Here is a 72,089-nt window from a genome sequence, read left to right as displayed (position 1 = left end):
AAAAGACAAAAGCGTTTCATGACAAGCACATAACCCAAAAGCACTTTGTTTCGGGTCAAAAAGTTCTTCTTTATCATTCGCGTTTAAAGTTATTCCTGGGAAAATTGCGATCTCGATGGCACGGACCTTTCATTGTTTTAAAAGTGTTTGATCATGGTGCGGTTGAAATCAAGAGTTTGGAAACGAATCAAATCTTCAAAGTGAATGGAAAATGTTTGAAACCATTTTATGAAGGCTTTGACACGGAATAATTCGACAACGTAACATTGGAAATCCCGATTTATGAAGATTGACGGAAGCGGGGCTATGTCTTGGCAAAGACGTTAAATAAATGAATTGTAAATAAATAATCTTGTTTGAAGTTTTGGTGTTTCTAAGCTTGAAGTTGGTTAAAAATAAGCATCTTGAGGTTTAGCAATGATCTTGGTAAAGTATGCAAAAAAGTGTCAAAAATTTGCAACTTGCGCGGGTGCCCGCGCAAACTTTGCGCGACCGGCCCCCAGCCGCGCAGGTTCCGAGTTCCAAATTACCCCAACATGGGGTTGCATCTGATTAGTTTGCGCGGCCGGCTCCCCCACCCGCGCAAGTTCTGCGCGGCCGACTGCCACCCTCGCAACTAATTGCGCGACTGCCTTCCACCCTCACAGATTGTTGCGCGGCCAAGACCAAATCCTTCCCTTTCTTTGCGAGACCAATGATGCTAATTCTTTATTTGCGCGACCCAACCACCACCCGCGTAAAGTTTGCGAGGGTACCCGCGCAACTGTGTCACTTCATAAGAAAATTTTGAGTCATTGCATATGCTTCCTTTGCGCGACCAAGCTTTCATCCATGTGTATTTAGGTGGCCAAGAACTCCATCCACACATCATTGTACAACCCATGTGTTGCTTCCATACCGTCCTCGCGGGCCTCCTCCACCTTGATCCCGGTATGATCCTTCCTTACTCTCATCCTAAGCATTGAGGACAATGCTTAATTTTAAGCTTGGGGTGAGGTATTCTTATATTATATATTTTTTATTGCATTTAGGTTGTATATAGTTGCATTTAGAGTAAGGCATTTAGGTCATTCATAAAAATTGCATAAAAAATTCCAAAAATATTGCATATTTTCTTTCTTTCTTTTCTAATTTTCATTATTTTTAGATGCATTCTAGTTTAAGTTCATGCATTTTTGTTCTCTCTTGTCTTCTCATCCCTACAGGTACCAGAGCACCGAGTCATAAGTATTGAATCATAGATTGGTCCCGGGTCTTGATATGGAATTCCTTGTATTTGATAAGTGGGACACGTTTTGAGCCTCACAGACCATTTTAAGACCGCTTGTGTGGGGGTCAGATGCAGGTAGCTTGATTGGGTCTAGGTGCGGAAGGATGTGGTTGGTCATGCCAATGTGTGCGAGTAAAGATTAGCCCGGTAAGGTATTATGAAGACATTGAAGATATTGAAGACTCGCATCTTGATTTTGGAGGGAGTACCCTTTAGTACTCCCGAGTCTCGTCCGAGCCCTGCTTAGTTAGATTCTCACCACCTTTTTAAGATAGGTTATTTTTTTAGGAGTTTAGAGTAGATAGTTAGATAAATTTTGTTTATCACACCTTGCATTAAGGTGCATGGTGAACTTTGAAGTGGGTCCCCCAATTCACATCTTTTAGGACCAAGTCTTTTCGGTAACACCCATTTTTGAGTCATTCCCCACCCCTTTTTAGTTGATCTTGGCACATTGTCAATGATCTTTAGGTGTTCATGTTAGCCTCCATCCTTTGTTACATGGTGAAATTCCTTAGACCTTCCAAGAAGAAAACACAAAAAAATGAAGAAATTGGAAAAGTGAAAAAAAAAACAATGAAGAAGATTAAAGAAAAGCAACAAAAACAAAGAAGAAAAATGAAGAAAAAGAGCAACACAAAAAGAAGAACAAGAATCCAAGTTCAAGACTTTCTTTCTATAGATCAAAAAAAAAATTGAAGATCCAAGAAGACTGAATATCAAGCACAAAAGAGGCTGAAATCCAAATAAAAGAAGTTCAGGATTGAAGATTTAGGTTGTTAGGTTTAGATTTAGGTTAAGTAGAATTTTTATTATTTTATTTTTGATTTTTGGTGAGAAAAGGCCCCGACGATGAGACGGTAAATTGTAAAGGACAGTACAAGGGAGAAGCCTCTGAAACCGGATGTTTGCCCGGAGGCCGCGCTACAAAACCCTATTTCGTACTATACACTTTAGGCTTACAAATGTAGGAACCATAGTGTGTGAAGAGGCGCCTTTCCTTCGTACACTATGGTCTGCATTGGTGATTTAAAGTGCCCCCACTGGGCGCATCTCTGTTTCCTTTGTCTTGCACACCGCGACTGCATCCAACCGTGATCTACTCGCCCATCAAGTGGTTGAGAATGTGGTTTATGGCTCTAAAGCGGGGAACGTTTGGAAGATGTGTAGGATCCATGAAGGACTAATTCTGACCATGTTGACTGATGTTGACCAAGTTCCATGGTACCTTTTTTTTTTTAGTTTAGCTCATCCCGAGCTCATTTTAGTCTTGTTCTAACTTGAGGACAAGTTAGGTTTAAGCTTGCGGTGATTTGATAGCTTATTTTATTTCCTTATTTTTATTAGTTTATTTTAGATTTTTAGATCTTTTTATCATTATTGCATTGTATTTTATTTATTTTTCTTTAGTATGGATCGTACCGGGTGTTTTTTATGTTGCATGAGGAATTTTGCAGGGTTTTGGAGCTTATCGCGATTGTGGATTAGAGTGAAGACGGACTTGTGGGCTCTCGAGGCGCTATTGGGCTTGGCGGATCCACCAAAGAAGATTTGGGCTTAAAAAGATAAAGGCTTGGATGAAGTGGGCTTGTGAAGATGGATCATGGATAATTAATTTGGGTTTGGAGCATCCACATTTGAAGCTAAAAGATGATTGGCTGATTTGAATCTCATGGATATGGAGGGGACCAAAGGAATCTTTGGTAGTGGAAGGGTGGAGTGGTGGAATGAAGGATCAATAGCATTACAACAACATTTGTGTGGGTGGAATTTTCGTCCTGCGGGTACCCGCGCAACTGCCCAGTTTGGGCATTTTGGTCATTTAGCTCACCATAACCTTGGGGGATCAGATCTAGCAGCCATAACTTCGATTTTACACCATTGGAGACCTGTAGGAGGCGCTTTTTGAAGCTCAAGACTCATTTCTGTTCATCTTTCCAAGATTTTTGGTAGTTTCTTTATGCAATTAGACTTTTGTGATTGTTGTTCTATTGCCATGAGTGGCTAAACTCTTTATATTGGTTAACTTTGGTTAAAACCTTTGAATGTTTGTGGGTTTTTGAAGGATTCATGCTAGATTATCAATTATCTTATGTTTATGGTTCTAGATCATATTTCTTATGCTTGTTTAATGCATTGATCATGAGCTTGGCACTTGAATGAGCTATTGTTAGTTTATTTCTTTGGTTTTGCATTGAATCATTGAATTAACTTAGAACAAGGGCTTTATGATGGTAAAAATCATCTCTAGTCTATGAATCATAGCTCCTTTATGGATGTGTAAGCATTGACATCCTCTAGGAATTGGGGATTTCTTCTTTCTTAAGGCTAATTAACTTCTTGGGTCCAATTGCTTCAATTAAACCCTTGATCTTGATTAAGAAGGTGTGTTGTGGGCTTCCCCAACCTCCATACTACCTAAGAGGAATCTTGGCATATCATGCTTCATGATTGCTATAACCAATTTGGGATGAATGATAAGCTTCATGTTGGATCCTAATGATAAGCACACAAATGTTCATTGTGTTGAATTGCCTTGGTTAACCAATTGTTCCCAACATTTGAACATCTTACTATCTTGCTTAATTGCAGGTTTTTAGTTATTCAAGTCTTTTAGTTTTCAAGCAATCATAACACCCCCCCCCCCCCTTTAGTTTAATTGTAGTTAGTTAGTTTATTTACAATAGTTCTTTTAGATTGCATTGGTGATTGAATACAACCATTTCCCCGAGGATCGATACCCCTTTTTACCATTATATTACGTTTTATTTGCAAACAAATGGTGTAATTTGCTTGGTGGACTTGACATCCCATCAACGTCACGCAGTGTCGTACCGGTTTTGTCGTGGAACTTCGACAGGTCATAACTTCTTCGTTATAACTTGGATTTCGGCATTCTTTATATATCCGGAATCCTTGTCACGACCACTACAACTTCCTTCATAGATATTGAGTTTATCTAATATTTATTTTCGACGCTTATTTTTATTCTTAATTCATTATATCAAAATAATTAAGCATAAAACACATAATACTCAAATAATACAATTTATTATTTCAAAACAAATTACAAAGGTTGACCTAGACTATTACATCATTATTAATGCCTAGCTTAGAAACACGGGCGTTACACATAAAGTTGCAAACTTTATGCTTTTGCATGTCTCAAAAGGTTCCAAAGCCAACTTAAACACTTTATCCTCAAAGAATGGACACCAACCTTTGCATGGTTCAGCATGATCCATCAAGATGATATTCTTATGCACTAACAACATCAAAAATGATGAAATATAACATTCTAAGCTCCTGGAGTAGCTCATACTCACAAGGATGACTCAAGGGACCATCATATGATAAAAGCAAGCCATAAACTAAATCTAACACACGGAGTAAACAAGGTAGGAGCTTTATACCTCCAATAAGCTAGGAAGGGTGAATAATCTCTAGATCTACAAGCTTTCTCTTGTCCAATGCTTGTGTACAAGTCTTCTTCTTCTTCAATATGCACCACACACACACATACAAGGTCAATCTATTTGGAAAATGGACTAAGGTTTCGATGTATAGCTCAAGAGACAATGGAAGTTGATAAGGTGAAGGATTTGGTGGCCTTAATGTGTTTAAATAGGGTGCTAACCCTAAAAAATAGGGTTTGCCCTTGATGGACGTACGCCCAGCGTACCAGGGGGACATCCCGCTTCATGCAATTCCTTGGAGTACGCCCGACGTACCACATGTACGCCTAGCGTACTCGGGTCTATGGGTCCACAAGAAGGATTTAATTAATTAACTTATACCTGACATCTCGAACGTTACATAAGCTATCGAAATTAACACGTGTTTTCTATAAGTATTCTTAAAAATGTTAATTTAACAAAAGAAGTGAGCCGAAAAAATGAACGTACAAATGTAAACGAATATAAGCTTATATAATTTTCCATTTATGATACAAAACATTATTAACATTATATAACATCTAATGAGTTTTTTCATTCATTAACAGTTTTTATAAATAATTTCTTTTGCAAAAATATAAGTTTGTGTCTTTATATTTCTAATAAACAATTTAGTATAAAGTGATGATATTTATGTCTTGGGTTGATAATTTTGTCATCGATTAAGATGAAAAAAAGGTGTTGGAAGTCATTGTCTACACCACGGTTTGGTTCATTTGAAAATACAAGAATAGTGTGGTGTTTCTGACACAAACCAGGAAGAGGGGAAACATTTTTAAAAGTATTGGTATTCATTCTTTTGATTGGTTTTCTAATAGATGTAATATGAATAGTATTACTTGGGCTTTGTGGTTACAAAATCCAATGTCCCAAGATAATTTGTAATTTTTTTTCTAGCTCATTACTAGTCGGTGGTTATAAGATTTAGCATCATCTGTATGTTGGTTCCTTTTTAATACGAAATATATGAAAGGCAAATGTGAATGCCTCTAAAAGTAAAACACACTATTTTAGAGGTTGATTGGAATTCAACCACCATTTTAGTGTTTGTGATCGAAGAAATTTTTTATATAAATAAAAATGATTAAATGAGAAGTTTTAAATAAATATAAAAAATCAATCCTCAATGGCTTCGCATAGTCAAAGTGAAATGAAGGCTTAGCCAAATGCAATGTGGCAATAGAATTTCCATGATTAGGTTCCACTTATTGTTGCTTAACTTTAAAGATGTAATAGGTCAAAGTTATTTTAGATTGTTATAATCATCAAGCCATGAGTGGTAAGTCGTGTGGTAGAAAGAAAATTAATCCCTTGCCACTAAATTGTGCATCAAGATTCGATAGACGCCATACCAAACCACAAATTGTGCATCAACTTTGGAATCATCAAAAGCAATATTTTTCAACCTTTACATATTTTTGTTTAAGACTGATGTGGTTAAGACGAATGGGTTTGGATACCACACCGTTGTGGAGAGCCAATGTGGCACATCTACAACGACGCTATGGCCAAATGAACACCACCCCTAACTCATTATGGTACAACTCGTTGTGGGTATAACGCAACTCAATGTCGGTTAACAAATAAGAAATCAATCAATTTTTATTTTTTGTATTATTTTTTTTTTTCCTTTTTAAAATAATGTGACGGTGTGGTGAATATTTCCTAGTCTAAATGGTATAGTGTTAAAGATGATGTGATATATGAGGTGATAATTTTTTGGTGTTATAACACCGATTCATACCCACCGCCCTAATTATAAATTTATAATACTTATTTTTTAATTTAAAATTTAAATTTCTATGTTTTTAGTTATAAAAACTTATACAAGTTATGTTTTTTGGTGTATTTGAACATGTTAACAATGTGGTTTATCTATAAATTATTTGATTAGCACATATATTATGTTTTATATTAACAACTTGATGAATAAAGTTTAAAAAAAATCAACTACAAAGAAAATAAGTATAATAAATCGCGTCGTCCAAAATATATTCAAATATATACAATCTTATAAAATATAAATCATTAAAAAGTAAAATTTGTGATTAGATTGTTTTAGATATATGTAACATATTTTTACAACTTACTTTTTATTATTACTAAAAATTTAAGTAATTGATTTTAATCCAGAGTTTAATTTAATTTAATTTATTAAAAATTATTAGGCATTTTTCGTAGTCAAACATTTTTTTGTTAAATTTATGATGTGTGTTATTTTAAATGAAGAAAACAACAAATTTCTTAAGTTAGAGATATTAGAAGGTAGAACTTTGGGAAGAAAACAACAAATTTCTTAAGTTAGTAATTTAGTATCATTTCTCTTTACATTTTGGGTGGTTGCTAGTGGTATGGGTGGGCTTCGTTAGCTTCCAAAACTAATATTTTCTTAGACTAATGAGTACGGGCAACGGGATCACCCGTTATATTGACGTGATAGTGAAAAAACACTGACATTATGCCAGAACACCGTCTCACCTCCACGTTTTTGGCCGTTATGGCATCATCCGTTAGCATGACAACAGGAGGCAACGGCTCGTTATTGGCTTGCATTTTTTTCAAACATTCAAAATTATTTGACGGGTTGCTCTCTATCTAATGCTTTGATCCATTTGTATTTTTTGCCCGCCCATGTGGTTTTCTAAAGAAAAAAACAATTATGTCGAGTGTTGATGATATAATATATTGTTATGTAACTTGCAAGCTCAATGATAATCACTTCTTTATTTACAAAACAAATATTAAATGAAGCAAATGAATCGAAGATAATGTCATTTGTATCTAATGTTATTTGACGGGTTGCTCTCTATCTAATGCTTTGATCCATTTGTATTTTTTGCCCGCCCATGTGGTTTTCTAAAGAAAAAAACAATTATGTCAAGTGTTGATGATATAATATATTGTTATGTAACTTGCAAGCCCAATGATATTCACTTCTTTATTTACAAAACAAATATTAAATGAAGCAAATGAATCGAGGATAATCGTAATGTATTTGTTCAATGTTTTTTTCTTTGTAATGTCATTTTTAGTTTTTAAAAGTTATTTTTAACTTAGGATTTAATTAAGTTATATGTGTTATTGATTTATATGTTTTTTTTACAAATATTATGACATAAATAAATAAAAAATAAAACAAATTAAAAAAATAGAAATAAAAAACATCAAATAAATAACAAAAATAGAAAATAGGGGGTGTTATCACATATTATTTGGTGTTGCTCATTTCCACATTGAGTGTTATAACACCAATGTATGACTAGGATGATGAGTTAAACATTTTAAGTGTGAGAACATGTAATAACATGTTGCCCACACATAGTAGTCTTATCATAGAAAATGCATTCTTGACTGATTTTAATTTAAATAACATATGTTTAAAATATTTTTGGAATTTAATATTGTGTATATATTTATAATTAAATGAAGAAATCGATCATTATAAATAAAAATTAACTTTCAATCGTTTATTTAATTAAGTTTTAATCTTTTAAAATATAGTTTTAAAATAATGTTAACCAAGGTTGCAGAAATCACTCGACGGTGGACTGTGGTCAAGAGATTAATCGGCTAGGCGGAGATTAATCAGGGACCATTAATTATTAAGAAAAATATTCAAAATTTAAAAAATCCAAACATGAAATTTGGTCTTTTACATACTACAAAATGTTAGTCTTTCAATTCCATTTCTACAATAGACTCCGAACCAACTATCTCAACCCCACAACAATTACATATGCAAAATAGTATAAAGTTTGTTCAACAAAATGCACCAAAAACACTAAAAAGAATACAAACTTTTTATAGCATATACATAATATTCTAACAAATACAAAACCAGAAGTCCACGTTAAGAAAAACACACCAATTCTTAACTCTTGAGGAGTGATTCCAGGGCATCAAAGAACAAGGGGGTCATTTCCGGGTTTGGAGTTTTGACAGCACACTTGATTCTAGGTACACCAACAACCGCTGTAATTTCAATTAGGAATGGAATCCCTCTTGGAAACTTAGTTGATAAATACAAGACAATTGTTGTATAATTCCATCCATATGTGCATCTGTTCCAATTCCATTTAAATATGTTTTGACAATAAATCCACTAGAAACCAATTTCACTATTATGCACGGGCCTGGAATTGGATACTAACCCTGAATTGGAATTTGAACCAGACAATTGTCTAAATGTGTGCAGATAATTGAAAACTATGAATTCAATACGTAACGAATATATTGTAGTTGTAAACATTATAGGAATCAACAATCAAAATCAAAATCAGAACTATGCATGATCAAAGAGAAACGAATTGATTAAAAAAATTTGAAAACTCCAACATATTTAACCTAACCTTGGGAGTTTATATCTGTTGACCACAAAATTAGGACCCCTGCTCCATTAGTGTTGCAAAATCAACTTAACCACAAGAAGTTGAGAAGCTTCAGAACTCAATACTGGTGTTTAACTTCAGAAGTCGATACCGGTGTTTAACTTCAGAAGTCGATATCGGTGTGCTTGGAATCGGAAGACGAGAGGCTTCAGAAGCTTGGAATCGGAAGTCGATGAACCAGAAGAAGTTGTCGTAGTCGTCAATGGAGAAGAAGAAGATGTCGACGATGGAATGGGTAATCGGAAGGAACCCTAACATCAATTAACCCTCCCTATAATCACTAATCGGTAAATTAAACAAGGAGAAGTGGAGAATTAAATAAGTCACTGTCGGTTCCTTCAAATTAACCCTCCATATAATCACTAATCAGTAAATTAAACAAGTAGAAGTGGAGAATAACCTTTGAAAATGACGACACTGGTGTCGACGGGAGTCCGGATGTGGTCGGCGTTCACTTTAGACAGATTGTGGTCGAAGGAGAACTAAAATCGCAAAACAACGACTGTTGTGGAAGCTTTAGAAGCGATGACATCGAGGACGAGACAGATTGCAACGACATCGACATTCACTGGAAGAAGAAGATGGCGTCGGAGGAGGAGCAGATGGTGTCGGCGTTCACTTCATTCTTCCATTCGTTCCTTGAGACGAAAGAGGGAATTTCAAAAACGAAATTTTGATCGAATGCGATGGAATGGCAAAATTGGAAGGAACCCTAACAACAATTGACAATTTTGCCCTTAAAAGTTTTTTAATTACGTTGACCGATTAGGGCACCTAGACCCGATTATCTCCGCCTTTGACCGACTTTGACCACGTCCGATTATAGAGGCCGATTAGCTATAAACGTTATCGTCGGAGGACCTCCTGTTAGGCGTGTCAAACCCAACAAATAAAGGGTACAAATGACTCCTTAAACACTACTACTATGCAATAAAAACGTAGTACAAGGTAAGTAGGGTCGATCCACAGAGACACGGGACAAGTGTTTATACCTTTTTGCGTAAGGTACAAAAATGGTTACAGAATGGGGGGAATTTATAAGCAATGATTTAAACTATAGAATAGAGCAATAAGTAAATGATTGATTAAGTGAAATAAGTTCAAGATTTGTAAGTACTCCAACTCTATGCAAGACAAATTAGCAATGTGATTCCATGGATGACAAGATATTTGTTTAATTCTATCTAAGTTGGTACTAAAGTGTTAACAAGCTCTAACACTTCCCATTCACCACAATAATTAACCAAAACAAGCTCTTTGATTAATCCTAACCTTACCAATCTAATCTAAACAAACTCTTAGAATTAGGTTGAAATATTGCATTAAACTTTATGTGAATGTTCCCAACAACACTCAATACTCCTCATAAGCTCGGGAGCATAAGAATGTGTGAATAAGATTTACACTAAATTCATTCAATAGAAATCAGTTTAGTGCTTGTTACCTAGTCCAATTTACAAAACAATTACGGATTTTGCAATTAGATAACTTGAATGATCTAACCCTAATTCAAATGGTCAATAAGAATCACAATTAGAATCAAACATTCGATTGAAACAAAATCAAATTCACTAGATAGAAAATTGAAAGAAAACATCAAGTCATATGATTGAAATCACAACTAGAAGTCAAGACATAAAGTTGGAGAATCTAGGGTTCTAGCCACTCATGACTAGAACAAGATCACAAATCTAGAAAATGAAATTAAAGCTCTTACAAAATGAAATCAAATGTTCCCAAGTGTTAATCAACTTCAAAATCCTCAAGAAAATCGTCTTCTCTACTCCAAAAGTCTACCCCCCAAAGTAAAAAGTCGGTTCCCCCCTTTAAAAATGGTGAAAACTGCTTTAAAACCCGCATTTACGTTTACATGGCCCGCGTAAATTAACACTGTCATTTACAAGGCCCGCGTAAACGTAAAAATATACTGTGCATAAATCTACGTTTACACGGCCCGCGTAAACGCAAGGCTTGCATTTACACGGCCGTGTAAATCTCTGTAAAGCCAAAATCTTCATTTCTTTGATATCTTGCTCCTCGGTGCTCCGCAAGTCCTGAAATTTTGTCCGCAACTTTTATTTACCTCCTCCAACAATATTCTTCCTCCAAAAGTCCCTGAAATATCACAAAAGTATTTGAATGAAATTGTCTCATGAAAAATCCCGAAAAACATGCAAAATGCATGAGTTTAAGCCTATATGCAATGTACTTTTATGAAATAAAGCTACAAAATGGATACATGAAATGCACCTAACACCGCCAAGCACCTAGACTGATATTTGCAACACTGATATTAACTATAAATATATTTTTACATGTAATTGTTTTTTGTTCTAACTTCTAAAACTGTGGTATGAGTGAATATAGTCGGAAAATGTTTTTGATGCATGGAGTTTCATAATTTTTTAAACAGAACAAATGTACAAATTTATAGAACAACAATTTAAAGGACGGAAGCAGAAAATGAAATATTAAACTACGACCTGCAAGACATTAAGCTTACGAATAATTAGCTTCTATTTTTATTGTTGGTTGGGTTAAATGGGTAAGATCTATCCAAGACCTCCTCGAGTTTTGAGGATGTATGCAAAGATCCCATAAGCCCCTTTCATGAACACAACATGATATTATATTTTTGTGATAAACTTGAAGAAATGAAGATGTAATAAACCAAAAATGGAGAATAACAAACACATTTATAAACTTAATTCCCAACGGTCACACCCTTTCGTGAAGGGTTGCAATGGTTCACAAAATCGGTTAAACAAGTTTCACTCCAAAAGTAACTAAAAAATTATAACCGAAAAGTTAACCGACTATCAAGTCCTTGGACAAAAAATGTAAGAAATTTTTAAATGCAAATGTTAAATGCTTGTCTTTGATTATATACATCATGTAGTCCCTCAACTAAATAATCTTGAATAAAACTATACATATATAATCAAATAGTTCAAAATTCTCAAGAATGAAGATGATCATGTTTTAAGAAAAGGGTTCGTGGGAGCGCGGTTGACGGTTGTGTTACTAGTGTTGGATGTGGATTAAATGTTATTCATATCAAATAACATACCAACTTTCTTACGGAAACTCAACTATTGATTAGGAAAGTGTTTTTCTTTATATATATATATATATATATATATATATATATATATATATACACACACACACACACACGCGGCGATAAAACGAAGCAACTAGTTAGACTAAATCTATAACAAAACTGCAACATTGGTCCTTGTGGTATTCACAAAACTTTGGATAAGGTCCAAAAAATTTTCAACTTGCATGGAAGGTCCAAAATCAAAACATTTCCGTGATTTCAGTCCAAAAAAACTTGAAAAGATGATTATACCCTTTTATTTTCTTTTTTGTATTTTATATATTTATTTAATACCTTTTTTAATTAAAAAAAAACATATCCCACCCTATCACTCTATCCGACCCTCCCCTCTCTCTTTCACTCCACCCGACTCTCCCCTTTCTCTTTCACACTCTCTCCCATCTTCTTCTTCTTCTTCACCCTTCACCTGCTTTGAAGATAGCTTGATTAGCGATGAATCGTCCTCCACCACCGGAATCGTTGAAGCTTGGATCTGATGTTGTTGATGTGTCATCGGTGGTGCTTAACGATTATCAGAAGATTGGAATACGACATCAGATGCACACCTGAAGAAACTGGAACCACTCCTAAACGAATCACCATCAATTAAATCGAAATAATCCCTCTCCACATATCTCTCAGCCAAAACACGATTCGCAGCTGAATGACTCACACATCTCTCAACCATTGAAAGTTAAAAGTTTTCCAGTTCTTGAATTTGACAGGGAAGAAATCAGAAACATATGTTGGTCTTATGTTGTTCTTAGAGAAATGAATTGGGATTCCTTTTTCAATATTTGGATCGAGAACCCTTTCAGAGAAATCAGATTCATTTGAGACACATTTATTCACTGATTCAATCTCATCGAAGCAAACATCAATCAACCAACAAACCCATAAATACTTTTGTTTGAGGCAGATTTAACTTTCTCTATGTTTTGATTTGGATGAAGTCTGAGAAGCATCAATTGATTTGAAGGTGTATTTGGCAAAGTACAGAGATATAGAAGGGGAAAAGAAAACGTTAGGAAGACAAGGTGAGAAGGATGGGTGAATTATCGTGTAAATATGAAATTCTCACACACTGTCTGTATTTCTTTTCCCCTTTCATTCTTGATGATTTAGATATAGGGTAATTTAGGTAGAGACGGAGCTAGTTAAAGGTGGTGGTGGCGGATGCTGATGACAGTCGGTGGTGACAATGGCGGACGATGGTGGCTGATTTTACCTTCCATGTTGAAGGTGTATTTGAATGTTTGTGTGTTTCGGAGAATAAAATCAGCAAATCTGATGTGTGTATTTGTCAATCAAGATGTTTGTTCTTGACTATGTATTTGTGTTCCTAAAGATGTTCTTGGGTGTTAACAATGATAACCCAGAGAGAGAGAGAGAGAGAGAGAGAGAGAGAACGGTGGGTGGGGTGGGGGATAATTTTTTCATTTTTTCTTTATTTTTTTAATTAAAATAGTATTAAAGAAATTATAAAAAATATAAAAAAGAAAATAAAATGGCACAATCGTCTTTTCAAGTTATTTTGGACCAAAATCACAGAAATGTTTTGATTTTGGATTATCCATGCAAGTTGGAAACTTTTTGGACTCTATCCAAAGTTTTTTGAATATCACAGGGACCAATGTTGCAGTTTTGTCTAAATCTAACCATGTCTAGGAATTGCAGGGGGGGGGGGGTTGTGGTTATGTTATCAACCTACTGTGTAGTCATGTGGTAGGTGATATTTTGTGGGAATTTAATAAGAGAATAAACTTGTTTGGTAATATAACTATAAAAAAATAATTAGTTTAAAAAATTAAATAATCTATAAACATAGTATGAACTTTTTATGATTCTCGTTATGTGAGAATATATTCTTGATAATCCTATTATGTAATAATAAGAACGAGTGAATGAGAATGTGTGAGAACAAAAATGAATGAGAATTAATGAGAATGTGTGATAATGATAATAGTTATGTGGAAAATATTTCTAGCCTTGCTTACACTACTATGAGATGATGAACCACTTGAGCGACATTGAGTATCTATTTCACAAAATCGTGATACTCTAAGTGAAGAAAAGAAGAAGAAATAAGGAAAAGTGATGACATATCTATGTAACATTTTAGTTTAACACACATGTTTGCCAACTACGATCATATGTGTAACTCACATCAGCTTTTTGCCTTATCGACATGTGAGAAACATAAAACACTTGAAGCAAAACGGTCGATTGGTTAAATTTACAAAAAATTATAAATTTAATGATTTAATTGAGAAAAAAAATATACAATGTCAAAATCAAAATTATATATGAACCTAATATCTTTTATGCAATTGCCCTGTTAATAACAAATGTGTTATATAACAAATGATTAGTTGTTAATATCACATGTAGCTATCATTTTGTGAATATTTAAAAAATAATTCGAAAGTACTTATTTAATATATAACTAGAAAGGTTACCCCCGCTACGCGGGGGCCAGAAACTTTCAATGTTGTTTCCGAATTGATAAATATGACAAACATAGAAAGTGCAAGGATGAAAAGTCCGGGCTTTGCCCCAGACAAAAAATGTAAAAGTTTTAACTGCAAGGACCAGAAGTGTGAAAATGGCTAAAGTATTAAAGGGGTAGGAATTAGCAACTTTTTAGAAAAGGGATCAAAGTTGTCAAACCGTTAAAGTTTTGTAGCCAAACTTTAAATATTAAAAGGTTCCAAAAAAGTGTAAAAATATTGATTGCAAGGACCAAAAGTGTCAAAATGGGTAAAGAATAATGACCAAAGTTGCCAAAAAACATCCAAATTTAGTATTCCTAACTTCCAACAATAATACAGGGACCAATTCTGCCAAAAAAAATGGAAAGTTGAATGGAACACAAACAAAAGGACATGAATAAACTAATTAAAGAAATACAGGGACCGGATATGTAAATCAAGGGACCAAACTTGGACAAAATATTCCAAATTTCCTATTCCTTTCTTCCGCAACTTTAATATATATTTAATAATAATAATTAGTGTTTTATATTAAAAAGAGGGAGAGAAATAGAGGTGGGAGATGTGAGAAGTTGTAAAAGGAGAACATGGAAGTCATAACCAACAAAGAAACATTCCCACCCTGTCAAAGTGGCAAATTCCCCATCATTGACAGTCTGCCATTTCCCTTTGCCAACAAATACCTATTTGTCAACTTTCCCTCCCCAAAACGTTGCCGTTTCAAAGTTCTCCAATCAAATAAGACAACACCAACCCTACTTTTTTGGACTTTTTTCCTTTAATAAGAATACATATTAGAATAATAATAATAGATTCTTATTATAAGAGAACAAATTAAAATAATAATAATAGATTCTCAATCATTTGTAACAATGAAGTTTGATGAAGGTGGCAAAATGATATCATATCAGACCCGGTAACATGGCCAATTGGTAGTTTCATGACGGGTTAAATGGATCCTGTTGAATTGTGTGATTCATGAATATCAAGGTTTTCAACTTTTTAAAAATATAGTAAATATATATATTAAATGTGATTACAATATTATATACTATGATTATATATTATAAAATTTATTGAAAAACTGGTTAAGAATATTTTATGTATTTAAATATGCTTTGGATAAATTTCAGTTATTTTCATTTTAGCTATATTTTTAAAAAGTTACCCATTCAACAAATGGCATATAATGATATAATATATGCCTTTCTATATTGACTCGCGCGTTTTCTAGATAAAAAAAACTTTTATTTAATCATATCTACCAATGGACAAGTTGAAAACGTGAAATTATTTCCTGTAAAATATAATTATATTATTTATATTTTACATAAGTATTAAACAAAATTTAAATGGTACTTTAAAGCATAATAATTCAAACGTTATATTGAAAAATATATTTTTGGTATATTTCTCTGCTTAAATTATTATTTTTTAATAAATTGACTTTACATGTGACTATATAAATTTTGTACTTCATGCAATATTAACAATATGTATATTTTATACTATCTTTTGCCCCAACGTATTTTGATAATTTTATTAATACTTTTAAATAAATACAAATCTTTTACTTTTTGATAACATATCGATGTAAGATTTACCATGTATGGTATTTGATAAAATATATGTAAATGCTCTTCAAGTTGTAAGCAACTAAGCATGACTGAACATTGTATATTTTAAAAACATTTTTTTTGAATGGTGCATAAATATGTCGAATTAAATATTAGTTTTTTGCTTTATTCTCTATTGATTATATCATATAAATTTATCTTATTTTCTGTGTTTAGAAAATTAAGTTATTCCTCATATATAATTTAATATAATATATAATGTGTCAAATATTTAGAATGAATTTTAATAAATGAATAAAAAAGTCATGGACTATAATTAGTTTCAACTAGATTATTAATAACAGTAAATAATATTTTATAAATAATATTTTATATTTTAAAATATTATATTGTACAATTCTATAAAACATAAATTATGGTGTATGAAAAAAAACTGTTATTCCAAATATTTCTAGTAAAATTTTCATTTCAATTTAATATATTTTTAAAATCATTATTATAAAATTTTAATACAACTACTATTATTTATAACTGCTATTATTAAATGGGAGAAATGGGAGAAGGTAAAAACATAAAATGTTTTTCACTTTTTCTATTGATTTGCCTTATTTAGCTGATCGATCTTTTCACATAAAACTTGGTCTAGGCATGTTTAGCAAAAATAGTAAAAACCAAAAGCCATAAATAAAATAGTCATTTTAGTACATTATCCATTAAATGAGGTGTATAAATGATACTACATGTAACGTCAATTCATTTCGCCTTTGCCAAATGACCTCATGATAATTTTTATAAATACAATGACTACTTGACTAGATCAAACTAAGGAAGCAATTCGAAAAATATGATTTTTATATCATAATTTGTTGGGAAAACTGCAATAAAGTCTCTACATATTCGCTTCATAATCGATTTAATCCTTATATATATATATATATTTTTTATTCAATTAAGTCCCAAATATAGGTAATCGTATTCAATTTAACCCTTTGACCCGGTCAACAAGTCATCCAACTTTCAAAAATTACATTTTTGGCCCAGATTTCAAAATTTATTACAAATTTGGTCCAAAATTTACATTTTTGGCCCATTAAATTTTGTTACAAATTTGATCCAAATTTTACCATTTTTGCCCAAATTTTAGAATTTTATTATGAATTCATCCTAACTTTAGTTTTTTTACAACTTTTTTTTTCTCAAAGAATTGTTTCTAATATGTTTTTGTTTTATAAAATCATATTTATACAAAAAAATGTATTTTCACATAAAAATCTCATATTTTATATATAAAAACTTTTTTGTATATGAAATATCTAGTTATAAAAATAGGTATTTGTTAAGTATATAAATATATACAAATCCTTTTTTTATAAAAAAATGTATACAAAAACGTATTTTACAAAAAAAATGTATACATACACCTATTTTATCTATATTTTTTTTTATAAAATCGTGTTTGTTTACATTTTTTTTATAAAAACGTGTTTGCATAATTTTTTATATAATACGTGTTTGTATACATTTTATAAAATGTATACAAACACGATTTTATAAAATATATACAAACACGTATTATATAAAAAATTATTCAAACACGTTTTTATAAAATGTATACAAACACGTTTTTATAAAATGTACACAAACACGTATTATATAAAAAAAATTCAAACACGTTTTTATAAAAAAAAATATAAACAAACACGATTTTATAAAAAAAATGTATACATACACCTATTTTATCTATATTTTTTTTATAAAATCGTGTTTGTTTACATTTTTTTTATAAAAACGTGTTTGCATAATTTTTTATATAATACGTTTTTGTATACATTTTATAAAATGTATACAAACACGATTTTATAAAATATATACAAACACGTATTATATAAAAAATTATTCAAACACATTTTTATAAAATGTATACAAACACGATTTTATAAAATGTACACAAACACGTATTATATAAAAAAATTTCAAACACGTTTTTATAAAAAAATATAAACAAACACGATTTTATAAAAAAAATATAGATACACACCTATTTGTGTGCATATATATATATATATATATATATATATATATATATATATATATATAAAGGTGATAGGTGTTTGTATATATTTTTTTTGTAAAATACCTTTTTGTATATATATTTTTATAAAAACGGGTTTGTATATATTTATATACTTAATAAATACATATTTTTATAACTAGATATTTAATACACAAAAAACTTTTTAAAAAAAACTTTTTATATAGAAAATATAAGATTTTTATGTAAAAATACGTTTTTTTTTGTATAAATATGATTTTATAACGAAAAAACATATTAGAAACAATTTTTTGAGAAAAAAAGTTGTAAAAAAAACTAAAGTTAGGATGAATTCATAATAAAATTCTAAAATTTGGGCAAAAAGGGTAAACTTTGAACCAAATTTGTAACAAAATTTAAAATCTGGGCCAAAAAATTTTGGACCAAATTTGTAATAAATTTTGAAATCTGGGCCAAAAATGTAATTTTTGAAAGTTGGATGACATGTTGACCGGGTCAAAGGGTTAAATTGAATACAATTACCGGTATTTGAGACTTAATTGAAATATATATATATATAAGGACTAAATCGATTATGAGACCAATATGTAGAGATTTTATTACAGTTTTTCTTAATTTGTTTGAATAATAAATATATATTCAGTACCTGAATGGCTAAATATATAAAAAAAATATAAATATGCCAATGTTACTAGTGACTAGTGAGAGAAGGGAACGGTAAGTTTGTTTGTTTTTTTAACCAACTCTGTAATTATCTCTCTGCCCTTGTAAGCTGTATATAATCACGTTGGCTGGTTCAAACCTCTTTCTCCATTGTTGAATTGTTTCAAAGCTCACTTTAATCCATTTCTCCTATAAATTTTCAAGGCGAGGTCCTCACTTTCTTCCCGATCTCTTAGTTACGGTAAGGTCTTTAACATACAATACAACACGATATCCGTGTTTGTCTATGTTTTCTTTAGTGATTGAGCTAGTTTTTGGAATATAAATTTGTGGATTTTGTTCGCAATCAGAAAAGGAATGATGGGTTTCGTTTGCAATCGAAAAGAAGTAGTGGGTCTGATTTCGATCTGCTTAGATCTATGTATATCTACCGATTTGAACGAATTCCGAAATTTTCTTGTGTTATAGGTTTGCGAGGGAAGGAGGAAAGACTAATGGCTAATAGAGTAGATAATGAGTACGATTATTTATTCAAGATCGTGTTGATAGGGGACTCGGGTGTCGGAAAATCCAATATTCTGTCGAGGTTTACGAGGAACGAATTCTGTTTGGAGTCCAAATCAACAATTGGAGTTGAGTTTGCTACTAGAACTCTTCAGGTCTGAATTTCCTTCTTTTTCCTGTTGATTTCTCTTTGAACCTAAAAGACCTACGATCCGATTAACAGTTTCTCTTAATATATCGTCTAATTAGTAATTACTCCTGTTTGATAAAATCCAATCGAAAGTCCATTAAATTTAGCGTACCAAGTGTTTGATAGAATGCCTACGATCCGATTTGACTAAATTACATGAAAACAGGTTGATGGAAAGACAGTGAAGGCACAAATTTGGGACACAGCAGGGCAAGAAAGGTACAGAGCGATAACCAGCGCATACTACAGAGGTGCAGTTGGGGCTCTTCTGGTGTACGACATAACCAAGAGCCAAACCTTCGATAACATTCAAAGATGGTTGCGTGAGTTAAGAGACCACGCAGACTCCAACATTGTGATCATGATGGCCGGAAACAAGTCTGATCTGAATCATCTCAGAGCAGTGGCTGAACAAGATGGCCAATCTCTCGCTGAAAAAGAAGGGCTTTCATTTCTTGAAACATCAGCACTTGAAGCACATAATGTTGAGAAAGCATTTCAAACTGTTTTGACAGATATATATCATATCGTTAGCAAGAAAGCATTAGCAGCTCAAGAAGCATCAGGTCCTACTCCTTTACCTGGTCAAGGAACCACCATTAATGTCGCTGATTCATCTGGGAATAATACAAAGAGAGGTTGCTGTTCAACTTGAATTGAAACATATTTGATGAGGTAAAGCTAAAGATTTCTTTTTTTGTTTTCTTTTTGTAATCAAGAAACACCTTCTTTTGACCTTGTAGAATACTATCTTACTTGAGAACAATTCTTGTGAAAATTCGATATATGGTTTAGTATTTTGGATTCCATTGTTGACTCGTTTCTGTGATTTGTCATTTGACCCCGTTCTTTTGAAATTATATTCATTTTGGCTGTTAATTGAATGAGAAAATTGAAATAGGGACCAAATGTGGATTGTCTTGATAGTTTAGAGATCATTTTGTAATTTTAAAGTAGAATATGACTATTGGGTGCCAGGTAATAAAGCATGAAATCCTTTCAACACCGCCCCACGCACGCTGGGGCCTCTTGCTCTCGTCAACATTACAATAAAGAAGAAAATAACATATTACAATGTAACCCTCATAGTTTGTGAGCTTGTGACATACAACCCCCATATTTTGCTGTGAATGTTTAATTCTAACTTCTATGTTTTGTGTGTGTTTGGTATTATCCTCATACTTGCAACGTCACACAAATGGTTTAAGAATTTTTGATCTACAAACAGCACTACAAAAGTTTTAAATTGTGTTATGTATTGCGGTACGGTTTAGTGAGATGCAAACCATTACTATTTTATTTTTTCTGTCTTTAAATTTCTAATTGTTTAGGTTTACTTATGGGTTAGGACACTAGAAACCATACAAACTTTAGAACACAAACCTATCTAGATAGAAAAATTAACCCTCCGATGTGGAATAATCGAAATGTCCTCCTTAAATTAAGATTTCCGACCATCAATAAACTGTTTCCAAATTCAACGCTTATGATGACTGAGGAAACAATGAATTTCCAAAAATGCAAAACATTGAAGTTGTAGATTGTGTCATCTTTCACGGTAATTTTAAACTCTCTTAATCAAAGTTACAAGAAATAGGATATGTTTATAACAAGGAATCCCTTACAATATTGTGACATGGTCCATCTATCAAACAACATTCATTTGCCTTTATTTGTTTATTTTTCCTTGGAATTAACCATTCTTAACTCGTATTTGTCAAGTAAAAATTAAACTACATGTGTAGTGTTCGGTTTCTAGTTTGTAAATTTGTTAAACCACAAACTACGTCGTGTAGGTTAACAAATTTGCAAACCATAAACAACATTACCAAGGTTTTAGATTGTGTTATGTGGTGTGATTTGTGCGATGTGGACGATTTGTTCAGTTTGATTAACAATCTTAAAAGAAACTACCATTCCCCATAGTGGAATTCGAGCTTGATGGTGGGGCTAACCTAGGTATGCAACTCCTTAAGACATTTTCATTGGCTAATTGAGCTTTATAACTTTTTACACGATAAACCTAATCATGTGCTATATGGTGACAATTCCTCGATTTGCTTTGGTAACGTATTTTAAGACATGCGGTATATATGTTTTCAGATGAACGCGTACATATTCATCAATGAGGCAACAATTTTAAATGGTCATGTATCATATTCAGTTAAACAAATAGAGCGACATTTAAAAAAAAAAACATTGCGCTATTTTAGGACATGCGGTGCATTTGTTTTCGGATGAACGCACACATATTTGTCAATGAGGCAACATATTCAAATGGTATTTTAACAATGCACTACAAATATGTTTAAGTTATAAAAAAAAATATAGTTTCCATTGGGTGTTCACCTTGAAGTTTAATGTAACAGGTGCATGCGCTTGTTTTTTTTTTTTTTCAATCCGAAAGAAATATAGCACAAATGCTTAAGAAAAGAAACACTTATGAAATCATACGTTTTCATTGCTAAATAAAACAAATGAAAAATATCCCAAACTTTTGAAACCATTGCAAATGTAAAATAAATTGCTTAGACAATATAATCTAGACTCAAATTCATTAGAAACAACATAGTTCCCAGTCTATACATATAAAATCATCAAGAGGTTCCAATGTTTGATTTCAAACTCCATAATTCCATTTAAATTGAAGGTTATGAACATTTGAAATTAACATATATTTTTACATAATTTCTATTCCCTAATTATTTTTAAACCGATCAACCAGCTATTCAATATTTTATGTATGACTATCATAATTTTAATCAATATATGGTAAACTAACAAATTACGGTAAAGAGTGACAAAAATTATATCCCTCTACTTTTAAAAGTCTTTTATCTCAATGGTACAAATTAAGTCTATGATTCCTAGATTCTACAAGTATTTTTGAGTTTATTTTTAAATAAGAAAATCAAAAAAAAAAAATTGCACCAAAATAAGGACTATAATAATGTTTTTAAAACATGATGTGGTATATCTAACATTCATAAACCATGAGGGGAGTATTTTGTAAATATCCCAAAAAAACAAGTGGGAAACAAATAGCCCACCATCAATTTTTTGGGCATATCAAAACCCTAGATTTCAAATTTGTCTTTGGATTAACAAAATCAGAAAGATAAAATACCAGCACAAAAGTTTTGATTGGGAAATGAGAGCAGAAATTTGAAACCACACAAGCACTACGGATTTATCGTTCTCGACGAATTTTGATCATCGAGTTCGGCATCTCCGCCCAATCAGAGTTGCAGCCCCTCTTCTCCTCCCTCCTCCGTCAGCTCGCCAAATTTTTATCTGCAATTGAATTTTTGTTAATATTTTTCTGTAACCCTACTTGTCCATGCGCATACATCATGTGTATGATTAAAAATTCCGAGGAACAAAAACAATGTACTAACAATAAGTAGTTGAAAATCGCCGAAGCAATTTCGGTTTCTTGTGGTTTGCTTTTGTTTTACGATCTAGGGTTTCTGGGTGTTTTTGAGAACCCAGGTTTCGGAGAAATTTCGAGGGAGATAGAAGTATTTAGAGATCAATGGCTCAAAATGGTCAGGGAATAGACCCTGCCGTACTCGATGATATAATCAATCGGCTATTGGAGTTCCGGCTAGCGAGAACCGTCCGGCAGGTTCAGCTTTCGGAAGCGGAGATCCGTCAACTATGTGCCGCTGCTCGAGAAATCTTTCTTCAACAGCCTAATCTTCTAGAGCTCGAAGCTCCCATCAAGATTTGCGGTAAGAAAAACGATAATCTGATTTCCTTGATGTATTCAAATTTCAAATACTGTTGGTTTTGTAGCGATTTTTCATTATCCTGTTCCATTGCGTATTTGTTGTTTGTCGTGAGGATCTTATCTGATTTTTATTCTGATTGTATGGTGTAGAATCCATATTTAACTGTTTGATCTCTGTGAAATCAGGTGACATTCATGGACAATATGGTGATCTGTTAAGGCTGTTTGAATATGGAGGGTTTCCTCCAGATGCAAATTACTTGTTTCTAGGGGACTATGTGGATCGTGGGAAGCAGAGTCTTGAAACCATATGCCTTTTACTCGCCTACAAAATCAAATTCCCTGAAAACTTCTTCCTTTTAAGAGGAAACCATGAATGTGCTTCCATCAACAGGATCTATGGCTTCTATGACGAATGTAAACGCCGATTCAATGTTAGACTTTGGAAAACTTTTACTGATTGTTTCAATTGTCTTCCTGTTGCTGCTCTTATAGATGACAAAATACTATGCATGCATGGTGGTCTTTCTCCTGATCTTACAAACTTAGATCAAATAAGAAACTTACCTCGCCCCACTGATGTTCCAGACACCGGTTTGCTTTGTGATTTACTCTGGTCAGATCCTAATCGTGACATTAAAGGTTGGGGAATGAATGATAGGGGAGTTTCTTATACTTTTGGTCCTGATAAAGTTGCAGAGTTCTTAATGCAGCATGATATGGACCTTGTTTGTCGTGCTCATCAGGTTTTATTCACATTCACATTACATTTATGTATGGTTTTGAGGGTATGTATGTAATTGACTAATTGGAATGTTGGTTTGTCATTTTTGCAGGTTGTAGAAGATGGGTATGAATTCTTTGCTGATAGACAGCTTGTTACTATATTCTCTGCTCCAAATTATTGTGGTGAATTTGATAATGCTGGTGCTATGATGAGTGTTGATGAGAGCTTAATGTGTTCTTTCCAAATCTTGAAGCCAGCTGATAGAAAACCTAGATTTTTATAATTCGGTGACTTGAATTCTGCTGTATTGGTGACCTGGTAAGTATCAATTTATTTTCTTGAACTTGTTGCCTATGTGTGAAATAGTGAATTGACATAATTGTCCTCTGGTTGTTTGTGAATTGTGATTGCAGAATTGAAGATGGATGACAGCAGGAGTGGTGTGTTGTGGTTTTCTGTGAAGAACATGTTGGAAAGACCTTTTGTTGAAGTTTTTTCTGCTTTTAAGGTAAGGGGTAGTTCCAGGATGACCACAAAATGCTGCTACTTTTTTTTTTTTTTATATATATATTTTTTCTTCCTATTTAAAACACTATTAATGGAGTCTGTGGTTTTAAACCGTTGACATAGCAATTTATGATGAGACTGCAACTACATTTGGGTTTGTAAATTGCAATGATTGACACTGTACTACTACTATTACTATTACTACTACTAATTGTTGTTAGACACCAAAGAATTGTGAACTAATCCAGATAGAAAATCTCTGGAGTTGGGTCTTTTAAAAATGGGTTTAATTGGGTTTTTTAAGTGAGGGTTCAATTCAAGTCTTATTGGAGACAAAACGAGTAGTTTAAGAGTAGTAGTGTGTGTATGTGTTTGATGTTAAAAAAAAACTTGTGGATGTGCTCCCTTTTAGCTAACATGTCTTTATGAGGTGGGTAACATCTACTTTAAACTCCTTTCATTTTTATTCATAAAACACCAAGTACTTGAATTCTCATTTAGGTGTAGAAGTTAATGATTTAATTCCAAGGTTGTAAAAATCGTTCGGCATTAGCTTGTCGGTAGAATGAGGTTAATGGATTAGTCGGCTAGGCGGGGATTAAGCATTTCTCAAATAGTTTCTGTTAGATGTTTATGTGATTCTATATTGATGTCTTTTCATATGGTGTTTATATATTATTACTTTTATGGAGTCAAAAACCTGTGTCTCGCCACATTTTTTTAAGTGTAGCGTATTATTTTGATGTGTCTCGTATAATGAAGTTATAGACACTTGCGGATAGAGATGCAAATTTATATGAGCAATTGGAGATATACAAGTGCTCGTTTTTATTCCATGTTTTTGGCCTTTTGACTTTGTACCAATGCTATTTTAGTGATGTTTGATGTATGCTTGAGACATCCTTTGTGGTTTTCTAGTTTTGAAACATTTTTATTTATTTAATGTTTGAAAATGTATGAGATTTTTCGTTGTAATATTTTTATGAAAATATGATTTCCAAAACCTTAAATGATTTTTCAAATTTGACTAAAAACAAAGGATGTTATGATTTGTATCTTCAAAACGTTAGTATAAGTGAACTATGTTTAATAGTTATACCTAGGCATAAAATTTAGATGCTTAAGCGTTGATCGGTGAGGAGTTGTGAGAAATAGACAATAATTTGTCCGTAAAAATTCTTAAGCTGATTGACAACTTTTCTTGATAATAGTTGTATCAAAGAGTGGTCTTGTATAGCAATGACGCTAATAGCGACGCGTTTAATGCGATTCACCATGATTTATGTGAGCACTATAGCGGTGCTACCACCGTAATTGCTTGTAAGTCATTGTTAGGCTACTTGACAAAAAGAAAAATGATTTTTGGGATAAATCTAATTTGTTTAAATAAGTCTAAACCAAAAACTTGAATTTTTTTGTGGGTTGACTTAATTAGAAAGCGACCATTTGTTCTTCGTTTCGTATATTGTGGAGTTTCGTTTGTGAATATTGTAACAAGCTAACAAGCCTAGTAGTTTAACTATGACATTTTTGGATTGGGTTGATTTATGGACATTAATCCATTTATCATGTTAGTTGTTAAGAGATTTAGCTCTTATACTTATCAATTATGAATTATCATCTTAATTCTAACATTTATGATGTTAACTCTCTCTCTCTCTCTCTATATATATATATATATATATATATATATATATATATATATATATATATATATATATATATTTGAACAACAAACTAATCTACTCCTAAATTTTCGCGAATTACCTATCAAAGACCATTTGTATAATACTATAATATATAAATACTATATAATATAAAAAAAAACGCTACAAATAGTAGTATATGATTGCTATTGGAATGTAATAACTGCATAATGATTACCTTATCTTCCCCCAATGTAAGCCTATGTCGTGTTCCAAACCCAATTTTCTTATCTTCCTCCAATGTAAGCTTATGTCGTGTTCCAAGCCCAACTTTGTATATAGATAGAGAATTGTTAGAACATGTAGTGATCTAGAAAATTAGATAATGTTTATGAAAACAACATTTCTTTAAACATCATATTGAAAAAGTGGACAAATTAAAGAAGTTATTAAGGTTAAGTAGCTTTAGTAAAAAAAAAAGCCACCTCATTGTGTAGAAGAAAAACATACAAAATATGGTAGGTCTTGTTGACCGAATTAGTATATAATGGATAAACTGTAAAAACAATACAAAATATGATAGTTTCTATATAATTTATCAAAATTTTAAATAATTTTATAGAAACACTAGATAATACTATATGCGTGCAAATGCAACCAAGGGAATCAATGAAGTGGATTGTGAACCCTTAATTCACTTCTTTTGTCCAAATTTATACTCCTATTATTTTTTTCAGTAGATTATTCATTGCCAACATATTTTTTTTTGTGGAATTTCAAAACTTATTAATTTTTATAAGATTGATATACAACCAACGACATATAATTTATTTTTTAAAATATTTATTTTTTAATTGAATTCAATAAATTATTATATTTTTCTCTGCTTTCTCATTACACTATTAAATTACATTTCAATCCGAATATGATACAATAGCAGCACTAGATAGACATAAATGACAAAATTATGCCATTTTGAATATGACATATGTAATTCCTGCGTTTATCGCTATGCATTATTAACATATGTAACCGACGTTGGTTAACAATTGTAATCATTTGATGAATAAGTAAAAGAAAATTGTTTGAATCAATTTGATTTATATGTGTATATAATATTAGGCGAAAACTTAATAGATAAGGCTAAAACAAATATTAAAATAAAATATTAATTAGGATAAGTAGCCATGATGAAAGTTGGAGTAGTCGTGATGAGAATTTCAGGGATATAAACGTCCAAGTCTAATTTCGTATGAAGAAGTTATGATCATTTAAAGTTTCGCGTTCAACCTGATACAACAGAGTGTGTTGTAAATAGTGAATCGGAGATAGGTTGCTTATTAACTTAAGTAATCTAAACGAAAGTCGTAATGATCGTAAAACCGAGATCGTGCATATAGAGAACGTCCAAATCCGACTTCATATGAGGAAGTTGTGATTTTTCGAAGTTTAGCGCTGCTGTGTTAGGACAAAAATCGAATTTTAGATCGGTTAATTTTTAGCCGAAACAACCTAAACGAGAGTCGAAGATCTCGTTAATAGGAGTCATTCGATATAACGACAATCGAGAACGGATATCGTATGAAAACGATATGAATTTTAAACGGAGATTAGCAGTCTAAACTTTCTAAAATAATAAATAAATAAATAAAGTGAGAATTATCTGACGGAGTCTAAACGAAAGTTGTAGATTTCGTCGATAGCTGTGCGTGAATATAAATAACGTCAAAAACGGAGTTCGTATGAAGAAAATACAAATTTTTGAAAATCTGAAAAAAGTTTGCGCATGCGGGGTGCGTGACGCGCAGGGTCTTCTAGAAGGGACCACACAGGTCCAACTAATTTCCGCCACGTGTCGTAAGTAGAATGAGCCACATCACCAGGCACGGCGCATGATAGCTTATTTTATTTCCTTATTTTTATTAGTTTATTTTAGACTTTTATCTATTTTTATTAGTATTGCATTGTATATTCTTTATTTTCTTTATCATGGATCGTATCGGGGACTTTTTATTTTGCATGAGGAATTTTGCAGGATTTTGGAGCTCATTGCGGTTGCGGTTTGACTGGAGTTGGGCTTAGTGGGCTTTCTGATGCATTATTGGGCTTGGCGGATCCACCAAAGAAGATTTGGGCTTAAAAAGCTAAAGGCTTGGATGAAGTGGGCTTGTGAAGATGGATCATGAACTTTTATTTTGGGCTTGGAGCATCCATATTTGAAGCTAGAAGATGATTGGTTAGTTTGAATCATGTGGGATATGGAGGGGACCAAGAGAATCTTTGGTAATGAGATGGTTAGTGGAGGAAAAATGAGCCAATAGCATTCCAGCAGCACTTGCGCGGGTGGAATTTTCGTCGCGCGGGTACCCGCGCAACTGCCCAGTTTTGGGCATTTTGGTCATTTGACTTGCCATTACCTTGGGGGATGGGATCTATCAGGTATCACTTCGATTTTACACCATTGGAGACGAGGAGAAGGCGATTTTGAAGCTCAATACTCATTTCTTTTCATCTTTCCAAGTTATTGGTAGTTTCTTTATGCAATTAGACTTTTGTGATTGTTGTTCTAGTGCCATGAGTGGCTAAACTCTCTATTTGGTTAACTTTGGCTAAAAACCCTTGAATGTTTGTGGGTTTTTGAAGGATTCATGTTTGATTATCAATTATCTCATGTTTATGATTCTAGTTCATATTTCTTATGCTTGTTTGATACTTTGATCATGAGCTTGATACTTGAATGAGCAATTGTTGGTTTATTTCTTTGGTTTTGCATTGAATCATTGAATTTACTTAGAACAAGAGCTTTATGATGGTAGAAATCATCTCTAGCTTATGAATCATAGCTCCTTTATGGATGTGTAAGCATTGACATCCTCTAGAAATTAGGGATTCCTTCATTCTTAAGGCTAATCAACTTCTTGGGTTCAATTGCTTCAATTGGATCTTTGATTTTGATTAAGAAGGTGTGTTGTGGGCTTCCACAACCTCCATACTACCTATGAGGAATCTTGACATATCATGTTTCATGATTGCTATAACCAATTTGAGATGAATGATAAGCTTTGTATTGAATCCTAATGATAAACACACAAATGTTCATTGTGTTGAATTGTCTTGGTTAACCAATTGTTCCCAACATTTGAGCATCTCACCATCTTGCTTAATTGCAAGCTTTTTAGTTATTCAAGTCTTTTAGTTTTCAAGCAATCACAACACCCCCTTTTAATTTAATTGTAGTTAGTTAGTTTATTTACACTAGTTCTATTAGATTGCATTGGTGATTGAATACAACCATTTTCCCGAGGATCGATACCCTATTTTACCATTATATTACGTTTTATTTGCAAACAAAGGGTGTAATTTGCTTGGTGGACTTGACATCCCATCAACGCGCTTTTTTAAATTCTATATATACGAGTTGTCATCCGTATATGCTCCTCACAAATCAAAACCCCAACTCCTTTCTTGAGTTTCTTTCGATTCTAGCCCAATTTTTCTTAGTATTTAGGGTATTTTTGCGAAGCCCTGCGGTCCCTGCCTCCCTAGGTACCCGACATTAGTAGCTCTCGAGTCGGAGTTCTGGCAGTGCAATTTCTAGACTTTTGTTAGGAAAATCTTTGTAAGTTAAGTTATATTCATATTACTTTTAGTGTAACTTATATTTATATTCATAATCGTTATTATGAATCTATAAATAAGATTTATCAGTGATTCCATGTCAATATACTGATTGATCTACTTACAGGGATGATGTCTAGACTGAATTTAGCGATGTGTTTAAAGTGGGATTTTTCAAACAATATACTCTGTATACCAAACGGACCCTACCTCCAATATGATCCTACCTGGTTGTTCCTTACTTGATAGATCTTGATGTAGACATTTGGATTGTTGTGGAATCTAGACTATCATTAGTCATAAGAAATAATAAACTAAGACTTAGTGATAACTGAACTTAGGTCACATCAAAGGAAAAACTAAGTGCTGAAGCGAAGCGCTGCCCAACTTTCCAGTCATCCACTTTAACAAGTGAGTGCATAGTTACTTTCAGTTTACACACACATATATATATATATATATATATATATATATATAAAGTATGTAGATGATTAAATGCTATGTGTGTCTATTATCTGATATTTGTGTTAGATGAATTATATGATTTAATCGTATATGTATTTTCATATATAAAATATATTAGGTAGTGATGAGTGATGAAAATGATGATATCTAGCAAAGTATAGATGGTAACCACAAACTATTCTAGACAATCCAGTGGAAATGTTGGCAGACTCACAACCTGTAGGTGTTAATGAACTATCTGTTCATTTGACGTACTTTATCCCTCATGGTTGTCTTATTAACATATAATGCTATAGGAATCCCCGAAGCAGTATTGTCTATCCGTTGCTGATGATGATTCTTAGGATAGGTTCCATGAGATCAATATTTTATGATCAGTAAGTGAGAATAATAAGAATATGTAATCAGGAGAATTATTTGATGTGAATTATATGACTAAAAAACTTAATTGTTGTGGGTTGAAAACTATATGTACTCATCAGACCTTCAAACTTGACCCACTTAGTTTCTTTGTATCACAGGTAGCAGTACGAAGACACAGAGTTGATGAGTGATTTGAGGAGTTGTTAGGCCATAGTATAATAAATTGATGTAAGGGCATGTTAAAACAAGTTTATGCTTATGTATCTGTATTGACGATGACATCTCAAAGTTTTTTTATAATGAAATATGTTTCTTTGGATATATTCAAATATTATGTTTTGAGAACAAATTCCGCAAATTTATAAATACTCTCTTTTAAAATAAGAATAAATAAAAAAAGTATTTTCTGACTGTGAAAATGAGAATGTCGCAACAACGGACACCACATAGAATTCGTTAGCAGTTTATCTTATTGATATCTACATCTTAAGAACCCAAAAAATAATTTAGTGGTCTATTTGATATAATTAAAAGACAAATGACCTAAGTTGTAAACCACGTATTGTTGTTTCATTTTATGACATTAACCTTTTCTCGCAAATGAAGAAGAAATTGCATTTTCTCTCTTATTTATTACGACAAAGAATCAAATTAACACTATATTTATTTTATTTTTGTACTTTTTTTTTCAAGTGACAGTGGTTTCCAAGTTGAGACATATAATTGTCATGTCATAGTCAAACATGATCAACCAAATAAACAAGTTACTTTTTAACTTTTTTTCACATGAATAAAACATAAATGAAAGTGGTAAAAAAGTTGCAAGAGAAGTTCAAGTACTTAAAGTCTTAAATGGAACAAACCTGAGATTTGTTTACTATTTATTTAGTAACAATAAGTAACAACCTTCGAAACCGAACCAAATCAAACTAAATAATTAGAATCCGTGACAAAGAGTGAGATATTACTAAATTTGTATATAGTTACATACAATGATTTCGTATTTCAAATCCCAACGAATTCTATCATCCTTGTAACGCTCGAACAACACCCCTCGAATAATGGCCATATTTCATGCCAAAGAGGCTTGGGAAATACCAGTGTGATATAACTCTCCTAAATGTCATCACAACTTGTCTATTCTAATTGCAAGACAACTGTACAACAAATTCTTTTCAGATACCAATAAGAAAATATACTATTGTGAAAATCGTAAAAATCTATTTATATTGTTAAATCAAAGAGTTTTTACATACATTGTAACCATAAAAAGTAAAGAAATATAATAATAAATAAAGCATCGCATTTATCTAAGCATTAGACTCCAGTGAATCATTTTTTTCTTTTTTTTTATCAATCATCATTATTTTTCCAATTTACGAGGCATCATAAAAATGGAAACCTGAAAACATTCTACATGTTTTTGTGTTCGTATTACCAGAATTTGGATCCTTGATTTTACTCAAATATTTACTAATCTATGTACTGTTATATGGACCAATTAAAATAGCTTTATTAGTGTACATGATTTTATATTCAAAATAGTGTATGTCACACATTTGATTTAATTAGTATACATATAAATTATAAAACATACATTCTTTTATACGATTATTAAAACAGATGTTGGAAACTAAGCTTTCAGAAGGTCAAACTTCATATGCATAGTAGTAAAAGATGGTCAAACCTCTTCAAGAAATGAAGGATTTATAACGCCAACTTCTATGCATGTATATATCACGTGCATGGTCATGTGACAATGTTTTGACATATGAGGGCAAATGTTTTTACTATATAAAGGCTACTTATGCCACTTGATTTATCATAAGGCATAAGGTTTAACAATGAAACTAACAAAATCACAGTTTGTGCTCTTGGTCACACTAGTGACAATCTGGACCACCACTCCTGATGTGGTTGGTGGTGGAAGAATGCCAAATCAATACGGTGGCTATAACCCATCACCACCATCCCAACCACCTCCGACATTTCAGAGTCCACCACTTTCTTATGCAAGTCCACCACCTTCTCAAAGCTATCAACCACCTCCATCATCTCAAAATCCACCACCCTCTCAAGGCAATCAACCACCTACATCACCTCAAAGTCCACCGTCTCAAAGTTATCAGCCACCTCCCTCGCAACAAAATCCACCACCATCTCAAGGCATTCAACCACCTCCATCATCAAAAAGTCCACCATCTTATGCAACTCCCCCACCATCTCGAGGCCATCAACCACCTCCAACATCTCAAAGTCCACCACCTTCTCAAGGATATCAACCACCCTCATCTCAAATTCCACCACCATCATCTCAAGGTAATCAACCACCACCATTTCAAGGCCATCATCCACCTCCAACATCTCAACCACCACCTTCTCAAGGTTATCAACCATCCCCTTCGTCTCAAAGCCCACCACCACCATCATCTCAGAGTCCACCACCATCTCAAGGTTGCCAACCATCTCCACCATCTCAAAGTCCACCACCAACTCATGGATATCAACCACCACCATCTCAAGGCCATCAACCCCCTCCATCGTCTCAAAATCCACCACCATCTCAAGGCCATCAACCCCCTCCATCGTCTCAAAGTCCACCACCATCTCAAGGCCATCAACCACCTCCAACATCTCATAGTCCTCCACCTTCTCAAGGCTATCGATCACCACCATCGCAAGGTCATCAACCTCCACCATCTCAAGGACATCAACCACCTCCCTCATCCTATAGTCCACCCCCTTCTCAAGGTTATCAGCCACCTCCATCTCAAAATCCACCACCTCCGACATCTCAGGTTCCACTGCCTTCTCAAGGATGTCAGCCACCCCCGTCTCAATGCCTACCACCATCTGAAGGAGGTCAACCACCTTCATCACAAAGTCCACCTTCACCATATCAAAGTCCACCAACTAATCAAGGTTATCAAGCACCTCCATATCAAAATCCACCACCATCACAAGGCCATCAACCGCCTCCATCATCTCTTAGTCCTCCCCCTTCTCAAGGTTATCAATCATCTCCATCGTCTCAAACCCCACCACCATCTCAAGGCCATCAACCACCTCCAACACCTCAAAGTCCACCACCATTGTATGCAAGCCCACCACCTTCTCATGGCTTTCAACAACCTCCATCATCAAAATGTCCACCATCATCTCGCCACCATCATCGACCACCCTCCCATAAAAAAACGCCACCGGTAAGATCATATCCACCACCACCATCACAAGGTCAATCTCCACCCTCATATGGTTTTCCATCCCCTCCACCACCATCTCCTATACCAAGTCCACCAGCCTCGCCTTACTATTATCAGCCACCATCTAGTCCATACCATAAAACCATTATGGGTTCAAAACAGTAGCACTAATATATTTAAGAATATATGTCACTTCTCTTTGCTTGAGGTCAATGACTAATGTGTCTTGTGTTTTGTTTTGATCTTTCATATATTTCCTAATAATAATTTTCATCGACAAAGATTTGTAATATATATATATATATATATATATATATATATATATATATATATATATATATATATATATTACGGTAAACCGTGAGTTTCTATGGAGCCTGTTATATGAATATATGTATGCTATACATATACACAAGGTTAATAATTATCATGGACATTTTTGGTTATAATATGCATATATTATTAATCTTGCCACACAATTTTTGATCAATTTTAGAGAATTTAATATAATTTGGAGTAATATAATAATTTGATAAAAAAAATTGTATAAATTTTAACAAAATTTATTCAAGTAAATAATTAGTGTGCAACTATCATGTGACAGCAATAACATGCACACTAATCCAAATAATCCTGAAATGAACTTTAGCATAACAAATAGTCAAATATATAAACCTTTTGGCTCCGGTTTGCAAATTAAAATAAATAAATAAATAAAAACCACATTCTTGCAAAATATACAGTTTCTTGACACGATTACTTTATAATGAAATTAGATTATCATGAAGAAATCAATTCTCAACATGAAATAAGAAATTACCCCTTTTGGCTCCGGTTTTACTGCACTGCCACAGAACCATCTCGCTTCATTTTCAGCAAATTAGTCTCAATTTTCCTCAACACTGGTTTATATCTGCAAATTACCAACCAAAAAAATGAAAAAATGTATGACCAAAAGCAATTTGAATTTAAAATAAAAATGAAGGCATACGTTCGAGTGAGACCATTGTAGGCTTGCATGAGTTGCTGGAGTTTAGCAGAGAGGTGTAGGACCTCAGCATATAGTGTCTCTCCCCTGCTCTGTTCTTTAGCAAGTTGACCCTGCATCCATAATTACTTTTTGACTTAATGCAGAAAAAATGACTTTCTATAGAAAGAAAGTCAATGAAATTTATGAGAGATTGAATGACTCACTAACCTTTAGGGAAACCATCTCATTCCCACCTTCTTTGGATTCTGATATAATCTCGTGATGATTTGCAATTGGTATCTTAGTAACTTGTTCGTTCCTTAATCTATCTATCATCATACGAAGTTCCTCATTTTGTTTTAAACAATCTTTAACCTACATATGAATTATAATCTCATGATCATTTGCAATGGGTGTATTTATATTGTTGAAATAGATAAAAAAAAATAAAAAAAAATAAAAAATAAAATAAAAAATAAAAAAAACTTACTTGGTTTTCCCATTGTACCACTACACTTGTTGATTCTTGATAAGCTGAAGATAGGTTAGAATTCTCCTCGAAAAGTTTTTCTATTTCACAAGATTGTGAATCGATCTGTGGATGAAATAATAATTGAAGCTCATTTTTTATGTCAATATGTTGAAAATAACAAAAATTATAGTGAAATAGTTTTACCTCAAATAGTAGCTTCTGTCTGCTGTTTTCCAACCTCTCAACAGCTACTGCCATGTCATGCAATTGCTTCTCAAGTCTCTCTTTGTCTTCCTACAATCCATAAAGATAATAAAAAATATAATAATATAATAGGAAATAATAATACAAATTTCCTGGTTGATACATTTGCTATGTACATTGCTATGTTTTGCATTTATTAGCATCATTTCCTTTCCCTTACCAATGTGAATTGGATCTCTTTTCCTGAAACCCCTGGCATTGCATGAGAAAGCAACAAAATCAGAATGATAAAAAGTGAATTTGGGTAAGGACATCAAAATGAGGAGTTTTACAGACATTAAAGAAAGGATTATAGAGATCAGTAATTAACAGTATTGTATTCCATCTTATCTATCATAAGTTTAACAATTTATTATGTATTTAAGGTTGATCAAGTGAAATAAGGAGCAGAAAATGTACTTCAATTTATTAACACCTGAGATCTTGTTGGACATGGCTGCAAGTTTTTCTTCTAAATTCCTCTTTTCAGAAATGATGGCAGATATTCGATGTTTCTCCTCTGCTAACTGTTGTTGCTCTTGTCGTCTCAAAATTCCTTCTTGACGTCTCAACATTGATTCTTGCTATTTAGGTAACCAAATTTAGTAAGCTAAAAAGTGTTTATTTAAAAGAACCTCTAAAAGTAATTAAATTCACTTGTCATAAATCATTCAAACCTCTAACTGGATCTTCAACTCAGCAAGCTCCTTCTCAATAGCTTGCATCTGATCTTGTGGGCCTCCCATTGAGATACCAGCACCAACATTTCCATTGATGGTTTGTCTTTGTAGGGAGTTTAACTCTGCTCTTAATGCAGCTGCATCTTCCTCGGCCTGTTCAAGAGTTTATAACAATATATACATAAATCATTTGACTTTTCAACCACAAAAAAATGATGCATATTGCTTACTACCCTGTATTGTTCTTCTTCTGCTTCCTTTAGACGCTTCTTGAGCGATCGAACTTGTGCTGAGAAATCCTCCTACACTAAAACATCAGTGTTTGGTAGTATTGGTATATATGTTGTCAGTGTGAAACTTCATCACATAGAATCTAGAAAAATCTTTTGATCATTTGTACCCTTGCAACAACTGCTGCATCTTTTTCCATTGCAACATCCTTAAGAGCTTTTCTCAATGATGGTACTGTATTTTGTTCCTGTAATCCAATAGCTGTTGCTTATAAAAATTCAAAAAAGCAAAACAATAACTGCATGATCATGACCCAACAACTGAGCACATACCAGAGAATTCACTCGCTTCACAAGCATGTTATTTTCAATTTCCCTAGAATGAAGCTGAAACACCAACAAGACCATAAACAATAAGGAATCACATCAAGCATGAAGCAAAGAGATGGAGATTGGGGGTAATAACAGAAATAGTATAGGAAAAACTATAAAACCTGTGAACTCAAGTTTTTATTCTCTTTGTCAAGTTTGGCATTCCTTTTCTGCAAATCTTGTAACTGTGATACCAATCCACTAATATCATACTGCAACATTCTCTCAACAAAACATGCAATTCGGAATTAATATTTAACTAACATATCGTTAGTCTCTCTAAAACCGCAATGTAAACCTATTATTCTTACATTATTGCGATGATGAATACATGAAGCAATTTTAATCAACATGTGATGAAAATTTATCGAGAAGACACAATCGAATTAGTAAATACGAACCTCTGAAATTCCAGTACTGCTAGATGATTTCGAAATCCCTGCAGCCGCTGATTGAATAAAACATAAAGAGAATTCAATGAATATGACCACGAAAATCAACGTAACCTACACACATTGATCGAATTAAAAGTTACCTTTAGGGCTTGGAGGCTTCGTGATATCAGGTCCGGACGATGTTTTGCTTAATTTCTGAGCCGCTCTCTTTTGACGAATTTCTTCCAACTAGAATGAACAAATTTATCATCAATTGATCCAACAAACCATTGCTCGCACAAAAATTAAATTAACTTGAAAAAATTGTTTGTAATACGAAAAATTCAAAATTCAAACCGTTCGACGACCAAGAGATGCATGATGAGACGCCATTGCAGGGAGCGGGAGAGCGATTGAGATGGTTAGGCTATCAACAGTTTTCGCATGCCGTCGCCAAAATGGGGAATTAACGGAAACTTTTGTTTTATGAAGAAATCATATTTATATTAATATAATTTAAAACATAAAAGTAGTCAAAAGTGTCTGGGTGGTGTAGTCGGTTATCACGCTAGTCTCACACACTAGAGGTCCCCGGTTCGAACCCGGGCTCAGACATATTTTTAGTTATATTTTTCTAAAACTATACATCTATATAAGATTCAATCAATGAATATTTTAAAGACAACTTATAAGGTGTTACTTACATTTTGCAAATAGTTAATTCAACATTTACAATTAATCATCTAAAGAATCATGTTTTAAGTCTATAACTTTGCTTTAGGAAAGAAGTTCCATGTATAATGTATTGGAAGGTTATTCTATTTACACTATCGTCCGATTCTGTTTGCACTCCCAACTTGATTGATTTGAATATATAAATCTCCTTTCCTTTAGAAAAGTGAATTGATTTAAAGGTTTATAAGATAGGTTAACACCATTTATTTAAGATCATCTCAGCTAAATTGTTTATTTAATTAATATATGGGGCTACACATCCAGTTGCACAAATATGTTTGAAATGAACCCACAACGACATAATAGTAGGTATCAGATTTCCAGCTATCATGCTACTTTGCTGTAACACTTATCACAATTAAACTTGTTGATTTTTCTGATTATGTTCTATACCTTCCTTAAAAAATTGAACTTAAACATCCCGAGCTACTTCACGACCAGCTAACCATCTTATAACCCATAATTTCTAATTTTGTATGCAATTGGCGTCCACAATTTTCGAAAAATAATCCAACATTTTTTCACAACTCAAATTCACTGAGAATCGTATGAAGTGGCCTAGTGTATAAATCATTAAATTGAAAGAAAAAAACAACCAATTGTGATGTCGAGTTACATGTCAATAGTTGATTGAGTGTATGTATATTATAAAAATAATAACCAAAATTGTAAAAATATTTATTTAGGTTGGAAAACAGCTAGGTGGAGGGATCAGAATTTTAATTTACCCCGTATTCTGTTTACACTCTTGTTCAGTTGTTTGATTGATTCGCAAATCTTTTTCTCAAACAAAGGGATTAGATTAAATCAAAGGTTGATGCGATAGGAAAGCAGGTTTATTTAGGTTTCTTTAAGATCATCTAAGTTATTAAAACACATGAAACCGGTTTATCTAACAAATTAATTACGCTTGTCATCTTTTAGGGTACTTTGTTCAAGAGTTCTTGTGTATCGCTATATTACAAAAGCACATCATCCATGGGGGTTGATCTACTACCAATACCAAAACCTAGATGGGGAGAGCTTGATGAAGAGGATGACGAAAAAGATTATTACTCCACATTGCTTCCCAAACAGGTGATCGGACCTGACGAACACGGTGTAAAGAAGGTGGTCGAGTATAAGTTCAACAACGACGGTAACAAGGTTAAGATAACCACCACAACACGTGTTCGTAAGCTCGCCACCTCTCGACTCAGTAAGAGCGCCGTGGAGAGGCGTTCATGGTTGAAGTTCGGCGACGCTGTTCATGTGGATGTCGGTGCCCGGCTAACCATGGTTTCTACAGAAGAAATCATCTTTAAGCGTCCTAAAGCTCCAGGTGCACGTTCGGTTTATCTATATAGATTCTTTCTGGTTTTCTTTAATTAAGATTGCAATTTCATTCTTATCCAAAGGTCAAGAAGACACGAATGCATCTGGGGATCCATTAACTCGCGGAGCTGTTCTGATAGTATGTAGGAGTTGTGGTAAGAAAGGTGATCACTGGACCTCAAAGTGCCCCTACAAGGCTGAGAATCTGAACCACCCTTCAGTTTTATCAGTCACTGATGATAGTGAGAAAGGAGATGTATATGTCCCACCCATAAAGCGAGGTGGTGCTGATATGAGGCGGAGGAATGATGAGAACTCAGTTCGAGTAAATAACCTGTCGGAGGACACCCGAGAACCTGACTTGCACGAGCTGTTCCGGCCGTTTGGTAGCGTTTCACGTGTTTATGTGGCAATGGATCAAAAGACTCAGATGAGTCGAGGTTTCGGGTTTGTTAATTTCGTGAGGAGGGAAGATGGTGATAAAGCTATTGCTAAACTTAATGGGTATGGTTATGATAATCTTATCTTGGCTGTTGAATGGGCTGCGCCTAGGCCAAAATAACCGCAAATTACTCTTTTGTATTGATGAAGTGCTTTTGAGTGTTGATCTGTTTGCTACCGTTTGGCACATGGACTGGATAGAACAAAACTGGATTGCTACCGTTTGGCACATGGACCAGATAGAACAGAACTGGACTGGAGGTCCAGTTCTGAACTAATAATATTATTTGTCCATTTGGTTTGACTAGTACAAGACAACACAATACATTAAAATTAAAAAATTATCCTTTATATATATATATATATATATATATATATATATATATATATATATTATCTCCAAAGCATTCGACCTATAGACACATCCACCGCCACTTTTATCTTCTTCCACCATAAGATTTCCTTGCTCTTCAACCGGCAAATATCCGAATATAATATTATAATGATTAGAATTGTAATCTCCGATTTAAAACAATCAATTATACAATTGTAATTTGAGAGTAATTTTCACCAATCACTTCCAAGTCCAAGTCGGTGTAAATTGCAAAATATTACATTTATTATATATAAAATAGCTTACAGCATTTCTTTTCCTGTCAAACGTTAGAAACAAAAAAAAAACCATGGTAAAAAAACTTCGTGAACAGAAATCGATCACGACGTGGTGCTGCTATGATATTAATTTCAAAATATTATCTATCTTACTTTTTCTTAATATAAACTTATTAGTAATATTAATTTGGAATAATATTTGTGAATCGTTGTTATATGAGTTGTTGATGGAGACATGAATAGAGAAGATTATGCAAAATGTGTTTATGTCGTTATAAGTCCTCTTCCATCTTGTTCCACCCTTTTGGGTGGGACTAAAATTTTATCATTTAGTCCCATTGACTTGGTCAATAACTTATTTTAGTTCTGTCTCATTCACACCAAACGCCTTCTAAAAAAATCGTGTTCCGTTCTGTCCTGTTCAGTTCCACCCACCAAACGCTACCTTTATGAACAACTTAATATGAGATTATGAAATTTTTACTTATCAATAGAAGGAAAAAAATTAAATATAGTGAAATTAACTATACTAACTATTGTATATCTTTAATTGTTTTTTGTAAAATGATATTCTTTTTGCAAACTAAACACATAGTCTAGAAGTATTTTTTATGGGTAACTCACATGGTTAACCCGATTCTTGATTCGTGGGGCCTCGAACCCGTGGGCCCCGATCCCATTTGAGGAATATTTGTTAAAACAATCGGGGTCGGGAGCGGGGACGGGGACGGGGGCAAGGTTAACTCCCGTTTTAATTTCGGGGACGGGGATGGGGATATGCAATCCCGTCTTGAACCCTCATGGGGCTCATTACTATATTTATATATAGAAAATTCCTAAAATTTTACCCTAATTTACGAAAAAGTCACAAACTAAATTTTGTTTACGAAAAAGCATGAATTACCGGTAAAAATGGTGATTTGACCCATTTTTTCCGGTTTACCGGTTTTATTACTTACCTGTTTCACTAAAGTCTCATTATTTTACCGTAATTTGCGAATAAGTCCCAAAATAAAATTTAGTGATGATTTGGTCATTTTCTCTATGTAACATACATTTTACCGGTTTCATTGCTGACCCGGACACCTAGTCATTAAATGAGATGATGAAATGGATATGTTGAGTTATATAATGTTATGTTTAGCATAAAACTTGATATCCTGATGTATTGTATATATTTTTGGAACATAAAATGCATCCAACGAAGACTACAATAATTATATAAATTAACAACAACTGCGTTATTTTTTACGTTTATCAGAAATATAAAAATGTCTAGCTAATCTTATGTAACCCAATATATCCATCTCATCAGACATCAACTCATTTTCTGCCATTTTTTTCTTGGAAACACACATTTTATGGTTTCATTGCCGAAGTAGATACATAGTCATAAATGAGCCGATGAGATAGGTATCAAATTTTATAGTAAATGTGGCATTATATAACCCAGCGTATTCATCTTATCAGCTAATTTAATGACTAGGTGTCTAAGCCAGCAGTGAAACCGATAAAATGTATGTTACATAAAGAAAAGGGTCAAATCATCAGTAAATTTTATTTTGGGACTTATTCGTAAATTGGGGTAAAATAATGGGACTTTAGTGAAACATGTAAGTAATAAAACCGGTAAACCGGAAAAAATGGGTCAAATAGCCATTTTTACCGGTAATTCATGTTTTTTCGTAAACAAATTTTAGTTTGGGACTTTTTCGTAAATTAGGGTAAAAATTTAGGACTTTTCTGGAGATTTCCCAATATTAATTATATAAATATAAAAAATAATAGTAATGATTTTGAACTTCTAAAAGTCAACAAAACAATCATGTTTTCAATTTGTTAGTGTAACGTTTTTGAGATGTGATCAATGTTTTAAAAACCGGTTTTTTAGTTGAACCGGTATGGTGACCGGTTCCCGGTTCAACCGGTTTCTCCGTCTGGTCAACCGGTTTCTATAATTTTCATCTTTTTTCATATTTTCATATACATACATATCATGAATTTGACGTTTACAAGTTTAAACATTAAAAATACACATAAAAACAAGTTGTAGATCAATCCAAATATATTAAAATAATGCATAACAATAAGTTTTTGTGTTTTATATCAATCCATATACGTCAAAAAGAAAATAAAGTATAATACCGAAACAAAATATAATTTTAGATAAATACAAACATATCAAAAAACTTTATAACATTTGTCATATGATTTAATTTAAAGAAAACTAAATAGATTTGAAAAAAAATCACCAAAATTTATTATGCAAATGGTTCTTTTCCATGCGTTTTTATTCGGTTTAACTGGTTCAACCGGTTTAATTTGACCGATTCAACCGGTTTTTTCTAAAATCCGCCTGGTTCAATCCGGTTCAGAAATTGACGTAAAGTCGGTGATAGTTGAACCGTTTCCTCCCTCAGTTCCCGGTCCAATCGGTTCTATCGGCCGGTTCAAACCGGTTTTTAAAACATTGGATGTGATAACATTTTTGTTTTTAACATATAAAATTATGTTATAAATAACTATTTTTAACCAAAAAAATAGCTTCTTTAAACCCAAAAAACAACTTCTTTTAGCCCAATAAAAAAATTTCAAAATCAGTCGGGGGGGGGGGGGGGGGGGATGGGGAAATAACAGGGGTGAAGGCGGATGATGCAATCTCATCCCGTTTGCTCCCGTTGACATCCCTAGTCAAAGATTCATTAAAATTTTGCATTTTGAACACATTTCGGATAAGCAATTTTCAGAACAAATGTCGTCTTATAGTGATTAGCTCGAATTTTTCTAGGCATGTGTTGTTTTTCTAATCTTATTCTTTCGTTTTGGATTTAGAAAAAATTGCAAAAATGGTCCCTGTGGTATGCATTTTTTTGGGGGTTTTAGTCCACACCACGACTTTTTTGGATTGGTGGTCCTTTTGAGGTAGTTTTCGTTACATTTTTGGTCCCTCGGTAAACTGAAATGACTGTAATGCCCTTCTAATATTTTTTTTTATGTTTTTTCTATTTAATTTAAATGAAAAAGAAAATAAATAATTAAATTGGACCCACATTTCTCTCTCTCTCTCTCTCTCTCTCTCTCTATATATATATATATATATATATATATATATATATATATATATATATATATATCCGTCTATCTATAGACAAACACACACACGATCCTCACCCCCATTCTTCCCCAGCCAAACCATTCACCTTCATTGCTCTTGCTTCACCCACACCTTCGTCTTATTCTCTGATTTACCTTCGCCTCATCGTCGGTCTCTGTTATCGCCTGAAGTCAGCTATCTACAAGAAAAGGAAACGGTAGCCCTAAATTATCCCAATCTAATCATCCATCGATTGACTGCTGCTAAACCAAACCTCCCACCATTGGCGTTTCCAGTTTCCACCTCCTTTGATAACTCCATGGCCTTCGATGTCCGGTGGCCTCATCTGAAAGCTTCATCGCTTCCCCGTCATTGCTCGTCAAATATCAGAGCGTCACCTGAAAGCTTCATCTCGGTTGTTCTGTCTGGTGGCTTTGTGAATCTGATGGCTAGTGGTATCAGCGGTGGAGGGTTTATGGAGGTTTAAGTTCTAGTTTTCGACTTGTTGAAGCAACGATCTTTGATTTCTTACAATTTTGCATCTGATAATTTTGGAGGTTTAAGTTCTAGTGTAGGTAATAGACTTGTGATTGGTTTAATGAATGGGATGGTGTTTTTGCTCATTATTGATTAATTGGGTATTCATAGGAAAGCTTCAATCAATTCCCTTCAAGATTTAGCAAGTATTGGGTGGTGACGAGGTGTTGGCTGATGGTAGTGGATTGAGATGATGATGGAAGGTGATGTCTTGATGGTGATGACGAGGGAGATTGATTCAGGAAGCGAGGATGCTATTTTTTTTACAGGGCAGGAATTTGAAAGCCGATCTAGTATCACTTTTGGTGATGAAGATGGTTTTCAACAAGGACTATGAAGGATGAGAGATTGAAGGTGGGTGAAGAATTTAAGAGCAATGTATCTTTATGTTTGTATCTGGGTTCCATTCTAAACCACTGAACACACTCTCTCTCTCTCTCTATTTCTTTTTCGATCCCTGTCATTGTGTATTTACATTTTATGTGTTGTGTTTATGTGTATCTGGATTCGTGTGTGCCTGCATCTGGATCTATATTTGTGTTAGAGTGTTAATTCAGACATTCGTTGCACAAAAAAGATAGATAGCTCCATCGATTTTAGTTGCAGGTTAGAGAGAGAGAGAGAGAGAGAGAGAGAGAGAAAGGTGGGCCCCTCTTTTTTTAATTATTAAAATAACTATTAGATTTAAAAAATTGAAAGAAAAAAGAAAAATAAATACCCCAAAGGTATTACAGTCATTTCACTATTCAGAGAGACTAAAAATGCAACGAAACTAGCTCAAAATGACCATGAAACCAAAAAAAGTCGAGGTTTGGACTAAACCCAAAAAAATGCATACCACAGGGACCATTTTTGCATTTTTGTCTTAGATTTATTATTTGAACCATAATGTATTTTGCTTTATATTTTGATATATAATTTTGTTTGAAGTAGATGTCAATGATATTTATGCTTTATGCATGTGTGACTTATATTTGTATTACGAACAATCACTACAAAGAAAAATCTTAGAACACAGTCTCCAGAACACCCAAAAGTACAAAGAATTAGTCTGAAGTATGTAGAACTAGTCTGAAACACATAGAGTCAGTTTGAGACAATATGTTGATTTTAATATGTTTTCAGCGTGATATTATAGATGTGGTTGTCACAACAATATGCAAACCCGGACTAGGTAAAGAAATGATGGCAAGGCTACAACTTACCTCCACACATGCGACGCTTTCTAGGTGCCGATGGGTGGAGAATGTCGCTAATTACTATGTCATCTCTAAATATTATTAAAACAGAAACTTTATAACATCATCTTAAATAATCTGGACCATTGATTATATTTCAATCTTATTTTTTCCACTCTTAGATCAAATTGCTGACATCATTTTCCCCATATGGAATGTATTTAATTCCAATAAATGTTTTTCAATCGTCAAACAATAACTTACATTCGTTGAAATGGAATGTATTTAATTCCAATAAAAACTTTCCATATTTTAAATCTTGAATTTCCGGTTATGAAAATTTTAATATGGTCAATTTTAAAAGCATATTACTAACAAACTATTTCAATCAAAGCATTAATATCAACCATTAATATAAATCCATTTATATTAGTAAACCATTAATATAAAATCTATTTTTATTAGGAAATTATTAATACCAAAAAATCATATTCAAATTATCACATACATATACGATTCATCCTTGAATCCGCGGCTCACACTTATTTTCAATCGTTTCTTTTCTTCAAACCTTCTCCTACAACATCATTCTTATTGCTTATAACTTTCATCATCATTCTCTGCTTCAAACATTCGCTCTTGTGCACTAGAAGGTCAGTACCTTCTTTCGCTTTTTATATTTTTTTCGATTATTTTTTTGTTCCTATATCAAATATATGTATTCATATATTTCGATTTTCTTTGTCACAAATTACATGAAATCAGTTAACTACTTTTCTGAAACTTTTCAAATAAACAGGAAAAGATATTACATATCTTTAACAAAACATAAATTAACTATCTTGGGAACTGACATTATTACGAAAATGTTACTTTTATATATTAGAGATGATTATGATTTTTTTTTTAATTTTTATGTCATAAGAATCCGGTTAATTTTGGCATGATTTTAAAATATCATTGAAATTATTATGTTTTTGTATATCATACCAACCTACTTTTTTATCAATATATAGTAACAATAAAATTTATAAATTTACAGAACAAATACACATATTTTGAATTTTGTAATATTATTATACCTTACAAAATACAACTCCTTCCAAAATAATTTTCGCCATTAATTTCATCCATAATTTCACCAAAATTTAAATTTGTATTTTCTTTATATAAAAATTTTTAATGATCCTGATTTTTTTTCTCCAAAAGTATATCAAACATTTACGTCTTAGATAATGCTGCTCCATTATAATTATTACTTTCTAAAAATATATCCGTTTAATGAGGAATTTGATTTAATGAAGGAAGTAAATGTTAATTAAAACGAGATATATATTCCATAATTATTACACGGGTTTACACTGAAAAAAAACTATTAAAACAGTCAATCTTGAAAATAACATAGTTATGAAAAATTATAAAGTAAGATAAAAATTATAAGATATTAGGAGATTTGTAAAAAATACAATTAGTAAAAGCGTTACGATTATTAAAAAAAAATAAGACCGTTAAGATTAGTAAAATACAATATATAAACTAAATTATCACAATAGTAATGAAATGTCATTATTTGATATTTCATATAACTGAAAGATATATCAAAATTACATTGATGATATACTAAAATTATTCAAAGTTGCGCCAAAACTAATGCAAAGTTCTTGCGAACACCAAATAAATAAGAACAAACATAAAAGCTAGCACTTATATTCATAATCAATTTAAAATAAACCAATCATGATTTAGAAAAGAATCCTCATTGATGATATACTAAAATTAAATTCATATAACATTTAACATTTTATAAATTATATTATATGACTTTATTTGAAAAAATGAAACAGTTGTCAATATTTAATGCAGTGGAAAAAACGGTATATTGGTTGTCAATATATGTTTAAATTAGGTAACCTTATTATGGAAGGAACGTCTAATTAAAATGCTTATAGTTATATAACAATATCATAACTATATGAGACGAGGAAGGTCGTTCAACTAATAAAGCAAAAAATGTTGTCTACAAAGAGGTCCTTCAATGATTATAGATATTTATCGTTTTCAATGTATTTTCTACACATTTCAATAATACCAATAACCATATATATTTTTTTATAATCATTATGCAATATCTGTAGACAATTATATGTTTTTTTATGTGTTTCCCGCGTTTAACGCGGGCTATAATCTAGTTACTTATTATTCAAGGAGACAATGAACCATTATCGATGTGATTGACAACTACCAGTTCTATTTCGATAAGATAGTTTTATGCTTTGTCACAAGTTTGCGGTTTAATGAGTCTTTTGTGGCACGTTTATTGTCAGCACAATTCAGAAACCGTCGGTTTTCCATTTATTTTGGCACCAGACTCAATGAAAGTTGTTGACTTGCAACATGTATTCGGTAACTCACATAATGAGTTATCCGATAAATACATAACCTGAGTATCAACTAACTAACATTAAAATTATGATTTTATATTGTATTTAATTTTTATAAGTTGCTAATTTTTTGGTGACACAGATACCTTTGGGGACGAGCAATCTGGGATTACACGTACATATAGTTGTCCATCGTCTTTGATAAAATCGAAAAACATTTGCACCTTACCTAAACATGAATCAACACAAATTTCGAATTTATTCATAGTTTCAAACTTGTCTTTTGAAGCGTTTGGGAGCTTCTAGCCTTTAACTTTTGACAAAACGCTCTAGTTTAAACAAAAAGCTTTGTTTGGTAGTATGAGCGTTTAGCTTTTAGTTTAAACAAAACGCTTCAAATCTAAAAGTTACTTCATGTAGCGTTTAACAAAACGCTACTGAGCTTTTGAAATCAATTTCCATAATTACCCTTAAAAATATATTTATATATTTATTTATTTTTAATCAATTGTCCTTTTATGTAATTTTATATATTTCAAAAGTTTTCAGCTACTTTTGCCAAACACTCATATAACAAATAAAAGTTACAGTTTCCCGCTACCCGCTACCCGCTACACGCTACCCGCTATCCGTTACCAGCTATTCGCTACCAGCTTCCAGCTAACAGCTACTTTTGCCAAACACGTCTTTAGCATGTTGAAAAAAATGATTCTTGTTTACATAAACAGCTAAATAATATTAAATAGTCGGTTAGTACACCATATATAACTTTTATACAAAAAATACAATAGTTAAAAACTTTAAAATTAAATAAAATAGGATTTTTGAAATTGTAATAACAAAATTTAAAATGTTACAATCATTCGAAATAAAGTATAAAATATGATATAATAAGATAAAAATGAAACGAGTTATTTCGTTTGTGTCAACAATTCATGCATTCTTCACCGTATTAAACATAGTTTCGAAAAAAAAAAAACAAATATACGAGCTGTGAACTTGTGATGTTAATAGAAGGAACTACAAATAACGGAATTCGTAAATGATCAAATTATGAACATAATGCTCTTTTTGACAATTTCTCAACTTTCAAAATATTTTTGATATATATATATATATATATATATATATATATATATATATATATATATATATATATATATATATATATATATATATAGAGAGAGAGAGAGAGAGAGAGATTGCTACATTTTGAGTGATATAAAATATGAACTTGTTGGTCATTTTGGCAATTTCTCATAACAAGTAATAAAAAGTTATATTATATTAAGAACAATGATCGTTTTAGTAAATATCCGTTAAATATATTTATATAAATAGATTGCTACAGTTATTTCGAAGGATATCAAATATCAATTCTATGTATTAAAAATACATCGACCTCTTTTTAGAGTACGCACTGTGATGTTTATGAATAAGGTCCAAAATTAGAGAATGGTCCATAAAAACTCAAACCCGTATATTATACGGGTTTATTAAAAATAAAAATTTAATATGAATATATATATAAACATCAAATATTTTATAAAAGAATGCTTTTCCGTAACAAAATGTAATCTTTTGAAGCATTTATGAAAAAAAATCAAATCATTTGGAGCATTTATGAGAATTTATTATCAAATTAATAGAATGATAACCTTACATATATATAACCTATTAGAATTTTTTGGAAATTTATTTTAAGAAAATTGAAATCCGCAAAAAATGACAAGTAGAAAATAATAATTTTAAAAATTCTAAAAAATTACATGTGTCAAAATGAAGGAGAATATGACAAGTGACAAAAGTATTTTTATTTATTAGGGAAGATTGGATGTGGACAACATGTTATAATACCATTTTGATGTCACATCACCAATGATGTTATAACACCAAATGAAAAAATGATTATCAAGTTATTAACATTTTATAACACCTATTATTATAGGTAAAAAAAATAAATATTTTTTTTTAATATTCAAACGGTCATATTACCGTTCAAAAAAGAATGGCCAATCAAATTGTTTGTTTCTCTCATGCTCGTTACAATCGAAAATGACTTAACACCCCCCTTAACAAACAATGGATGGTGTTCCTTGCGTCTTAACGACGTTTTGACCGCCACCTCAACAATAACGGGATCATAACTTGCTCATACCGGATGCTCTAATGGAGACCTAATTTGTGATGAAGTGACATGGATCACTAATGTTATTGGTTTTTGAACATCCTTGCTTTTATAATAAAACTAGACGAATTCCCGCGCAATGCGCGACGCAGGTTAAAAATATATTGTTAGAATATAGTTTTCAGACACCTTTTAGTTAATTCGATTCATCAATTTAGGTTCTTTTATTATTATTATATTTAATGCTTTCCTTTTAATTATGTTAAAAATATATATTGAATTTTTTTAAACATTATTTGATATTTTACTTTAGGTTTTAAATTTTACACTAAATTTTTAAGCGTATTTGATATATTAATGTAGGTTATTTATTTAACTATATATTGAAGTTAACAAATTAAGTATATCATATTGATAAGTCACAAATTCTTCCATTTATGATAATGTTTACAACTAAAAGCATATTTAAGTTAATAAATTAAGCATATTGTATGGAAATATGAAAAGTTAGGAGTTTCAAATGAATGTGGTGAAAGAAAAAATGTTTCCTTTATAATATAGTCTGATATGATGATTATAGTTTTAATTTTTAAGTCATTGTGATATATACAATTATTTGATAATTTTATAAACCGTTTAAAATTGTGTAAATTATATATCAAACATATATTAATCTATATATAACGGGTAACAAAATGTATGAACAAAAATATGAACTACAATTTTTAGTAACATAAAAATACAAAAACATCTATTATAACATTTGTATTTAAAAAGATATATATATATATATATATATATATATATATATATATATATATATATACAACGAATAATAAAAAAATATGAAAAATAAACACTACAACTTTTAATAACATAAAAACACTAAAACATATATTATAACATTTATATTAACTTTTCATATTTAAATCACAAATCTCTTTAAATACATTAATGTTTTTAATGAGCAAAACTTTACAACCTTATAAAAGAAAGGAAAATAAAAAAGTTATTAGTGATTACTAATTAATAATCATAAGTTAAAAACTTTTGAGTTGTAACTAATAAATATACATAAATTAGAAAACTCTTGAGTTGTAGTGTGAGTTTCAAATGAATACGGTACTTGGAAATGCGTATTTATTATTATTATTATTATTATTATTATTATTATTATTATTATATTCGTCTAAATAATTGGTTTTGATGCATCATTTTAATCCCTTCAATTATTGAACATAAAGATATTTAATTATAAATTTATAACATACATAGGTGCATATATATGTTAAACAAATCACATATAATATATATTTTCATAAATGTCATATGTAATTTTTGTCGTAATAATATGGATAAATTACTTTCATATGAAGAACATATCATGATAAGTCATCATAATTACATATCAAATGTTAAAAATTATGTTATCTTTTAAATATTATCTTGTAAATATGTTATGTAGGATAACCCAACAAAAAAATAATAGAAAATAAACATAATCAAAATAGAAAAACTACAATCAAATTTATAAGAACATTGTGTGGTTGAATATATAAATAAAAATGTTACATAAATATACGTTTAAATCAAAAGAAAAAACTAACATTCGTCTATTTTGCTCAAACAAAAAAAAGCCTATATCCGTTTTCTGAATCTTCTTTCTTTATTTAACATCATTCAACCATAGAAACTTGATGACAATTCTTAACTAGCCTGCAATCAAAATGTTTTTCTTGAAAAAGAAGAATGAGAAAGATATTCCAAACAAAACATTGATGTTTGGAGAGTCAAATTCAAGATTGAGTAATACATACAAATCAAATATAAAGATCAAATGAGAAATTTAATATAAAGAAAGAATGGAAAAGCTTCATTTTGTTTTGGTTGAAAGAAAAAATCATATTACAATTACCATCGATGCAACATAACTCATTTCTTCAAATCATCATATTTGGATCGTGAATGCTTCAACTATATGAAAACTTTTGAATCATAATATCTTCAACCAAATGACGATTTTTTCTAAGAAAAATGTACTAATATAACTACATATATGATGAAGGTGAAAGGGTATGGGGGTTTCAAATGCATGAGATGTTGAACTTATAGAGTGTGTGATTTTCTTGGAATGAGATTATGTGTGATTAATTACTTTGAATGTGAAAGGGTGTGGGGGTTTTAAATGCATGAGGTGTTGGCAAATTTTTATGGGGGTTTCAAATGCATGAGATTCAAGAAAAAATGTTAGTTTTATAAGTATGTATGATATTATTTTATTTTAGATGCCCTCTTTTGTTATTTTATCATAAATACGTATTAAAAGTTTAATATTGATTTTTAATAAATTACATCATTAAAAATTGATAATTATTTCCCTTAAAATGAGACCAATATTATATGATTTTCACACTTTTTTTATCAAAAAGATTTAATTTTAGGCTTACAAAAGTGAAACTAATATTATTATACTTTTAGTTTTATAAAAGAATTGATTTTGTTTAACAATTTATGTATAATATTCACCTAAATTAATAAATAAAATGATTGGACTTATTTCTATGCCTTTAAAAGATTTATGGAGGTGGATATACGTTTTAAAAAAAAAAAAAAAAATGTTTATGTGTTAGAAGGTGTTTCATGACACATTGTAATGCGACATTGTTACGATTTGCGAACCTTCAAATAAGGTCCAACTTTAAAGATGCTCTTAAAACATTTTTCAAAGCTAATGATATTTAATTGGCCACGTTGGCTTTGTGTGACCACATAAAGGATTCTGACTTGTGAATTAATGATTTTGTTCATACCCGGTCCTTGAGGTTTTAATTGTATGCTAATATATACTCCTTACTGACAATAACCTTTAATAAGATGACATGATCTTTTTTGTCCAACGTGAAGTGATACGTGGCCGACAATATTGCATTTATTTTATAACAACCGATTCTGGTCCTTTTTTTCTTTCTTTTTATTTTTAATTGTATTATGTCCATCTTTTTTTTTCCCTTTCGTCGACTATTATCGAAGTTTCCATTGATAATTATCAAAAATCGATCCATATTCAAATATTTCTCAATTTTTTTGGTGATTTTAATATCAATTTGATGTAATTGGTATAAACAACGAATAAAAATGGAGATTAATATTATCATCTAATACAAATTAGGAAGTGTTCGAATGCAAACTTATATAAGACGCAGTGACGTAGTCCGGATTTTATTTTAAGATAGGCCAAATAATTTATAAAATATAAACAAGATATATAAAATCTGGAATTTTGAATGGGGTGCGGCATATAACAACCTTAGTTCATTATATATATATATATATATATATATATATATATATATATATATATATATATATATATATATATATATATATATATAGGGAAGAGTTATTTGAAAAACAAAAAAACCCTAAAAAAAACCCTAAAAATCATAAAAATACATAAAAAAAAATACTTAAAGATCACAAAACTTTTTTTTGAAAAAATCGCAGCTTTTTATACAAAATCGGTGAAAAAAATTTTGAAAAAAAAATTATTTTTTACAAAAAAAAAAAAAATTGATTTTTTATTTTTTTCAGCGAATTTTAACAAAAACCTGCGATTTTTTATAAAAAAAATTCAAAAATATTTTTTGTGATCTCTAAGTATTTTTTTTATTGATTTTTAGGGTTTTTTTTAGGGTTTTTTTGTTTTCCATAGAACCTAAACCTATATATATATATATATATATATATATATATATATATATATATATATATATATATATAAACTTAAATTTTTGTGGTATGTGGCTACGCCACTGATAAGAGGAGCTCAAAACGACAAAAGACGGGGATCAAAGGAGCCAAGCCCTCTTCTAGCAGTTTCTTGAAAACTAGATTCGGATAGGAAACTTTGAGTATTCATGGATACTCTTGTTATTCCCAAGAAGACGACTTGGTAACAGATTGCTTCTTCCAAAGCGTGTCTCATTCGTTCCGCTCGCAACAATCCAATTAGTTCTCCGGACGAAAAAAAACATTAGACATTTCATCTTCTGAAACCAAAACTTTTGATGTTATTTCACATACAATAATTTTTATATGCCTATTATGTATCTGCACCCCCAGAGAGCGATACACCTTTTGTACCTTATTAACCAAAGAGATATGACTTTACACTATACTTAATTCAACACCAATCAAAAATGCCCAAGGAATTCCAAGAATTCTTATTCTAGATTTGTTCCAAACCTCAATCCTCCTTTTAAGATTCATCTTGTAGGGACAAGAGGCAGCACCCCTTTACGGGTCCAAGGAGCATCACCCTGAAGTCTATTTCAACTCAATCAGTGTTTTTCAATCGAACGATTCTATTTCACCCCCGAGTCTATTTCAACTTAATCGATGTTTTTCAACCGAACGAGTCTCTTGTACTATCTGGACTATTTCACCCCACATACATAAAGCATACAATCATATCAACAAGATTCATAAAGACAACAAGCACATACATGCATATCAGCAGGAGTCACAAAGACAACTATCATCCTACAAACATAATCCAGTGGGCCGACATTGGTGCGTTCGACCCACGGGTACATTGAAGGGACTCACCTCTCAAACGATAATCACAACTATAACTCTCACTGCCGGAAATACAGATGCTATACACCACCTATATATTCACACAAGGTAAGCCCTTAACCCTCTTTCCAAAACTAGGAGTTTGACAAAAAGTCAACTCAAGTCAAAGTCAACGGTCAGAGCTAGGTTAAAATTATCAATCAGCAGCCCTCCATGTCGTGGCCTTCATTGGTCACATCGTGTGCACTAAAACCATCAATATCATCAATATCATCAAAAATTTCGTTTTAAATCAGTAATAAAACCATCAATATCATCAATCACATAAAAATCATAGTCATGTATCTCAAAAATATCATCAAATCTGTCAATGTATCAAAATCATATGTTATAAATCAGAGTGAATCCTCCCAGGCTAAAAACAGTGGTGTGTACCATGCAGTCATCTCGAGCTCTTACCCTTACTAGCGGAAGTACCTGAAACCAAAACTGAAAACTGTAAGCACGAAGCTTAGTGAGTCTCCCCAACTACCACATACCATACACATAACACATAAATATATCTTGGGCCCCGCCCCTGCTACATCGAGTCAAGCTCGACATCGGCTTTCCCGGCATCGGGCCCCGCCCGTCGTCGAACCCTATTCGGCATCGGGCCCCGCCCGGCATCGAGCAAATCTCGGAATACATAAGAGCATAATCAGCAATACATATAAACCTAAGCATATAACATTAACACTTAATCATTCCTCGGGCCCCGCCCGGCATCGGACCGTAATCCGGTATCATACTAACATTCCTCGGGACCGCCCCGACATCGGACCGAAGTTCGGAAACATACAATACAAACACATGCAAGAATCACAAAGACATCAAGCATACAAGCATTCCTCGGGATCGCCCCGGCATCGAATCGAAATCCGGAAAAGCATATAAACCTACATCGGGCCCCGTCCGGCATCTAACCATAGTCCGGAACTACTACTAACTAAACGGGCTGGCCTTGGTGCCTTAGACCTGTTCCTACTGGAGGAAACTCACCTCGAATGCTAGCTGTGAAATCTCGTGTGAGGAATCTCTGACGGCGGTTCCAACGACTCCCCGACTAACAATTTCACAGTAACACTTAATCAAAACATGATAATCCTTCTTAGGGTAAAATGACCATTTTACTCCTGGTCAAAGTCAAAGTCTAGGTCGACTCCCAGTCAACCCAACTCGTCGAGTTATCTCCTAACTCGGCGAGTTCCTGTACTACTTCTCCTAACTCGGCGAGTTATCTCCTAACTCGGCGAGTTCCTGTACTACTTGTCAAAAGTTTTCACAAAACAACTTTTCACACCTGAGTGTGTTCAAACAAGTACATAGAACAATTTCTCCTAGACTCAACTAAGGATTTCGCATTTCTATCAAACATATCTTGGATTTCTTAAATTCATCTTCTAGAATTCTTTTATGCATAAGCTCGATCTAGCATATCCTAATATTTTTCCTAAGTCGAAAGGAATTTCACTTCCAGACCAAGGTCGGCAACAGACCTTAAACTTTCTCAAGTAATAGCAATATCAGTAAGCAACCTAAGGCATGCTATATCCATTTATCATTTAGCACATATTAGAATATAAGGCATTTCTCATCTAATATTCTAGTGCTTGTCCATTTAGGTATTCAACCTAAAGTATACTAGATACACATCGTATCATCGTCCCTTAACAATCTATGTTTAAGTCTAGAAATTCTCAAAATTCCTAGTTCACTTAAACTAATTCTCTGAAAAATTTTAAAGTAACTTAATATTTTAGAATACTAGGGTTTATCACTACCCAATACCCCACTTAAGTCTTTCTATGGTTTGTATCCATATACTTACAAGTGACTCCGTTCATATATTGAACGTTAGACAGTTTAAGTCTAAATATCAATCCGTGATATTTAGTTCGCTTAAACTAGTTCTCTGATACCATGATTGAAAGACCCTAACTTTCGTACTAAAGACATTGTCACTCCAAAACATGCTACATGCATATTCATAAATAATATCATATATTGATAGTGTGATTACAAAAGACTGGATACAAACCGACTAAGTTTTAGTATATTACATAACTACCCAGGATATTATAATTTTTTTATACAAACATAAACCCAAATACAAAAGTAATAGTATAAACTATTCTAAATCTTCCAACAATATATGACTATACTGAATGCTTATTTCCTGCAAATGTTAAACACTGAGAGGGGTAAGCGGTGACGCTTAGTGAGTTCAATAATAGATACAATATAACGTTATGACATATATATACTTTAATATGGCAGAAGCAAAGGGGTACAAGGAACAACAAAGGCATATGTGAATCATGCGACAAGTTTTCCATATCAATCAATAAGACATAACAACTTCTATACTTGATATACATCAATAACGTTTCGGCCCAAATGGCACAGAAGACATACACTTTCTGATTAAACATTTTGGTAGATTTCAGGCTTTCAGCCCTGTCTAACCTTCTGCCAATGCCATAGAATAAAATTCATTCTCTTACGAGACATGCTCTACATTGCAAGAGGCTACATACCAATACCACCGTGAATCTAAGGCCTTTCACTGATCACATGGCCAAAGGTACAGCTTTGCTATCAAAATAGCGGAAATAATAACACGAGATGATAACACGGAAAAGCACATAGCACATATAACACATAACATACAATTGTTCCTATATATTGAACTCACCGTGAATAACCGGGGGTTAAAATAGTAATTTGTGCAGCACTTCGTTATAATAAATAGCTTTCTTCGTTGAAAACCGGGAGCTTTATTGAAAATCGGGCCCTGCGAGGGTCGGGCTTCAAACCGAAAAGATAAATTTCTTGGGTTTCTCGGGCACTTTGGGGCGTGTTTCGGGTGTTGGAAATGATTCTGGGGCTTCGGGGGAAGTCGAATTAGTGAAAATATGAGTTTAGGGGTGAAAATGGGCAATTTTCCAAAATTACCCAGGAGATCTCGCAACCCCCCCCCCCTTTTATAGGGTGCGAGACCGAAGATCAACGGCTGAGAGGGCTCCACGCGGCAGCAGATGCGAGGGAGGCAGGTGGCGGGTGCGAGGCTCGGACACGCGAGGAGGACACGCGTCGGACGCCAATTGGACCGCGCTTCGGACGGCTCTCCGGATCGGACACGCGTCTGCTGACTCACCGAGATCGGACACGGGGCGGGTGACGTGTGCGAGATCCGACCTTATCCATGCGAGATTCCTCGGAAATTGAGCCCCAAACTTCTAAAATCCATAACTTTCGCATACGGGTTCCGTTTTTGATGTTCTTTATATGCACGCGTAGGCAGGAATATATGTTACAACTTTCGTTTAGACTCCGTCGGCTAATTTTGACTTTATTTTTAATATTATTATTTTTAACAGACCTGGACAGGAAAATCCGTTAAAAATTCATAACTTTTTCATCCGACGTCCGTTTTCGTCAGTCTTTTAACCGTTGTACTACTATTGACGAGACCTTCGATTCTCTTTTAGTTTGTTTCGGCTAAATATCACTCGATCTTCATTTCGAGTTTTTAGCTGTCTACTGTTATTCCGAAACTTAGAAAAATCATAACTTCCTCATACAAAGTCAGATTTGGACGTTCTTTTTATGAAAATTCTCGGTTTAACAAATACTACGACTTTCATTTAGATCACCAAGGCTAAAAAGTAGTTTATCAAAAACTCACTTTTTACGTCATTCGGCGTCGTGCCGGTTTTGTCGCGGATCTTCGATTGGTCATAACTTCTTCGGTATAACTCGGATTTCGATGAGGTTTTCGCCTAAATGCTTCTAATGAAATTATCCACAACTTTCAATAATAAAATTTTTACTTATTTCAAATTTTATATTCTCGTTAAATTTTAATATTTGTCTTTTGTTCGGAATCTCATAAGACTTCCAAAACATTCTGAATGATTCTAAACATAGTTTTACTTCATTTCTAGTAAAAACTATCCGTTAGAACTCAATACTCATAGTTATATAATATTTCATAATATTATTCACTTTTAAAATTAACAAAACACGATTTCAAAACGTGTATGTTACACTCTACCCCTTAATACCACTTCTTAAAGGGGTTTAACTCAAACCCTAATTCCTTGTGACATAGAACTTGGTCCTAAACCCATCCATACACCAAACTAAAGCTTAAAACTTCAGATCTAAACCCCTAACACTACCTGGACATGTAAAGTTCCCACCTTTCTCCACATGCATGGCCTTTTCGGGCTAAAAAGGTCATTATGATACTCTAAGGCTTGCATGGGGGCTCCAATGGCATAAAGTTTGCACCTTTATGTCACAACAGCCCCTCTAGGTACTACATCTGGAAGAATACCCTCGTGGGTCGATCATTTCCCAGAAGCTACTAATCTTGGACCAAAAATCCACATAAAGAGGGCATAAAGAGATCTAATGAACTAATAGCCAAGGTAGAAGCTTGATTACCAGAAAAGGTAGCAAATGGAGTGTAGCTTCTGGATCTACTCTTTCCCTCTTGAGCCCTTTTATCTTCTTCTTCTTCCACAAGCTTCAAAAGCACACAAGATCACTCACAATGGCTCACACACTCAAAGAAAGCTCTAGGGTTTCGTGGATTAGAGTTTGGGACAAGGAGCCTGGAAATGAGGTCAATGGGTGGGGGTTAAGGAGCTTAAATAGGGTGCAAAACCCCGAGATTAAGGTTTCATTCTAGCCGAGCTACTCGTCGAGTCGAGGGCTCTTGACTCGTCGAGTAGATAACTCAAACCCCACACATAATCTGCCATCTACTCGACGAGTTAGGGACACCAACTCTTCGAGTTCTTCTTTCAAAATAAATAAATAATTGAATTAAATGCATACCAGGGACCAGGTGTTACAATTCTCCCCCACTTATATTAGACTTCGTCCTCAAAGTCTGTTGTATTTGAAAACAACCTCGGATAGTGCTCCCTCATCATTCTCAAGGTTTTCGTCTTGCGATCCAGAATCGTCATCGGCCTCTCAATGTAGTTCAGGTTGCCATCAACCTGAATATCCTCCAGGGGAACAATCGCTGAATCATCCACTAGGCACTTACACAACTGGGAAACATGGAAAGTGTTGTGGATCTGGCTGAGCTCTGCTGGTTGATCTAACCGATACGCCACCTTGCCCACCCGGGCTATAACCATAAAAAGACCAATGTACCTGGGGCCCAGCTTACCCCGCTTCCGGAACCGGATTACACCTTTCCAAGGTGACACCTTCAGGAGGACCAGGTCGCCCACCTGAAACTCTAAATTTGAACGCCGCTTGTCGGCGTAGCTCTTCTGCCGACTCTGAGCAGTCTGGAGCCTGCTCCGGACCTGCTGGATCCGCTCTGTGGTCTTGAGTACTATTTCAGTACTCCCCATGACTATCTGACCGACCTCACCCAACAGATTGGGGTCCTACACTTCCTCCCGTAGAGCATCTTGAAGGGAGGTCGGTCTATGCTGGCGTGGTAACTGTTGTTATATGAAAATTCCGCTAACAGAAGATACGTATCCCAACTACCACCGAAATCCAAAACACATGCGCGTAGCATGTCCTCAAGAGTCTGTATCGTCCTCTAGTTATGTCCGTATGTCTGAGGGTGGAAAGCAGTGCTGAAGTGGAGACTATTACCCATCTCCTCGTGAAACCGCTTCCAAAATCTGGAAGTGAAACGGACATCTCGGTCAGACACCACCGAGACAGGCACCCCATGTCGTGCCACTATCTCACGTACGTATATCTCGGCCAGCTTCTCAGCCGATATGCTCTCCTGGATCGGGATAAAATATGAGCTCTTGGTCAACTGATCCACGATGACCCATATCGAATCCACCCCACGTGCGGTCCTGGGAAGCTTGGTAATGAAATCCATAGTGATATCTTCCCATTTCCACACGGGAATATCCAACGACTGCATCTTGCCGTGTGGTCTCTGGTGCTCGGCCTTGACATTCCTGCATGTCAAGCACCTCTCCACATACCATGCTACGTCCCACTTCATGCAGGGCCACCAGTAATCAGGGGGAAGATCCCGATACATCTTTGTCGCCCCAGGATGGATGGAAAACCTCGACTTATGGGCCTCATCCATCAGAACATGTCGTACTCCGCCCTAGTACGGAACCCATACCCTCCCATGCAGGGTCAGCAACCCTCGGCTATCATAATCAGTGAGTTAAGACATGGATCTGAGTGTAGAGGGACTCGGCGAGTCTACGCCCTGACTCGGCGAGTCCAAGGCAATCTCCTTACCCGTAAGAAAAGACTCGACGAGTTGTTCATACAACTCGGCGAGTCGGATGAAGGTTGGCAGGATATTAGTAAAGAAGGAGAACTCGTCGAGTTTTGGTTAAACTCGACGAGTAGAGTCAGGAAGGGGAGTAGAAGGAAAGATAGGGACTCGACGAGTTGGCGGCCCAACTCGGCGAGTCAGGTCAACGGATTGTTGACTTTGACCAGGGGGTAAAATAGTCATTTTACCCTAAGATTAGTTATCAGTGTCTGATTAAGTGTCTTTTGGGAATTGTAGCCGGGGAGTTACCGGAACAGCAGTCAGACAGTTCCCGAGGAGCATTTCAGCAGCCAGCCTTACGAGGTGAGTTTTTCCTTCCAGTAGGAATGGGTCTACGGCCATAATGCCGGCCCGTTTAGTTAGCAGTTAGTTCCGGACTTCAGTCTGATGCAGTAGTTCAGTATGCTTGGTGTCTTTGTGATACATGCATGGTATGTGTTATGTGTTCCGGACTATGGTCCGATGCAGTATGCAGTATATGTGTTCATATTATATGCTATGATTATGTTATGCTATGTTCAGTCAATTCCGGACTTCGGTCCGATGCAGTTCCGGATTTCGGTCCGATACAGTGGGCAAGGCCCTAGTTAGTTCCAGACTTCGGTCTGATGCAGTGGGCAAGGCCCTAATAGTTCCGGACTTTGGTCCGATGCAGTGGGCAAGGCCCTAGTCAGTTCCGGACTTCGGTCCGATGCAGTGGGCAAGGCCCTAGTCAGTTCCGGACTTCGGTCCGATGCAGTGGGCGAGGCCCAGTATGTGCTTTATATGTTATTGTATGGTATGTGGTAGTTTGGGGGAGCTCACTAAGCTTCGTGCTTACATTTCAGTTTTGGTTTCAGGCACTTCAGCTAGTAAAGGGAAGGGCTCGGGATGATGACATGGCACACACCACAGTTTTAGCCTGAGAGTTAGACTCTGATATTTTGATATGATCTTGACACTTGTTTCAATTTGATAAATTTATCATGACATTTTGAGATACACGATTCATGGTTTTATCTTTTAATAATTGATATTATGGTTTAGTAAAGTTTTCAAACAAAAATTTTTAGGTTGTATTTTTGGGATGTTACAAGTTGGTATCAGAGCCTTGGGTTGAGGGATTCGGGCGCACTCCCGAGTGTGTCTGAACTCAAACTAAGGAAGTGGTATAAAGTTTTCAAAAGAAAAGAGTTTTAGAAAAGCAAAAAAAAAAAAAAAAAAAAAAAAAAAAAAAACTTAGAAAGAAAAGAGTTTTAGAAAAGCAAAAAAGAATTTTTAGAAAGAAAAGAACTTTGAAAAGAGAAAAAGGGTGTGGTGCATGCAATCAGCCGAGCTCAAGTAAGTACTCCCAAATTATCCATACAAGTTTTTGCTATGTTATGATTATCAGCTTTATTAGAACAACATGCTAGATTAGGACTAAGGATCTAGGAAGGATGCCTTATGTGCCTGTTATATGTGTTTCAGCTCTATGAAAACTGCATGCTAGTACAGAATTGTCAGTATGATAGCCAGAGTAGTATATGCTTGATTATGTGTACTCGATGCTCGAATGTTGCTTGCTTTGTGCTTTTAGGAGTCTTAGTTATCTTTCACTAACTATTAAATGAATATGTTACGTTACATATTGTGAGGATTAAATAATTTCAGAAGATTAGGTCTAGCTCTATTGCGCAGCTATTGTCTGAGTCCAACCGTTGTAGGGTAGGATCTCTCATTTGAAGAATTATCTAGTCTTAGTGATATGTAATAGTATTTACGAGCTAGTTAGGGGGAGGTAGTCGGGACTTCTTGTGCAGTTGATAGCAAAGAATGGGTTGGTGATTACCCTAGGGCAAGCCTAGGATGAGAGTAGCAGAGAGCAGTGGTAGTAGAAGGGACTTGGTGGAGTCAAGGCAGTTCTTGAGGAAAGTACGGATAGATGTGGAAGGTAGTATGGGCCCGTACTACTGAAAGCAGAGGATCCGTACTCGAATCAAGGAAGGCTGAGATGAGACCAGGAAACTTGTAGTAGTAGCGATCCCTCGAGATATATATGTATTCCTGACATTGTCATTATGTGTTTTCAGAATGGTGGTTTTACGCCCTAGACCAGCAGTCGGCAGTTCAAGTGCCGGTGAGGGATCGGGATCAGGCTCGGGGGCCGAGCATTTGGATGAGTAGACTAGGGAGTTTCTCTCCTCAGAGGTTACTCGCATATTACTCGAGTAGACTCCTGTGATCTTCGGTTCGATCAAGGAGGGTATTTTGGAGCTGATGGACGAGAAGTTGAGCACATTCCGTGCTGAGGTGGCGGCCATGATGGGTTCGCGCACCCTCACTTTCAGGGAGTTCAGAGCATGTGGAGCTCATGACTACCATGGGGCATGGGATCCCATTGCGAGTACCAGGTGGTTGGCGGATGTCGCCAATGCATTCCGCACCAGCAGATGTCCCGAGGGGGACAAGGTCAGACTAGCATCCTGTCTCCTGAAGGACAGGGCACGAGATTGGTGGGAGGAGATCGGACATGTCATGGGAGATGACGCAGCTCTCGATGCGATGACCTGGACCGATTTCACTACCAGGTTCAGAGCCGAGTTTGCACTGGTTATCGAGGTGCAGCAGTTAGCGAGGGAGTTTCAGGATCTTACTCATACTACTGAGACTGTGGCGGAGATTACCGCCAAGTTCAGGGAGAGGGCTCTTCTCGTTCCTCAGTATGCGGCTGATGAGGAGATGAAGAAGGCTCGTTATCATGAGATGTTGAGGAGTGATATCAGACAGTTTGTGAGCCGGTCCAGCTGTAAAACGCTGGATGACATGATTGCAAGGGATCGTGAAAGAGAGATAGATTTGGAGATGGAGAAGAAGAGGAAGCCAGAGGCGGCATCTGGCACAGGGAGTTTGGGCAAAAAGCCCAAGGTATCGGATCACAGATCCAGAGGACAGCAGAGCCACCGTAGGTGTGGCAAGTGCGGGAGATTGCACGATGGGGCGTGCAAGGCAGGGATCTCCGGCTGCTACAAGTGCGGTCGGACCGGACATATAAGTAGAGATTGTACAGCCACCACCACCACCGCAGCAGCTGATCTGATTTGCTTCCATTGCAATCAGAGGGGACATAAAAAGTCCCAGCGCCTGAGTTTAGCAGCAACAGGGAAGGTGGCAGCACCTGCCCCTGCTACTTTGAGGATTACAGACGGCTGTCAGGGTCGGACTGAGGCGCCAGTGGCGAAGAGTAGAGCTTTCCAGATGACAGCAGAGGAGGCGCGGGCGACTCCTGATGTGGTGACAGGTATGTATTTTCCTCTTATCTCTGTATTTAATATTGATTATTTCTCATGATTATGTGTTCGTATTCAGGGTCGTTCGTAGTGAACGACATTTCAACTACATTATTGTTTGATTCGGGGGCCACCCGATCGTTTGTCTCGCTTGCGCTTAGCAAGCGGTTTAGCAGAGATCCGGGGGAGCTGGACCGTCCACTTGAGGTTGAGATAGCTGATGACAGGACTGTCAGGGTCGCGAGGGTATATAGGGGGTGTTCGCTGCGGTTATTTGATGAGCAGTTTTCAGTAGAGCTGGTTCATATTCCCCTGCGAGGGAAATAAGGTCATAGTGGGTATGTATTGGTTGAGCCCAAATGGGGCAGTGATTGATTGCGAACTGCAGTTAGTGAGGCTTCGCAATCCTAGTGGGGGAGAGTTAGTGATTCAGGGCGAGAGGCCACAGCGCGGACCGATTCTGTGTTCAGCAGCGAGAGTGAGGCGCTACTTTCAGCAAGGTTGCGCGGGGTACATCGCCTATGTTTTAGATGCCCGGGAAAAGGGCAAGGTGACAGTTGACGATGTACCGGTAGTACGCGAGTACCCGGATGTATTCCCAGAGGATTTGCCTGGGATACCTCCGGAGAGACAGGTTGAGTTTAGGATTGATCTGGTTCCTGGTGCGGCTCCGATATCCAAGGCACCGTATCGGTTGGCTCCTCCTGAGATGCAGGAGTTGTCTACGCAGCTGAAGGAGCTACTAGACAAGGGTTTTATCAGACCGAGCAGTTCGCCATGGGGAGCCCCGATCCTGTTTGTGAAGAAGAAGGATGGGTCGCACCGTATGTGTATTGATTACCGGGAGCTGAATAAGGTAACGGTGAAGAACCGTTACCCACTCCCGAGGATAGATGATTTGTTCGATCAGCTGCAGGGGGCATCATGGTTTTCCAAGATTGATCTACGGTCCGGATATCACCAGATGCGGGTCAGAGATGATGATGTGCAGAAGACTGCTTTTAGGACCCGATATGGTCATTATGAGTTTGTGGTGATGCCGTTTGGGCTCACCAATGCTCCAGTCGCGTTCATGGATCTCATGAACCGCGTATGCAGGCCGATGCTGGATCGGTCTGTGATAGTGTTTATTGACGACATCTTGGTTTACTCCAAGACTCAGGAGCAGCACGAGGAGCACCTGAGGGAGGTGCTAGAGACACTGAGGAGGGAGAAAATTTTCGCAAAGTTCTCCAAGTGTGAGTTCTGGTTGCACGAGGTGCATTTCCTTGGACACCTTGTCAACCAGAAGGGTATACTAGTAGACCCGGCCAAGATAGAGGTCGTGATGCAGTGGGAGGTCCCGAGGTCTCCATCTGAGATTCAGAGCTTCCTAGGTTTGGCAGGGTACTACAGGAGATTCATCCAGGATTTCTCCAAGATAGCAGTTACGTTCACTCGACTGACCAGTAAGTCGGTGGCATTTCGCTGGGGGCCTGAGCAGCAGGCAGCATTTGAGACCCTCAGGCAGAGATTGTGCGAGGCACCGATTCTTACCCTACCAGAGGGAGTGGATGGCTTCGTAGTCTATTGTGACGCTTCGATCATAGGTATGGGAGCAGTGTTGATGCAGCGAGGGCATGTGACAGCGTATGCCTCTAGACAATTGAAGCCTCACGAGGCTAACTATCCAACGCATGATTTAAAGCTGGGGACAGTGGTGTTCGCCCTCAAGATTTGGAGGCATTACCTCTATGGGGTCCGTTGTACCATTTACACGGATCACAAGAGTCTAAGGTACCTTATGGATCAGCCGAATCTAACACATGAGGCAGCGTCCGTGGTTAGATGTGGTTAAGGACTATGATTGTGAGATCCTTTATCATCCGGGCAAGGCCAACATAGTGGCCGACGCCCTGAGCCGTAAGGCGATGACGGCCCTGATCAGATATATATGTCTGAGGATGACAGTGATTACTCCATTATTGGAGCAGATTAGAGAGGCACAGGTTGAGGGCCTAAAAGAGGAAAGACAGAAGTGCGAGAGGATCGTGGGCCGAGTAGCTTATTTCGATTATAACAGTCGAGGATTGTTGACCCTTCATGGGAGAGTTTGGGTGCCATACTGGGGAGGAGTACGGCAGGTGTTGATGGATGAGGTCCACAAGTCTCGGTTCTCCATCCACCTAGGGGCGACGAAGATGTACAGAGATCTTCGACCCGATTATTGGTGGCCCTGCATGAAGCGGGACGTAGCTTGGTATGTGGAGAGATGCCTGACCTGCAGGAAGGTCAAGGCAGAGCACCAGAGGCCCCACGAGAAGATGCAGCCGCTGGACATTCCCGTGTGGAAATGGGAGGATATCACCATGGATTTCATTACTAAGGTTCCCAGGACCGCACGTGGGGTAGATTCGATTTGGGTCATCGTGGATCGGTTGACCAAGAGTGCGCATTTCATACCGATCCAGGAGAGCATCTCAGCCGAAAAACTGGCTGAGATTTATGTGCGAGAGGTGGTGGCACGTCATGGAGTGCCTGTCTCAGTGGTATCAGACAGAGATGTCCGTTTTACTTCCAGGTTTTGGAAGCGGTTTCACGACGAGATGGGTACTCGTCTCCATTTCAGCACCGCTTTCCACCCTCAGACGGACGGACAGAGCGAGAGGACGATCCAGACTCTCGAGGACATGCTTCGGGCATGTGTGTTAGATTTCGGTGGCAGTTGGGATACGTATCTTCCGTTAGCGGAATTTTCGTATAACAACAGCTATCACTCCAGTATAGACCGACCTCCCTTCGAGATGCTCTACGGTAGGAAATGTAGGACCCCAATCTGTTGGGGTGAGGTTGGTCAGCGAGTCATGGGGAGTACAGAGGTGGTACTCAAGACTACGGAGCAGATTCAGCAAGTCCGGAGCAGACTCCAAACTGCTCAGAGCCGGCAGAAGAGTTACGCCGACAAGCGGCATTCGGACTTGGAGTTTCAAGTGGGCGATATGGTCCTCCTGAAAGTGTCACCCTGGAAGGGTGTTATCAGATTTCGGAAGAGGGGCAAGCTGGGCCCCAGATTCATTGGTCCGTTTAGGGTTTTGGCACGGTTGGGTCGGGTTGCTTATCGGTTAGACCTTCCAGCAGAGCTCAGCCAGATCCACAGCACGTTCCATGTTTCTCAGTTGCGGAAGTGCTTAGTGGATGATTCAGTAGTGGTACCCTTGGAGGACATTCAGGTTGATGACAGCCTGAACTATATCGATAGACCAGTGGCGATTCTAGATCGCAAAGTGAAAGAGCTGAGGAACAAGAGAGTAGAGTTGGTGAAGGTGCAGTGGCAGCACCGCAAGGGTTCGGAGTGGACATGGGAGCCCGAGGAAGAGATGAGGGAGCACTACCCAGAGTTGTTTCCAGAGACAGCAGACTTCGAGGACGAATTCTAAGATAAGTAGGGGAGAATTGTAACGCCCCATTCCTGGTATGTAATTTAAATATTGAATTTCCTTTCTTAGGATTACTCGACGAGTCAGTAGCCCCGACTCGTCGAGTAGAAGCGGGAATGAACGTGGACTTAGTGGGGCGACTCGACGAGTCCATTCCCGACTCGACGAGTCTGCCAGTCTGGATGAAACCCTAATTCTTACGGTTTGTACCTTATTTAAACGTCCTTATAGCCCCCATCCCAGCCTCCAGCTCCTCTCAGAGACTTATTCCCGAAACCCTAGCCTCCTTGAAGTGTGTGTGAATGATTTTTGCCCTTGTGAAGGAATCTTGGTGCATTGTTGAGCAAGAAGAAGAAGGAGAAGGTAGAAGAACTTAAGGAAGAAGAAGTAGATCCAGATTATACTCCTCTTTGGCCATCCTTTCTGGTAATAAAGCTTTCATCTTGGTTATTGTATTGCTAGATCTAATTTGTCCCCAAATTGATGGTTTTGAGCTCAAAAACCCCAAATCCCTAGTGATGAAGCCTTGTAATCAAGCCATATCTCGGATCTAGCCTCTCTTGAGTTCCAGGAGCTCAAGAAGGCCACCTTTTGGCAGCCATGGCCTTGTTCTAGAGAAGTAACCCCCATTATAGCCAAGTTTGAGTGTTATTGCTTCATTGCATCATAGATACACGTAAAGTTAGCAACTTTACGTGTTCAGATTGTCCCAGAAACCCAGATCTATGAATTGGATGCACTGAAACTGATTAGAATCAACTGAATAGAAACTGCATGCAAAGGACTCGGCGAGTCGTTCTTCGGACTCGGCGAGTCCTGTCGTGAGTCTTAGATTCCCTGTTCAGTAGTAGCGAGTCCGTTAGTGAGTGGAGTAAAGACTCAGTGAGTTAAGACATGGATCTGAGTGTAGAGGGACTCGGCGAGTCTACGCCCTGACTCGGCGAGTCCAAGGCAATCTCCTTACCCGTAAGAAAAGACTCGACGAGTTGTTCATACAACTCGGCGAGTCGGATGAAGGTTGGCAGGATATTAGTAAAGAAGGAGAACTCGTCGAGTTTTGGTTAAACTCGACGAGTAGAGTCGGGAAGGGGAGTAGAAGGAAAGATAGGGAATCGACGAGTTGGCGGCCCAACTCGGCGAGTCAGGTCAACGGATTGTTGACTTTGACCAGGGGTAAAATAGTCATTTTACCCTAAGATTAGTTATCAGTGTCTGATTAAGTGTCTTTTGGGAATTGTAGCCGGGGAGTTACCGGAACAGCAGTCAGACAGTTCCCGAGGAGCATTTCAGCAGCCAGCCTTACGAGGTGAGTTTTTCCTTCCAGTAGGAATGGGTCTACGGACACAATGCCGGCCCGTTTAGTTAGCAGTTAGTTCCGGACTTCTGTCCGATGCAATAGTTCAGTATGCTTGGTGTCTTTGTGATACATGCATGGTATGTGTTATGTGTTCCGGACTATGGTCTGATGCAGTATGCAATATATGTGTTCATATTATATGCTATGATTATGTTATGCTATGTTCAGTCAGTTCCGGACTTCGGTCCGATGCAGTTCCGGACTTCGGTCCGATACAGTGGGAAAGGCCCTAGTTAGTTCCGGACTTCGGTCTGATGCAGTGGGCAAGGCCCTAGTAGTTCCGGACTTCGGTCCGATGCAGTGGGCAAGGCCCTAGTCAGTTCCGGACTTCGGGCCGATGCAGTGGGCATGGCCCTAGTCAGTTCCGGACTTCGGTCTGATGCAGTGGGCGAGGCCCAGTATGTGCTTTATATGTTATTGTATGGTATGTGGTAGTTTGGGGGAGCTCACTAAGCATCGTGCTTACAGTTTCAGTTTTGGTTTCAGGTACTTCAGCTAGCAAAGGGAAGGGCTCGGGATGATGGCATGGCACACACCACAGTTTTAGCCTGAGAGTTAAGACTCTGATATTTTTATATGATCTTGACACTAGTTTCGATTTGATAAATTTATTATGACATTTTGAGATACACGATTCATGGTTTTATCTTTTAATAATTGATATTATGGTTTAGTAAAGTTTTCAAACAAAAATTTTTGGGTTCTATTTTTGGGATGTTACAATAACCCAATCGCAGATCAATCTTGGAGAACCAAGATGCACCCTGTAGCTGGTCAAACAAATCATCAATCCTCGGGAGGGGGTAACGATTCTTCACCGTTACCTTATTTATCTCCCGATAGTCTATGCACATCCGATGCGACCCATCCTTCTTCTTCACAAATAGGATCGGGGCTCCCCATGGTGAACTACTCGGACTGATAAATCCCTTGTCTAGCAGCTCTTGCAGCTGCGTAGACAACTCCTGCATCTCGGGAGGAGCCAACTGATACGGTGCCATGGCTATCGGAGCTGCACCAGGGACTAAGTCGATCCTGAACTCAACCTGTCTCTCCGGAGGTATCCCAGGTAAATCCTCCAGGAATACGTCCGAGTAATCTCGCACGACCGGTACATCATCCACTGTCGCCTTACCCTTATCCCGAGTATCCATCACATAAGCGACATAACTTGCGCAACCCTGCTGAAGGTAACGCATTGCCCTCGCTGCTAAACATAAAACTGGTCCGCGTTGTGGCCTCTCGCCCTGGATTACTAACCCTCCCCCACTAGGATTCCGAACCCTCACTAGCTGTTGCTCGCAGTCGATCACTGCCCCATTGGGGCTCAACCAATCCATACCCACTATAACCTTATTCCCTCGCAGAAGAATAGGAACCAGATCCGCTGAAAACTGCTCATCGAATAATTGTAGTGTACAAGCTCTGTGAACCCTCGCAACCCTAACGGTCCTGTCATCTGCTATCTCCACATGCAGTGGGAAATCCAGCTCCCCCGGAGCTCCTACGAATCGCTTGCTGAGTGCGAGCGACACAAAAGATCGGGTTGCACCAAATCAAATAGTACCAAAGCTGATATACCGTTCACTAAGAACGATCCTATAATAAACACATTAAACATAAGCTATAATCATAACAAATAAAGAGATAAGGAGGGAATACATACCCGTCATAACATCGGGAGCCGCACGTGCCTCCTCTGCAGTAAGCTGGAATGCCCTGCTCCTCACCGTAGGCGCCTCTGCCCGGCCCTGACGGCCATCTGTAATCCTCAACGTGGCAGGAGCGGGTGTCGCCACCTATCCTGCTGCTGCCAGACTCGGACACTTAGCCTTCTTGTGGCCCCTCTGATTGCACTGAAATCAAATCAGATCTGAAACTGATGTGATGGTGGTAGTAGTTGTGCAATCCCTGCTCATATGACCAGTTCGGCCGCACTTGAAGCAGCCCGAACTCCCCGCCCTGCACGCCCCCTCGTGCATCTTGCCGCACTTGCCACACCGATTGCGGCCCTGCTGGCTCCTCAATCTGTGATCTGATACCCTGGGCTTCTTGCCCGAATTGTCTGCCTGAACCCCATCTGGTTTCCTCTTCCTCTCCATCTCCAAATCCAACTCCCTCTCTCGAGCCCTAGCAATAATGTCCTTCCGCGTCTTGTAGCTGGAGCGGCTCAAAAACTGGCGGATATCACTCTGCAACATCTCATGATATCGGGCCTTCTTCATCTCCTCGTCCACTACGTACTGCGGAACGAGAAGGGCCCTCTCCCTAAACTTGGCGGTGATCTCCGCCACAGTCTCTGTCGTCTGCTCAAGATCTTGGAACTCCCTTGCTAGCTGTTGCACCTCAATCACAGGTGCAAACTCGGACCTGAACCTGGCCGAGAAATCACTCCAGGTCATAGCATCTAGAACAATATCATCCCCAATGGCTCGTCCGACCTCCTTCCACCAATCACGTGTCCTATCCTTCAGAAGACAGGATGCAAGTCGGACCTTGTTCCCCTCAGGACATCTGCTCGTACGGAATGCGTTGGCGACATCAGCCAACCGTCTGCTGCTAGCAATGGGTTCTCGAGCCCCATGATAGTCGGGAGCTCCACCAACCCTAAACTCCCAGAAAGTCAGTGTGCGTGACCCCATCAAGGCCGCCACCTCAGTGCGGAAAGCGCTCATCTTCTCATCAAGAAGCTCCAAAATACCCTCCTTGACCGAACCAAACATCACAGGAGTCTGATCTAAAATGATGTGCGTGATCTCAGACGAAATAAACTCCCTCGTCTGCTCATCCATCTGCTCGGCTCCAAATCCCGAGCCTAATCCCTCACCAGTGCCTGAAGTGCCAACCGGCCTAGTGCGTATCGTCACCATACTGAAAATACACCATAATAAACATCAGTATACTCATCATATCTCGAGTGATCTCACATACTATAAGTTTCCTGGGTTCATCTCAGCCTTCCTTGATTCGAGTACGGATCCTCTACTTTCAGTAGTACGGGCCCATACTACCTTCCACATATATCCGTACTTTCCTCAAGAACTGCCTTGTCCCTTCTACTACTACTACTACTACTACTACTACTACTGATCTCATGCTAATCTCATCATAGGCTTGCCCTAGGGTACTCTCCAACCCACTCTCCGCCATCAGTTGCATAAGAAGCCCATGCTATCTCCCCCTAACTAGCTCGTGAATACTATTATATATCACTAAGACTAGATAATTCTTCGAGTGAGAGATCCTACCCTACAACGGTTGGACTCAAACGAGAGCTGCGCAATAGAGCTAGACCTAACCTTCTGAAATTATTTAATCCTCGCAATATGTAACTTAACATATTCATTTACCAGTTAGTAAAAGATAACTAAAACTCCTAAAAGCACAAAGTAAGCAACATTCGAGCATCGAGTAAACATAATCAAGTATATCATA

At 35.5% G+C, this 72,089-nt stretch overlaps 4 protein-coding genes and 1 non-coding gene across 6 annotated transcripts; 4 read left to right on the top strand and 1 right to left on the bottom strand.

The window, feature by feature from the left end:
* Window positions 1-19,118: 19,118 nt before the first annotated feature.
* On the top strand, window positions 19,119-20,504 carry LOC145137016 (ras-related protein Rab2BV). The gene is made up of 3 exons (XM_079071159.1): window positions 19,119-19,242; window positions 19,470-19,660; window positions 19,862-20,504. The coding sequence occupies exons 2-3, from the start codon at window positions 19,496-19,498 to the stop codon at window positions 20,348-20,350; spliced, it is 654 nt and encodes a 217-aa protein (XP_078927285.1). The 5' UTR covers window positions 19,119-19,242; window positions 19,470-19,495; the 3' UTR covers window positions 20,351-20,504.
* A 2,267-nt stretch (window positions 20,505-22,771) lies between these two features.
* On the top strand, window positions 22,772-24,825 carry LOC145137130 (serine/threonine-protein phosphatase PP1 isozyme 2-like). The gene is made up of 4 exons (XM_079071266.1): window positions 22,772-23,429; window positions 23,615-24,174; window positions 24,265-24,473; window positions 24,569-24,825. The coding sequence occupies exons 1-3, from the start codon at window positions 23,231-23,233 to the stop codon at window positions 24,436-24,438; spliced, it is 933 nt and encodes a 310-aa protein (XP_078927392.1). The 5' UTR covers window positions 22,772-23,230; the 3' UTR covers window positions 24,439-24,473; window positions 24,569-24,825.
* A 9,776-nt stretch (window positions 24,826-34,601) lies between these two features.
* LOC145138080 (uncharacterized) lies at window positions 34,602-37,763 on the bottom strand. Of its 2 annotated transcripts, none has more exons than XM_079072228.1 (15): window positions 37,656-37,763; window positions 37,460-37,547; window positions 37,326-37,372; window positions 37,047-37,136; window positions 36,886-36,939; window positions 36,723-36,800; window positions 36,556-36,624; window positions 36,320-36,475; window positions 36,079-36,226; window positions 35,824-35,855; window positions 35,604-35,693; window positions 35,418-35,522; window positions 35,156-35,302; window positions 34,949-35,058; window positions 34,602-34,870 (listed from the first exon to the last, which is right to left on the bottom strand). In XM_079072228.1, exons 1-15 carry the CDS (start codon window positions 37,689-37,691, stop codon window positions 34,795-34,797), a joined length of 1,326 nt encoding a protein of 441 aa, XP_078928354.1. In that variant the 5' UTR covers window positions 37,692-37,763; the 3' UTR covers window positions 34,602-34,794. The 2 variants fall into 2 exon arrangements, with proteins under 2 accessions (XP_078928354.1, XP_078928355.1); XM_079072229.1 differs by having other exon boundaries at window positions 37,047-37,109.
* Window positions 37,764-37,839: 76 nt separating this feature from the next.
* TRNAV-CAC (transfer RNA valine (anticodon CAC)) lies at window positions 37,840-37,913 on the top strand. The gene has a single exon. It is a non-coding gene; the product is annotated as a tRNA-Val (tRNA).
* A 1,009-nt stretch (window positions 37,914-38,922) lies between these two features.
* Window positions 38,923-39,948, top strand: LOC145138675 (uncharacterized). The gene is made up of 2 exons (XM_079072716.1): window positions 38,923-39,354; window positions 39,431-39,948. The coding sequence occupies exons 1-2, from the start codon at window positions 39,012-39,014 to the stop codon at window positions 39,907-39,909; spliced, it is 822 nt and encodes a 273-aa protein (XP_078928842.1). The 5' UTR covers window positions 38,923-39,011; the 3' UTR covers window positions 39,910-39,948.
* The last annotated feature ends 32,141 nt before the right edge of the window (window positions 39,949-72,089 follow it).

The sequence above is a fragment of the Lactuca virosa genome, chromosome 9 (assembly GCF_052849685.1).
Source record: "Lactuca virosa cultivar CGN04683 chromosome 9, Lactuca_virosa_CGN04683_v6, whole genome shotgun sequence".
NCBI classification, from domain to species: domain Eukaryota; kingdom Viridiplantae; phylum Streptophyta; class Magnoliopsida; order Asterales; family Asteraceae; genus Lactuca; species Lactuca virosa.
The sequence above is the reverse complement of the archived record's forward strand: the minus strand, read 5'-3'. Positions and strand labels throughout refer to the sequence as shown.

What these genes read in the sequence shown, in the direction of transcription:
- LOC145137016 (XM_079071159.1), top strand. Translation starts at nt 19,496, where the DNA reads ATGGCTAATAGAGTAGATAATGAGTACGATTATTTATTCAAGATCGTG. An exon ending in TTGCTACTAGAACTCTTCAG is followed by an intron (nt 19,661 to 19,861) that starts GTCTGAATTTCC and finishes ACATGAAAACAG; the next exon opens with GTTGATGGAAAGACAGTGAA.
- LOC145137130 (XM_079071266.1), top strand. Translation starts at nt 23,231, where the DNA reads ATGGCTCAAAATGGTCAGGGAATAGACCCTGCCGTACTCGATGATATA. An exon ending in AGCTCCCATCAAGATTTGCG is followed by an intron (nt 23,430 to 23,614) that starts GTAAGAAAAACG and finishes CTGTGAAATCAG; the next exon opens with GTGACATTCATGGACAATAT. An exon ending in TTGTTTGTCGTGCTCATCAG is followed by an intron (nt 24,175 to 24,264) that starts GTTTTATTCACA and finishes TCATTTTTGCAG; the next exon opens with GTTGTAGAAGATGGGTATGA.
- LOC145138080 (XM_079072228.1), bottom strand. Translation starts at nt 37,691, where the DNA reads ATGGCGTCTCATCATGCATCTCTTGGTCGTCGAACG. An exon ending in AGTTGAAGATCCAGTTAGAG is followed by an intron (nt 36,227 to 36,319) that starts GTTTGAATGATT and finishes TTACCTAAATAG; the next exon opens with CAAGAATCAATGTTGAGACG. An exon ending in TGGTACAATGGGAAAACCAA is followed by an intron (nt 35,303 to 35,417) that starts GTAAGTTTTTTT and finishes ATTCATATGTAG; the next exon opens with GTTAAAGATTGTTTAAAACA.
- LOC145138675 (XM_079072716.1), top strand. Translation starts at nt 39,012, where the DNA reads ATGGGGGTTGATCTACTACCAATACCAAAACCTAGATGGGGAGAGCTT. An exon ending in TAAGCGTCCTAAAGCTCCAG is followed by an intron (nt 39,355 to 39,430) that starts GTGCACGTTCGG and finishes TCTTATCCAAAG; the next exon opens with GTCAAGAAGACACGAATGCA.